Source organism: Homo sapiens, chromosome 14 (assembly GCF_000001405.40).
Source record: "Homo sapiens chromosome 14, GRCh38.p14 Primary Assembly".
NCBI classification, from domain to species: domain Eukaryota; kingdom Metazoa; phylum Chordata; class Mammalia; order Primates; family Hominidae; genus Homo; species Homo sapiens.
The window spans coordinates 83,180,062-83,252,150 of NC_000014.9; the positions used below are offsets into that span (position 1 = coordinate 83,180,062).

At 36.3% G+C, this 72,089-nt stretch overlaps 1 long non-coding RNA gene across 1 annotated transcript, besides 1 other annotated feature; it reads left to right on the forward strand.

Moving 5' to 3' along the window:
* The first annotated feature begins 24,947 nt into the window (after positions 1–24,947).
* Positions 24,948–46,256, forward strand: LOC107984645 (uncharacterized). The gene is made up of 5 exons (XR_001750933.1): positions 24,948–24,991; positions 28,401–28,467; positions 38,548–38,628; positions 39,283–39,369; positions 45,701–46,256. It is a non-coding gene; the product is annotated as an uncharacterized LOC107984645 (long non-coding RNA).
* Positions 45,357–46,556: an enhancer, noted in NCBI's record as "MED14-independent group 3 enhancer chr14:83691762-83692961 (GRCh37/hg19 assembly coordinates)". NCBI's record gives its function as "activates an origin of replication core promoter dependent on BRD2, BRD4, P300/CBP and CDK7 cofactors, and independent of MED14, by STARR-seq in HCT116 cells {active_cell/tissue: HCT116}" and the evidence as "EXISTENCE:reporter gene assay evidence [ECO:0000049][PMID:35650434]".

A 72,089-nucleotide genomic window follows, 5' to 3' on the forward strand; every position in this document is an offset into this window, starting at 1 on the left:
CTTGAGAATCTATGTTGAAACTCATTTTTGATGCAAATATCTTAAAAGAAAAATTTTCAATAAATTGAATTTAGCAGAGTTTATTTGAACAAAGAAACAATTCATGAATTAGGCAGTACCCTGAAGCAGTAAAGCTTCAGAGAGCTTCACCCAGAAACACGGGTGGGCTTTTATAGACAGAAAAGGATGTGACATACAGAAATAGCCTGATTGGCTAATGTTTTGCATTCACATTATTTGGACATGTCCAATCAGTTTGCAGCCTATGATTGGCTGAAAGCTCAGTTGCTGTGATTGGCCAAAATATGAAAATATTCTCAAGTTAAGTAGCGATTTGTTTACATATTAAGTTAGGTTAAAGTTTATTAAGTACAGAGGCAGTTACAGGCCAAATTTAATTTAACTTAACAATAGTAACTAGCATTCATTATTGTTCCACATCCCTGTGCACTGTTGATGGCTGTACTTTTTGTTATTTAGGAAATTTCAGGGGAAAAAGGGATACAATATGTATGAGTTTCTGAAGATGTCCAGAAACCAATTTTCTTTTTTTTCTTTCTTTTTTTTTCTTTTTTATTTGAGACAGTCTCGCTGTATTGCCCCAGCTGGAGTGCAGTGGTGCAATCTCGGCTCACTGCAACCTCCACCTCCCAGGTTCAAGTGATTCTCCTGCCTCAGCCTCCCAAGCAGCTGGGATTACAGGCACCTGCCACCATGCCCAGCTAATTTTTGTATTTTTAGTAGAGATAAGGTTTCACCGTGTTGACCAAGTTGGTCTCGAACTCCTGACCTAAGGTGATCCATGCACCTCAGCCTCCCAAAGTGCTGGGATTACAAGCGTGAGCCACCGTGCCCAGAAACCAATCTTCTATAGTTATACTCTAAACCCCCTTTTCCCCTCCTACCAAGTGACTGTTTCTTCAATATAAATTAAGTACATGTCTTTTTCTTATCTGCTTGGATTAAACTAATTTACTTAACATTTACTTATTCTGTCTTCTTTGGAGCTACACTTTGCTGCACTCTGCACAACATCTGAACTAACTATGTCACGTGTACATACTTTGGATACTCCTCTAAACTATAATTTCAGTCTCCTTTTAATCATGGAGTTGAAAGTCAAGAGACAACTGTTGAGGTTTTTATTTTGTGATTCCAACTTGTTTTAATAACAGACTATGTGGAAACAGGGTGGGCAGAGGGGAGTCATGTGAAAAAGGGAGCACAAATATTTCTTGACTTCAAAGCAAAGAGAAAAGAATAAATAAGTCACTATAGCCATCAACTCCATGTATTTATTACCTTTTAAAAATGGCCAGAGGTACTGAAATATAAATGAAAGAGATTACTAGGAAGTCTGACATTCCTCTCACTTCCAGACTATTCAACAATGCACTTACTCTGAGAATGCTGTGTGCACTTTTAATTTTTTTGTCTAAATTGAACAAGAAAACATGCTTGTTTAACAAATTTAAATAATATGTATATAGTAAGCTGGGTAAGCCCTTCTGTGCCTTTTCTTTGTCCTTATTAGTTCTACATTTATTATCTTTTAAAATTATTTTTCTGTGCATATAAACATAAATCTTATATGTTCAACTACAATTTTGTTTGATGTTTTAACAAATTGGGATTGGACTCTTCATATTGTTCTGTAGCTTGCTATTTTATTTAACAATATGCAATTAATATATTTCTAAATCATAACCTAATTTATTTATTTTAATTGCTGCACAGTTTTCCATTTATGATATTATGTAATCCTTTCTCTCTCATACACATATATACTCACATACATAGACACACACACACACACATTTTTTTTCATACCACTGGCAATATTGTCATGAGATTCCTTGTGCATATATTTATATATGTGTGCTCAAGTATTTTGTAGGAAATATATACTTATAAATTATTTAATACTTTATATATATTTTTACCATTCATAGTTCATATAGGGAATGAGAGACTCACACATACACTCACACACATATTTTGGCTGTGTCTTCATTATCTCAGTAGACTAAATAAGATATTTTAGGCAAATATTTAGAAATGTTATAACCAGAGTGCTAAACATGATTAAGTGTAATTCTCACTTAATGAAACATTTCTAGACATTACCCTATTCGTACCCTTATCTTAGCTCTGAATATTCACTAACATATTCAAATATCTTCTCATTCTGTATCAGCCCCCATATTCGCTTTATGGTCTAGTATCTTCTTCCTTCATTTGACATTTATCAACATGCTGCTGATGCTATTTTATTTTTCTCTGTTCTTCCAGCAATTTTTAGTATCAGCCTCTATCTGCAGTAAAGAACAAAGCTGCAGTGGAAATGACAGCTTCCCTAGAAGCCATCTAAGTACCTTCCTATGCTCTGGGTTTTTTTGTTCTTTTTAGAAAATTAGAGAACACAAAACATGGGCTATACCTGACAAGATTCTGAGTTGAACTCATTTTTGGTAGATGTCATGCTGTGGCTGACAGCTTTGCAGCCAGAAGAGTGATTTTGGACAAGGGAAGGGAGAATGGGACAGTATTGCAGCATTTAATATTTTATTTGCAACCACGTTGATTTTTTTAAAAGAAATATCTTGTGTTATAACAAAGATTATTGTTATTTTTGTTGAAAAACCATGAACTTAAAGGGACACTAGTTTTATGAAAATGAAATGAATCAGTTTAGTATTAAAGAGTGGACAGTTTATGTGTGCTTATAATTATGGAAAGACTTAGAGATGAGTATAAAAAGTGGAAAAGTAAAGAAAACTGCATATTTATTGAGTATTCTTAAAAACCTTTTGGAAGCAGTGTAGCTAAAAGAAAGGAACTATGTTTCTAGAACTATTGTGAGAACTAGGGAAGCCAAAGTCTATAAAATCATATTTTCATAATGGATGACTGGATGCAGAAAAACCTCATATTTTCAAAGAAACATTGATTTCTAAAGATAAGAATATTTGTGATTTTATATTATGCATTTATTTGAGAAACTCATTTACATAGGACAAACCTCCTCTTCCTGTACATATGGCAGCCCAGCAATTATTACTGGTAAGATGTAGGTTACTTGGACAGCTTAAGCTTGTTTTTTCATCAACAAATAGAAAAGATAAATCTATTTATACAAGATAGCAGTCATGAGAAAAACAAAATTGATTGAATCAGATCAATTGTTTTCATATGCAAGAAATAAATAATTTTAAACTAAAAACTGCATTTATTTCTGTTGATTGGCACCAGTTGAAAATCAGTGCGATGGAGTCATTTGGTACTCCATGCTGTTCTACATGACCCACATTATTTGGTTAATTTTCTGCTTCAGGAACATTATATAGTCACCACCAAGGCAGGCCAGGCAGAGTCAGGAAAGCATAATTTATGCAGCCTACCAAAATGCTATTGAGGTTATACTTATTTAAAAATACTTAAGCATTATTAGAATGGGAAATCTAAAAGTCAGGAGTGAAATAGTATATTGTATATAGTTTGATATTTAATAGTTACACAGAGGGAAGTACAAATAGCAATTTATTCTTGTTTTTAGTCCCTCATATTTACATTCTATTTCTGTATCCCCCAGTGAACTGGGGTAAGATTGATTGTGCTCTTCTCTAATCCTTAAGCATTATATACTGGATGGCTGAGAGTTGTACTGAGTACTGAAATTATGCCAATATAAGTATAATATTGCCTTTTACTTTTCAACAACTTGAGTTGCTCCATGAAAGGAGCAATTTACCCAAATACCTGAGCGAGCATCTGGAGACATGTCTTTTATTTACAATTTGACTACCAGACAAGTCATTAAGAATTTCAGAATTTGCTAGCTATGTTTTTAAGATAGGAAGTCCAAACTAAATTATGATTCAGAAAATCCATTTGGCTAAAGTGAAATTTTATGCAATTAAATCCACACAGTAAATATATTGGCAAATTATTTAGACTGCTCCATAGCTTTGGGACTATTTCCAACACAACTAAGATGGAAAGAAATCCTGCTTGTTTAAAGTGATTGCTTCTTCCACACAGAGTTTAGACACTGTGATTCTGCAATGCCTTATTGTGCTCTAGATCCAGAGCGAATGGAGTGGAGGTGAGGCCCTTTTAAAAGGCACTTTTTTCTCGTAAGTTGACTGCTCTAGGTTCAATTATGAGTGTAATTGTTTTTAATAAAACTCAAATATTAATTTAATTTTGGATTTTTTTAGAACCACTACTCATCCATTTGACATTTTTTGTGTTGTGAATTAGAGAAAGATGGCTTTGGAGTTGACAGCCTCTGCCAGCTGACAGCCTCTGCCAGCAATCCCTGCCCCCAACTTGTCTTCTCATCTGGGCACTGTTTTGCGGCACAATCGGTTCAACTGTTCATGACAGCTCTGCATTTTTAATTAGTCTCTAATTTAATATTTGTCACATTATTTCTTGCACATACTGTTGATTTTAAGCTTTAAACTATATCTAGAATGCGCTGATTTTGTCGAGGATGTTGTAATAAATTATAGAAAATTATCTGATTTATACTTTTTCAGCTTTTTATTTACTTTAAGTGAGTATTTATTCATCCTCTTTTTGTCTCAGACAAAGAAGTATTCCTCCTTGCTGCTGGGCTTAGCCTCTCATCGCTCCCTCACCTGCTCAGGTGACTGCCTGTTCCAGCATGCCCCTCTGGGTTTTACGCCTTCAGGCTTTCTCTCTGTACTGAATCCTTCATTTTGGTTTGCTATGTTCTCAAATCTCCACTATCTAAACCCCAGGCTTTTATTTCTGCAGCTTCTTCTACCTGGAAAACTTTAACCATTTATATATTCCTAAGCCTTTCTTTCTTTCAAAAACCGATAATAATGCCACCTCCTCCAATGAGCTTTCCCAGAAAAAAAAATGTGTTTCTTGGGTCAGGCATGATGGCTCATGCCTGTAAATCCCAGAACTTTGGGAGGCCAAGGCAGGAGGATCAGTTGAGTACAGGAGTTTGAGACTAGCCTGGGCAATATCATGAGACCCCCATCTCAAAAATGATAATTTTTAAAAATGTATTTCTTCCTTTGAAATCCCGTAGATCTGAACCTAAATATTTCTTATGGTAGTCACAATTGCATAGCCTGGAATAAATGTTATGTGTGTATAAGTTTCATCTAGCTAAGAAGAATTTGAGTATCTTGCAGATAAAATTCATATGTACTTCGAGTCTCTAACACAGAGCAGAATGCCATGCATATATTTGATACCTAATATGTTTCAGTAGGGAATTTAGAGAAGAAATTTTACTTTTGTAATGCATATCATTTTAGTACTTTAATTTCTTTAATGATTTTTAGTATGCTGTAATTTTTAGAGGAGTTTTAGTTTCACAACAAAATTGAGTGGAAAGTACAGAGTGTTTCGATGTATCTTCTAACCTCACTCATGCACAGCCTCACCTACTATTGACATCCTGCACCATAGTGGTACATTGGTTACAAGTGATGAAGCTACACTGACACATTATTATTATTCAGAGTTCATAATGTACATTAGGGTTCATTCTTGGTATTGTATATTCTTGGTATTGTATATTCTATCAGTCTGGACAAAATTAAAATGTCATCTGTTTACGATTATAGGATCATACAGAATATTTTCACTGCCCTAAAAATCCTCTGCACATCACCTATTTATTCCTTCCTCCTTCTACTCCAAACCCTGGCAACCACTGATCTTTTTATTGTCTCTATGGTTTTTCATTTTTTAGACAGTTATAAGGTCGGAATCATACATATGTCTTGTTTCATTTAGCAATATGCATTTAGGTTTTCTGCATGTCCTTTTATGAATGGATAGCTTGTTTCTTTATAGTGATGAATAATATTCCACTGTCCATATATACACCAGAGTTTATTTATTTACTCATTCACCTACTCAATAACATTTTGGTTGCTTTCAAGTTTTGGCAATTATGAATAAAGCTTCTATAAATATCTCTGGGCAGATTTTTGTGTGGATATACGTTTCCATTTTAATTGGGTAAGTATGAAAAAATGCAACTGTTGGATCATATGATAAGAGTATGCTTAATTTGGTAAGAAACTGCCAAACTGTATTCTAAAGTGTTGTATCATTTTGGATTCCCACTAGCAATGAGTAAGTGTCCCTATTGCTCCGCATCCTTGCCAGCATTTTGTACTGTCAATGTTCTGACTTTTGGGCATTCTAATAAGTATATTGTGGTAACTCATTATCACTTTAATTTGCAATTCCCTAATGACACATGATATGGAGCCCCCTTTAAAAAGCTTATTTGACATCTGCATATTTTATTTGCTGAGATGTCTGTTAAGGTCTTTGGTCAGATTGTTGATTTTCTTGTTGTTGATTTTTTTTTTTTTTTTTGAGACTGAGTCTTGCTCTGTCCCCCAGGCTGGAGTGCAGTGGCGCGATCTGGGCTCTCTGCAAGCTCCGCCTCCCAGGTTCACACCATTCTCCTGCCTCAGCCTTCCAAGTAGCTGGGACTACAGGCATCCCCCCAACTATGGCCGGCTAATTTTGTTTTTGTATTTTTAGTAGAGACGGGGTTTCACCGTGTTAGCCAGGATGGTCTTGATCTCCTGACCTCATGATCTGCCTGCCTCAGCCTCCCAAAGTGCTGGGATTACAGGCGTGAGCCACCACGCCCAGCCCTTTGTTGTTGAATTTTAAGAGTTTTTTGTATATTTGTGGTAACAGTGCTTTTTCAGGTGTATCTTTTGCATATGTTTCTTCAAGTCTATGGCTTTTTTTATCATTCTCTTGACATTGTCTTTTTCAGAGCAGTAGATTTTAATTTTAAATGAGTTCAACTTATCAGTGATTTTGTCATAAATTATGACTTTGGTGTTGTATGTAAAAAGTCATTGCCAGACTTACGACCATCTAGAAATTATCCTATAATATCTTCTAGAGGTTTTATAATTTTGCATATTCCATATAAGTCTGTGATCCATTTTAACAATTTTTTCACTCTATATTTCTGAAGTTTTTTTCAATGGTTTCTGTAAGATTTATCATATATAGATGCTCCTCAAATTACAGGTGCTACTTAATCTATGATGGATTGCATTTTGATAAACCCATCATATGTTGAAACTACCATCAGTAAAAAATGTAGCAATTGTTAATGGGAGTTCATTCATGATTTGGCTCTCTGCTTGTCTATTGTTGATGTATAGGAATGCTTGTGATTTTTGCACATTAGTTTTGTATGCTGAGACTTTGCTGAAGTTGCTTACCAGTTCAAAGAGTATTGGAGCTGAGAAAATGGGTTTTCTAAATATAGAATCATGTCATTTGCAAACAGAGACAATTTGACTTCCACTCTTTCTATTTGAATATGCTTTATTTCTCTCTCTTGCCTGATTGCCCTGGCCAATACTTCCAACACTATGTTAAATAGGAGTGGTGAGAGAGGGCATCCTTGCCTTGTGCCAGTTTTAAAAAGAAAAGCTTCCAGCTTTTGCCCATTCAGTATGATATTCACTATGGTTATGTCATAAATAGCTCTTATTATTTTGAGATATGTTCCATCAATACCTATTTTGTTGAGAGTTTTTAACATGAAGGTATGTTGAATTTTATTGAAGGCCTTTTCTGCATCTATTGAGATAATCATGTGGTTTTTGTCATTGGTTCTGTTTATGCATTGATGTTCATCAGGGATATGGCCTAAAGTTTTCTTTTTTTCATTGTGTCTCTGCCAGGTTTTGGTATCAGGGTGATGCTGGCCTCATAGAATGAGTTAGGGAGGAGTCCCTCCTTTTCAGTTATTTGGAATAGTTTCAGAAACAATGGTACCAGCTCCTCGTTGTACCTCTAATAGAATTTTGCTGTGAATCCATCTCGTCCTGGGCTTCTTTTGATTGGTAAGCTATTAATTACTGCCTCAATTTCCGAACTTGCTATTGGTCTATTTATCGATTCAACTTCTTCCTCATTTAGTCTTGGGAGGGTGTATGTGTCCAGGAATTTATCCATTTCTTCCAGATATTCTAGTTTATTTGTGTCTAGGTGTTTATAGTATTCTCTGATGGTAGTTTGTATTTCTGTGGAACCAGTGGTAACATCCCCTTTTTCATTTTTTATTGTATCTATTTGATTTTTCTCCCGTTTCGTCTTTATTAGTCTAGCTGGCAGTCTATCTATTTTGTTAATTTTTTCAAAAAAAAAAAAAAACAGCTTCGGGGTTCATTGATTTTTTGAAGGGTTTTTTATGTCTCTATCTCCTTCAGTTCTGCTTTGATCTTAGTTATTTCTTGCCTTCTGCTAACTTTTGAATTTGTTTCTTCTTGCTGCTCTAGATGCAGTTTCTTCATAGTGTTATTGGTTTTTACATTTTGGAATGTTTTTGCAGTGGTTGGTACTGGTTTTTCCTTTCCATATTTAGTGCTTCCTTCAGGAGCTCTTGCAAGGCAGGCCTGATGGTGACAAAATACCTTGGCATTTCCTTGAAGGACTTTATTTCTCCTTCATTTATGCAGCTTAGTTTGGCTGGATATTAAATTCTAGGTTGAAAATTCTTTTCTTTAAGAATGTTGAGAATTGCCCCCCACTCTTTTCTGGCTTGTAGTGTTTCTGCTGAGAGATCTGCTGTTAGTCTGATGGGCTACCCTTTGTAGGTGACCTGACCTTTCTTCCTGGCTGCTCTTAATTTTTTCCTTCACTTCCACCTTGGAGAATCTGACGATTATGTGTCTTGGAGCTGATCTTCTTATGGAGTGTCTTAGTGGTGTTCTCTGAATTTCCTGAATTTGAATGTCAGCCTGTCTGGCTAGGTTGGGGACGTTCTCCTGGATAATATCCTGAAGTGTGTTTTCCAACTTGGTTCCATTCTACCCCCCACTTTCAGGTACACCAATCAATCATAGCTTTGGTCTTTTCACATAGTCCCATATTTCTTGGAGGTTTTGTTCGTTTATTTTCATTCTTTGTTTTGTTTTGTTTTCTAATCTTGTCTGCATGCCTTATTTCGGCAAGGTAGTCATCAATCTCTGATATCCTTTCTCCTGTTTGATTGGTTTGGCTATTGATACTTGTGTATGCTTCCCGAAGTCCTCTTGCTATTTTTCAGCTCCATCAGGTCATTTCTGTTCCTCTCTAAACTGGTTATTCAAGTTAGCATTTCCTGTAACCTTTTATCAAGGTTCTTAGCTTCCTTGCATTGGGTTAGAACATCCTTCTTTAGCTCAGAGTTTGTTAGTACCCATCTTCTGAAGCTTACTTCAATTCATCTATCTCATTCTCCATCCAGTTTTGCACCCTTGCTGGAGAGGAGTTGCAATCATTTGGAGGAGAAGAGACATTCTGGCTTTTGGAATTTTCAGCATTTTGGGGCTGGTTTTTCTTCATTTTTGTGGATTTATCTACCTTTGATCTTTGAGGCTGATGACCTTTGGATGGGGTTTTTTGGGGGGCTCTTTTTTGTTGATGTTGCTGTTGTTGTTGCTTTCTGTTTGTTAGTTTTTCTTCTAGTAGTCAGGCCCCTCTTCTGCAGGTCTGCTGCAGTTTGCTGGAGGTCCACTCCAGACCATGTTCACCTGGGTATCACCAGTGGAGGCTGCAGAACAGCACATTGCTGCCTGCTTCTAGAAGCTTCATCCCAGAGGGCCACTGGCCTGATGCCAGTCTGAACTCTCTTGTATGACCCCTGTTGGGAGGTCTCTCCCAGTCAGGAGCCACAGGAGTCATGGATTCACTTGAGGCGGCAGTCTGTCCTTTAGCAGAGCTGGTGCGCTGTGCTGGGAGACTCCCCCTTGTCTGGATCAGCCACTCTCTTCAGACCCTACAGGCAGGAAAGATTCAGTCTGCTGAAGCTGTGACCACAGCCGCCCCTCTCCCCAGGTGCTCTGTCCCAAAGACATGAGAGTTTTATCTCTAAGCCCCAGCAGCTGCTGTGCTTCCTGTAGAGATGCCCTGCTCAGTGAGAAGGAATCTAGAGAAGCAGTCTGGCCATAGCCACTTTGCCATGCTGTGGTGAATTCTGCCCAGTCCAAACTTCCCAGTCTCCTTAGCGCTGTCAGGGGAAAACTGCCTACTAAAGCCTCAGTAATGGTGGCTGTTCCTCCCCTCACCAAGCTCGATCACCGCAGGTTAACTCCAGACTGCTGTGCTGACAGTGAGAATTTCAAGCCAGTGGTTCCTAGCTTGCCGGGCTCCGTGGGAGTGGGACCTAATGAGTGAGACTGCTTGGCTTCCTGGCTTAAGCTCCATTTCCGGGGGAGTGGATGGTTCTTCTGTTTTGCTGGAGTTCCAGGCACCGCTGGGGTAAGAAAAACCTCCTGCAGCTAGCTCAGTGCCTGCCCAAACAGCTGCCCAGTTTTGTGCTTGAAACCCAGGGCCCTGGTGGTGTAGGCTCACAAGGGAATCTCCTGATCTGCAGATTGCAAAAATCCATTGGAAAAATGTAGTACCTAGGGCGGGTCCATAGTCCTTCACTGCTTCCCTTGGATAGGGGAGGGAGGTCCCTCGGCTCATTGTACTTCCTGGATGAAGCAATGCCCCACCCTGCTTCTGCTAGCTCACTGTGGGTTGCACCCACCGCCTAACCAGTTCCATTGAGATGAACTGGGTATGTCAGTTGGAAATGCAGAAACCACCCACCTTCTCTGTTGGTCTCGCTGGGTGCTGCAAACCAGAGCCGTTTCTATTCAGCCATCTTGGCCCTTCCTCCCATCTGTATATCTTAATTTTACCTTTCTTTTTGAAAGCTAACTTGGGAGAATATAGAATTCTAGGTAAGCAGTTTTATTGTTGTTTTAAAACGCTTTGTACATGCTATTCCACTGCCTTATAGCCTGGATTATTGCTGCTGGGACACCAGCTGTTAATCTTATTGGGTTATAAGTGATGAGTCATATTTCTCTTGCCAATTTCAAGTTTTCTCCTTGTCTTTGACTTTGAGCATTTTAGTATAATCTTATTACAGTTGTATAAATCTTTTTTGTAGATCTCCTTGAATTCATCCTATGAAGCTTGTTGTGCTTGTAGAGTGATTTGCTGTAAAATAAATTTGGGAAGTTTTCAGCCTTTATTTCTTCAAATATATTTTCTATTCTTGTCTATATTTTTTATTCACTTCCATTGTGCTGAGGTTTGTGTGCTTAATGGTGTCTCACATTTTTCTGAGGTTCTGTTTATTTGTTTTCAATTTTTTAATCTGTATTCTTTTGCTTGAATAAACTCTATAGATCTATCATTGTTTTCAAGGGTCCAGGGATGTAAATTGCTGTAAAAATTAATGCAATCAAACTGTGGCTCCTTTGAAGAGCTAGCTTCTGAGGTCTATGGTCAGTATTTGTTCTGACCAAAGTGGGCTCCTCCCCACTGTCTTAATCATCAATTCTTATTCTATTTTTTCAAAGCAAATGAAATAATTATTGTTCACTGATTCTTTCTTCTGTCAGTTCCAATCTAGTGATAACATTCTTCTAGTGATTTTTTAAATGCAGCTATTATATTTTTTAACTTCTGAATTTCCAATTTCTTATTTTTACTATTTGCATTTTTGTACTAACCTTGTTTCTTTGATATGACATTGTTATCATACCTTTTAATTTTTACTCCTTAATCTTGTTTTCCTTTAGTTCTGTGAACATATTTATAATGGTTACTTTGAATTTATTTTTCTGTTAAATCCAACATCTAGCCATTCTCGTAGACGGTTTTTTCTGACTACTTTTGTTTCTGATGTATTGGTCATACTCTCCAATCCTTGTAAGAAACTGGATATTTCAGGTAATATATCGAAACATCTTCAGGCACTTCTCCCGTTGGAATATATATTGTTATTTACTTGTTTATGTTTTTTGTGACTGACCAGATTATTTTAAGAAAAATTATCCTCCCATCACACCTCCCAGTGTTAAACCTCCTATGGTGCTCCTCAGGGAGGCATAGAATTGGGTATTACCCACAGTCACTCTGCATGAAAGTGGTATTTGTAAGCCTCTCTTTCTCTGCCCACACTCAGCTGTTGAACTCCACTAATTGCCTTCTGATTGCTCTATGGTTCTCAAAAGCAACTTGGGACATAAATTGCTCTACAAATTAATGCAATCATACTGTGAATCTTTGGACAACTAGTTTCTGAGGTCTATATTCAGTATTTGTTCTGACTAAAGTAGACTCCTCTCCACTGTCTTATGCCTCAATTCTCTTCTGCAAACTAACTGACCAATAATCTAAGCTAAATCTTCATTCAATCTAGAAACCTCCTGACATTTCTCTTCCACCACATCTTTTCTTGTTCTTTAGAGTCACCACAGACTGGAAATTCTCCAAGTTCTGTTGCAAATGAGCTTATTGCTTTTAGAAAGATATTAAGAACTGTTGGCTTTATGGCCTGCTTTTCTCCACACAGGCAAAATTGTTGAGCCAAGGTCCTGGAACTGTGAGTAAGAAAATGACAAACCCATCTCTCAGTGGCACCCCTACTGCAGGAGTTGAGCACTCATTAGAGAAGGTCAGTAACCTGAGATCCTCTTGACTTATCTTTCCTGGAGCAGAACCACTGCACTGCAAGCCAGGGTAAGCAATAGGCTCCCCCACATTTATAGCACACCACACCCAAGGCAGAGTCCCCGTTTTATGAGTGGATGAGAAGAACAGAAACACCACTTATCAACTTCATTTGCCTGGGACTTAGCCTCAGCAAGAGTAGCTGAGGGCAGGATAAGTAACATTGAAGTTCTACTCTTTCTAGTAAGAAAGCCCTGCAACTGGGAGCTGAGAGAAAGCCCTGTGTTCTTGGTTGAAAAAAAATCTCAAAAGGAGTCTCTATTTCACTGAGCTGGGTTAAGGGAAGAAGGGAGTAGTCTTAGTTCAAATATCACAAACCCTCACTTTCTTAACAAATTTCCATTTATATTCATAAGTAGATATTTATTCATTTGCTTTTTTTCCCCTTAGGGATGTCTCCTTTAGGGTTGTTTCCAGAGACTTTGAATGTTTGTTGTTGCTTTTATTACAAGTTTTACTCAGGAGCAGGTTAATGAAATTTCTCCTACTGTCATGATGATCAATCTTTTCTGGTGCTTCTATTCTTTACATACAGGAGACTGGGTTGTCAGGTGTTTTCCGTTTTACATGAAGGAATTGTGTGTTGAGTTTTTAGCATGAGGTCCAGTAAAATCACTCGGAAAGTCCAGCGGGATTCTCTCTAGACACTGGCAAATAAGAATATGTCTCTTTGGGCTGGGCACAGTGGCTCATGCCTGTAATCCCAGCACTTTGGGAGGCCAAGGCGGGTGGATCATGAGGTCAGGAGATTGAGACCGTCCCGGCTCTCATGGTGAAACCCCATCTTTACTAAAAATACAAAAGAATTAGCCAGGTGTGGTGGCGGGCGCCTGTAGTCCCAGCTACTTGGGAGGCTGAGGCAGGAGAATGGTGTGAACCCGGGGGGCGGAGCTTGCAGTGAGCTGAGATTGTGCCACTGCACTCCAGCCTGGGGGACAGAGCAAGACTCCATCTCAAAAAAGAAAAAAAAGTCTCTTTGAAAGTAGATAATTAATATCATCCTTCCTTAAATACAGTACATTCCCTTAAAAATGGCTTAAAGAAAATAAAGTGCTAATGAACCATTGAATTTAACAAAATATACACATTTTATGTGTGTAAGTGTATATGTATATATATATTTCATAGATACTCATGTATATGTGCATATATATATGTGTGTGTTTATATATAAATTAAGGGATCAGAAAGGAGAAAGTCTAGAAAACATTCATTGCGTCTCTCAAATTTATCTTTTTTTTTTGGTGTCTCCAAATTTAAACTCAAGCAAATTTTATGCTAAAGTTTAAACTCTAAAATTTCACCAAGCTATATAATTTGGATATTAGAAATAAGCAAATCATATTTTTACAAATTTAAGTAATTTTACAATTATGTATCTTGGTAAGATAGAGATGACCTTGAATTGAAGGTAAGAGCACATTGCTTTATTGCTAGGACTGTGAGCAATAGCCTATGTTAATTTAAGCAAGTTTCTTAATATTTATGTTTCCCTATGTGCAAAATTGGATTAATTAAATCTGAATTACATATCATACAGAGGTAGGATTAAAAGCAATAATGTGAACATATTATTTAAAGGCAAAGTGTCACACACATCTTATCTTTAAGTAGAATCCATAAAAAAAAAGAAACAAATCTTCATGGATTCCACATGTATCTACTGAGCAAACGTTATTCTAGGCAGACAGGTTTCAGCAATGAGAAATCTAATTCTCATACAACTTATATTCTATTGGTGGATACAGAAAATAAACAAATACATTTATAAATGCAATTTGATTTTACTTTAACATAAAAATTATGCTTTTAAATTCCATCCCCAGTTTTGTTTTAAACTGAAATGATTGAAAACTCAAATTAACACATTTCTATAGTAATAATTTCTCCATGCTGGAGAAATGCACACAGGGAAGGGAGTATCCTTAGAAATACTTACCTGAATATTACACCCCTGGGGGGTTCATAGTTTCCTGACACCACTTTTATTTATGTTCTGATAAAGTAATGTATTTCAGTTTATACAGAATTGCAGTCTATTTATGATTCATAAATATTTATTAATTTCAACAATGTTATGACCTTTCTCGGCACAAGTGGGATGATTTCAGAGCCTACCTGAAGAAAGTCCTGCCCTATAATGATGGATGAGATGTCAAACATCCCTTGTATCAGAGACTCCTACAGAATCATGGCAATGTGAAAAGACCAATGGCAGCCTTTTCCTGGGAGAAAGTTTTAATTAAGAAGATGGAGGGAGGCATGGATATGGTGCCCACCCCCTCATTCTCTGCAGTAGTTAAGGAGGCAGAGTGCAGTCATGGTAATCTCTCTGAATGTTTACATATAGTGTCAGAGTGGTAAATATTCAATAAAAATCCAGAATCCTTACTGTGGGTTCATCACTCTACTCGGGCTAATGATTCAAGCTGAATAGAAAATAGGCTGTTACTGCAAATTGCCTAGAGTTAATTAGGGAAAGGTAACCAAAGAAATACATAAGTTGCCACAAGCAGTATAGTATCTTGACAGCAAGAAGTCCCAAAGAGGAAGATGCTAATTTCTTATAGATGAACAGGAAAAGCTATAAAAAGTAAGCAATCCTTCAGCTCATTTTTGAAGACAGATATGTCCACCCAAGAGACATGATGGAATGTGGGGTAGTGATGGCAGCCGGAGGGGATGCACAAAGATTTCCATATAAAATTGTTAAGCAGCATGAACAAATATGCACAAACACTTTCAAGAAAAAGGAATCTAGGAAAAACTTTAACTTTCAGGTTTAAAAATTTGTATGAAAGGAGGTTTTTGGCCAGGTACGGTGGCTCACGCCTATAATCCCAACACTTTGGGAGACCGAGGGGCGCGTGGATACCTGAGGTGAGGAGTTTGAGACCAGCCTGTCTAACACAGTGAAACCCTGTCTCTACCAAAAATACAAAAATTAGCTGAGCGTGGTTGTGGGTGCCTGTAATTCCAGCTACTTGGGAGGCTGAGGCAGGAGAATCACTTGAATCCGGGAGGCGAAAGTTGCAGTGAGCTGAGATCATGCCATTGCACTCCAGCCTGGGCAACAGAGCAAGACTCTGTCTCAAAATAAATAAATAAATGTTTTTACTCTGCTTCTCTACAAAATGTTCTAATTATCATTCTGTAATAATTTTGTTCTATTTTTCTTAAACCAAATATTCAGAAGAGGACTGCATTCTTATGTACAAGTATATCCAAAACGCTCTATTGACAATATTTCAAAAATATTTTTAAAACTCTAAAGTAAAAATGTATGCATCTTCTTGCATTATTTATATAGAAAGAATTGCGGGAAAATAACCACATTGAGCCAAGGTAATATATTTCAAATTATTAAAATAGTGTTTTCCAATCTTCAGATTTTAAAAATTATATGAAGCCAAGATATTACTGAAATTGATCATAGTCTAGCTATGGAGACAAGTTTCACAAAATACAAATCCTAACACAAGCATTTTTTGTGCACTAAAATGCACCCAAAAAACACAAAAGAAGATGTAAAAAGTTATACCTTCTGGAGAACAAAATTTTATTGCTATTCTTTGGTCCACTATCACACAAACTCCGACGTATGCCACAGAGGAGTTCAACTCTGTATGTTTTCGAAATACATATAAACCTTGACAGAATTTTATTATCCTTATTAAATATAGAGAAACCCCCCTGCCTACTTAATATCAAGTTGCTTTTTGTATAGAGCTGGTTCAATAAAGCTTGAAGAGACCTACCTGCATGATGGATTTTTCTTTGGGTAAATAGTTGGGTGTTTCGTTCTGAATTAGCAGAATGAAGCTTGACAAGCTTGCACAATGTTCTGCTATGCAAGTATGAGTCAATGTTGTAAGGCTTTAGGTTACTTCCTTTTCTAAAAATTAAAAAAAAATGTAATCTGCCATCTGTAAAAAGCTAGATATGAAATAAAAATTATTCTCCTTTCAAAACTTGTTCATTTCCCAGAAAGGCATGCTTTTCTCCATTAAGAAAAAGTTCAACCACACAAATTAAGAGCAGCCTACTTTTCAGTTCCAAACATATATTGTGGGATATAAGGAAGGCAGGAAGAAACGGTGAGAAATAAAAGGGGCTCTGGAGGCTCATGCCCAAGAAGTTTTCAATCACAGTTTAAAATTAAGTGTCTCAAATCAGGATTTAATTTACAGTTTAAGATTTAGTAAGACAGTCATTGCATGTTAATTAAACAGCAATGGATCATTTACCAACCTGTTTAATGAGGTGTAACAACTATTGAATATAAAACATACTGACATTATTATAACATTGCCATTAACTTTCAATAAATCTGTTTGAATAATTATTGGTATTTAAGTACTATAAAATCCCTAACATAACTAGGCATACCTATTTATATTTAATAAAACAGGAATTTTATTGTAGGAATAATTAAATTCCCAGGACCACATTCCTATTTTTGTATGGTGAACAAATCCTTTCTGCAACAGTGGGAGTTGCAGCTCCACTAAATGAAGAATTCAGGAGAGAAGAATTCAGCCCACACTGAAGGAACTATTATTCCATCATTATTTTTAGAATCTCACATTTTGTTAGGGGCAAAGCTTACCTTTCCATTCATTAATAAATATAATTGGAAGAGTTGTTCCTCTGTTATTTTTTTAATGGAGAATCATAAATCCTTACTTCCCTTCTGCTTACACAGGGTAGACTGGGAAGACCCTGCCTAAGAATCTGATTTAACCTGTGGTGCAGAAAAGCACTAATTTTGATGTTGGGAGGATTTTGTGCACCCAGCAAGGAGCAGAGCACTCTGCTGACTGCCGTAATATAGGTAACAGACCTTATTTGGTGCATGTGTCACTAGGCCGCCCATGTGATGAGAAAGATATGATGCCATAGAGAACTGATCTACTCTAAATAATAAAGTAAGTACAATGCTATGGTGCTGAGAGCAATTTCAAAAGGTCTGTGGGTGGAGGGAGAGCAAGCGGAGTTTAGCAAGATGGTAGGAATATGGAGCTGTGTATGGGATAATATTTGGTATCAATGACTTGAAAGATCTGTATTACTAAGATCTGTATTACTAGTATCTAAGTTTTGCGTTATAATTTATCAATGTAACACTTGCCTCATTTACCCAGATTTTTAAATAAAAGTGTGCTGTTTACTCCAGAGAGTAAATAGATTGATAATGATGTTGTATGAAAAGCACATGATATGTTCTGAAGACAGAGACAGGATCAGGAGTTCAGTGGAAGGTGGATATGCCATAAGGGAAAATGTGAACACCCAAACAATACCATTAATCATTTATTGGGAGCTCAAACCCTTTTTTCCCCTTTTAACAAATTTCTAAGTGAACAATACAATATTGTTGAATATGTGCACAATGGTGTAGCAAATGCCAGAATTCATTCCTCTTATACAACTGAAACTTTATACCTATTGATCAGCAACCTCCCATTTCTTCCTTTCCCCAGGCCCTGAAAACCATCATTCTACTCTTGATAGATAACTAGATAAAAGAAAATATGGTATATACACACAATGACATAGCATTCAACCTTTAAAAGAAGAAAATCTTGCCATAGACAACACTATGGATAAACGGAAGGATATTAGGCTGAGTGAAATAAGCCAATCAGAGGAGGTAAATACTCATAAATCCACTTATATGAGGTAGCTGAAATAGTCAAAATCAAATGTTTATGTAAATTCTGAAGGTAAGATGACCCTGTGAGGCTGGAAGACTTGCTTGAGTATCAGGTTTTGTTAAGTTTAGCAGAGCTCAACATGGTGCCAAGTGCTGTTAGTTCTACCGAAGGATAAGATATAAACTCTATTATCAAGTTGGATACAAACAGAACAATAGAGAATGGAAAACAGTCAGAGTCTATTTAAGTGCTAGCTATGTAAAACTGAAGTTTTATGAAGAGGAGATTTTAAAAAGCAGGAGAATCAATGAAGACTTAGGAAGGCTTTTTATAGTAGGAATTTAATTACTCCATAATGAGCAGAGATTGGGTAAGGAAAGGTGCATAGACTAGGCATTTCAAGGCAGGGTAAAAGCTTGAGAGAATATATGTGTGGAAGCATCTTAGCGTCATAAAAAAAATCACAACACTAAGAAAATGAGAACTTTGTAAACAGATAAAAGTCTGTGTTCTTATTAGGGCAGATAAAATGGAATCATTGCTAAATATCTTATTACTGATTAAAAAGAGTTTAGATTCACCATCAGAAGAAACGTTGAGTCACTGATAGATTTTGAGTCAAGAGATGCCTTGTCAGAAATTATCTATCTCTATCATCATTCCTTATCAATGTGTGGGTTGTAATTCATATAGACTCCAGCAGTAATTTGATAGAATTATATCATCTTCACTTCCTTGTATGGCTAATTTGTTTCGTCAAACAGGTCAACATATGTCTTAAATTTACATATTCAGATTTTTTAATCATAAAATATCTTTGTTACTTTGAACACCTTGCAACAACAAACTGCATTCGTTTAAAGACAGGAATTCCCCATATGTCTGAGGAAATATTTCTCAGAGACCTCCAAAAGTTATGCATTATGCTTGCATCAAGCTTAATGTTTACATTAAGCCTACTTGAACAATTGAAATAGTGTCTGTTAACAGTTTTGAAGTAACGAAGTTATAGCAATTTCTAACATAAATGAGTAGTGAAAGAGAAAATATTAAATGAATTATAAAGATGGGGCTTATTACAGGAGAGAACTATGGAAAAAATGGATATTCAGATAGTATAGACTAGGTTCATTGTCTACTTTGAGGAGACATGGAACACCACCCACAGAGGGCAGGGTGCATTAAGCCATCAAATATACTAAGGTCTAGGAATATTGTTTTGGAATCTGTGTCATCCGCCTCAGAAAGGTTGGCAAAGACATTCGTAGATAATACAGAGCCTTGGAATAAAAGCAAACCCTGAAGAAAGAAAATAAGCCCTCAGCTGCAATAATGCCAGTACCATTTTTATGCACACACACACACACACACACACACACACACAGCGCCACACATACACAAACACATACACACATTCGAGAGAGAGGGAGAGAAAATACGAGAGGCAGTGAGAGAGAAATAAGATATAATACAAATAATAGACTTTTGCCATGTAAGAAGTTTGCATTTTCTTTGGAAGGAAATGAATATTTACTGTGTAGCAGTGTTTGCCTAGTTAATTTAGGATGAAAAGAGCTTTGATTATGAGCGGTAAAAAAAAAAAAATTAACTCTGTTTTGACTTGTCACTCCTTATTTCACAGGACCAGAATTCAAATGTTGCCCAAGCAATGCTAGCCTTGGCTTAGAAAAGGCCCTATTAACATCTGGCTAAGCAAAGATAACTATGTGTACTAATTATAAGAAGTGCAAAAATATCCAGATTCTTAACTTGTTGTGTGAACTGATGTTTCACAAGGGAGGATGATTGAAACATTAAATCAAATAGGGGTGGGAAAATAGCTTTGAAGAGGAATTACGTGAGAATTCAAATGGTGTAGTAAATTCATTATGGTGTAGTAAGGGTCTTCTCTGAAAAGCTACGCTGCTCTAAGCACATTTGAATGACAGGCAATATTTACAAAGAGAAAGCCAAATGACCAAAGCCAGGTTCAGAACCATTTGCATTTCCATGGACAAAAAAAATAAAATAAAATAAAAAACAAGGAAAGGAGTGGAGTATTGTTTTGAGGAGTAACAAGAATAAATATTGTCCAAAGGAGGCTGATATTGGGTCCACTAAGCTCTCCGGAAACTTCTGTGAAAATGAGAAAAAATTTCTACCCTTAAATGTAAGTTTGATTAAGGGCTAGGTTGGTAGTATCTTTTATAAATTTTTTAAAATTCCTTTCTGTGTACTTATATGGCTACAAAATACACAGTTGTTTGGTGTTTACAGGTTCCTGCTAGGGGAAAAATATATTACTGCACCCAACTTGGCATTCAGGTTTATGAGGAATACATACTAGTGAGAAAGAGAACAAAGCCACAACATGCTAATCCGGACCTGAGCAAAGCTGCCTGCTGCCTCTGGACTGGTACTTTAATGTTTCTAACATGAGCATGAGAAGGGTAGCCACAACTTGTCATTGTAAGACCTGGCTCTAGACAGAAGACTGGGGCAAGTATCCAACAACCACAGAATCACTAGATAAGTAGCCATTAACCAGATGGAGAAAGAGCATTCAAAGTAAAAATAATAAACATTCTATAAAAATAAATAAAATATATTGGTAATTTTAATAAGTTACTGGCTATAAAGGCTATTATGTGTGGTTTAAAATAAAAGTGAATTTAAAATTCAGGTAAAGAATATCACATTGGTTGGAGGGGAGTGACCAATAGGTAGTTGATGCTTGCAAAATTCCTTGTGCCCTGAAAATTTAAAGACATCCTTCAGAAAAAAAAGTGAATGTAATTTGAAGTTTCTAAATCAGGAAAGATAAAGAAATAAAAAGTAGAAAACCTTATGTATTCAAGCACTGACCAAGTGAAGGATGGAAAGGGTGGGAAGAAAGTGAAACACAAGGGCTGGGAGCGGTGGCTCATGCCTGTCATCCCAGCGCTTTGGGAGGCTGAGGCAGGTAGATCACCTGAGGTCAGGAGCTTGAGGCCATCCTTGCCAACATAGTGAAACCCTGTCTCTACTAAAAATACAAAAATTAACCAGGCATGTTGGTGCACGCCTGTAATCCCAGCTACTCGGGAAGCTGAGGCAGGAGAATCACTTGAACCTGGGAGGTGGAGCTTGTAGTGAGCCGAAATCACACCATTGCACTCCAGCCTGAGTGACAGAGTGAGATTCCATCTCAAAAAAAAAAAAAAAAAGAAAGAAAGAAAGAAAGAAAGTGAAGGAGACAAGCATCTTTTCCAGTCAGATTATGAGGGTTTCGCTGTGCTAAAATATGACCACTAAGTATCATTTACACTGGTGTTGTTTTGGTTCTGACTACTTGTCTACTGTAGGTTGAGCTTGGCCTGGCTCCTTGTAATCATCATTCTATGACTGAGGCTGTTGCAGAAGTTTAAATTTGAAAATCTCTAGTCATGTGTACATATATATACATATATATATATGTATATATATACACACACGTATATATGCATATAAACACATGCGTGTGTATATATCTATATAAATATATAAATTTTAATTTGTATATACAAATTTTAATTTATATATAAACTATATACATAAATTTTAATTTATATATAAATTTCATATACATAAATTTTATTTTTTTATTTTCTTTTTTTCTTTTTTTTTTATTATACTTTAAGTTTTAGGGTACATGTGCACAATGTGCAGGTTAGTTACATATGTATACATGTGCCATGCTGGTGCGCTGCACCCACTAACTCGTCATCTAGCATTAGGTATATCTCCCAATGCTATCCCTCCCCACTCCGCCCACCCCACAACAGTCCCCAGAGTGTGATATTCCCCTTCCTGTGTCCATGTGATCTCATTGTTCAGTTCCCACCTATGAGTGAGAATATGCGGTGTTTGGTTTTTTGTTCTTGCGATAGTTTACTGAGAATGATGATTTCCATTTTCATCCATGTCCCTACAAAGTACATGAACTCATCATTTTTTATGGCTGCATAGTATTCCATGGTGTATATGTGCCACATTTTCTTAATCCAGTCTATCATTGTTGGACATTTGGGTTGGTTCCAAGTCTTTGCTATTGTGAATAATGCCACAATAAACATACGTGTGCATGTGTCTTTATAGCAGCATGATTTATAGTCCTTTGGGTATATACCCAGTAATGGGATGGCTGGGTCAAATGGTATTTCTAGTTCTAGATCCCTGAGGAATCGCCACACTGACTTCCACAATGGTTGAACTAGTTTACAGTCCCACCAACAGTGTAAAAGTGTTCCTATTTCTCCACATCCTCTCCAGCACCTGTTGTTTCCTGACTTTTTAATGATTGCCATTCTAACTGGTGTGAGATGGTATCTCATTGTGGTTTTGATTTGCATTTCTCTGATGGCCAGTGATGATGAGCATTTTTTCATGTGTTTTTTGGCCACATAAATGTCTTCTTTTGAGAAGTGTCTGTTCATGTCCTTTGCCCACTTTTTGATGGGGTTGTTTGTTTTTTTCTTGTAAATTTGTTTGAGTTCATTGTAGATTCTGAATATTAGCCCTTTGTCAGATGAGTAGGTTGCGAAAATTTTCTCCCATTTTGTAGGTTGCCTGTTCACTCTGATGGTAGTTTCCTTTGCTGTGCAGAAGCTCTTTAGTTTAATTAGATCCCATTTGTCAATTTTGTCTTTTGTTGCCATTGCTTTTGGTGTTTTGGACATGAAGTCCTTGCCCATGCCTATGTCCTGAATGGTAATGCCTAGGTTTTCTTCTAGGGTTTTTATGGTTTTAGGTCTAACGTTTAAGTCTTTAATCCATCTTGAATTGATTTTTGTATAAGTTGTAAGGAAGGGATCCAGTTTCAGCTTTCTACATATGGCTAGCCAGTTTTCCCAGCACCATTTATTAAATAGGGAATCCTTTCCCCATTGCTTGTTTTTCTCAGGATTGTCAAAGATCAGATAGTTGTAGATATGTGGCATTATTTCTGAGGGCTCTGTTCTGTTCCATTGATCTATATCTCTGTTTTGGTACCAGTACCATGCTGTTTTGGTTACTGTAGCCTTGTAGTATAGTTTGAAGTCAGGTAGTGTGATGCCTCCAGCTTTGTTCTTTTGGCTTAGGATTGCCTTGGCGATGCGGGCTCTTTTTTGTTTCCATATGAACTTTAAAGTAGTTTTTTCCAATTCTGTGAAGAAAGTCATTGGTAGCTTTATGGGGATGGCATTGAATCTGTAAATTACCTTGGGCAGTATGGCCATTTTCACAATATTAATTCTTCCTACCCATGAGCATGGAATGTTCTTCCATTTGTTTGTATCCTCTTTTATTTCCTTGAGCAGTGGTTTGTAGTTCTCCTTGAAGAGGTCCTTCACATCCCTTGTAAGTTGGATTCCTAGGTATTTTATTCTCTTTGAAGCAATTGTGAATGGGAGTTCACTCATGATTTGGCTCTCTGTTTGTCTGTTGTTGGTGTATAAGAATGCTTGTGATTTTTGTACATTGATTTTGTATCCTGAGACTTTGCTGAAGTTGCTTATCAGCTTAAGGAGATTTTGGGCTGAGACAATGGGGTTTTCCAGATATACAATCATGTCATCTGCAAACAGGGACAATTTGACTTCCTCTTTTCCTAATTGAATACCCTTTATTTCCTTCTCCTGCCTAATTGCCCTGGCCAGAACTTCCAACACTATGTTGAATAGGAGTGGTGAGAGAGGGCATCCCTGTCTTGTGCCAGTTTTCAAAGGGAATACTTCCAGTTTTTGCCCATTCAGTATGATATTGGCTGTGGTTTTGTCATATATAGCTCTTATTATTTTGAAATACGTCCCATCAATACCTTATTTATTGAGAGTTTTTAGCATGAAGGGTTGTTGAATTTTGTCAAAGGCTTTTTCTGCATCTATTGAGATAATCATGTGGTTTTTGTCTTTGGCTCTGTTTATATGCTGGATTACATTTATTGATTTGCATATATTGAACCAGCCTTGCATCCCAGGGATGAAGCCCACTTGATCATGGTGGATAAGCTTTTTGGTGTGCTGCTGGATTCGTTTTGCCAGAATTTTGTTGAGGATTTTTGCATCAATGTTCATCAAGGATATTGGTCTAAAATTCTCTTTTTTGGTTGTGTCTCTGCCAGGCTTTGGTATCAGAATGATGCTGGCCTCATAAAATGAGTTAGGGAGGATTCCCTCTTTTTCTATTGATTGGAATAGTTTCAGAAGGAATGGTACCAGTTCCTCCTTGTACCTCTGGTAGAATTCGGCTGTGAATCCATCTGGTCCTGGACTCTTTTTGGTTGGTAAACTATTGATTATTGCCACAATTTCAGCTCCTGTTATTGGTCTATTCAGAGATTCAACTTCTTCCTGGTTTAGTCTTGGGAGAGTGTATGTGTCGAGGAATTTATCCATTTCTTCTAGATTTTCTAGTTTATTTGCATAGAGGTGTTTGTAGTATTCTCTGATGGTAGTTTGTATTTCATAAATTTTAATTTATACAATATAAATTTTATATATAATATATACAAATTTTAATTTTAAAAAATGTTTAAATGTTTAAAATTATATATAAACACACACATATATACCCATAATTTAAAAAATATTTACGGGGTCTCTCTATGTTGTTCATTACCCAGGCTGGTCTCAAACTTCTGGCCTCAAGCAATCCTCCTGCCTCAGCCTCCCTAACATGCTGGGATAACCAGAGTAAGCCACTCTGTCTGGCCAGGAATGTCTAGTCTTCTGACAGAGGAAAAAGAGATGATAGCGAATCACATACTGGCCTGCAATGGTTCTGCTCATGGATGACAGGTGTTACTTTCACTCAAATGTCATTGGGAAAATCAAATCATGTGGCAAGAGTAACACTGATGAAATAAAAAGTATAATTTTTCAGGGAAGGGCACCATGGTGAGGGGTGTTGCAGGGAGAGGCAGCAACAACGTCAAAATTAATATGCTAGTTAAGAGAAAACGCACCATATGACATTGTAAATGAGTCAAAATATATCAATAATCACAATTAAAGTAAATTGGCAAAAGTAACTCATTTATAGAGAGTTTTACATTTTTCATGGTAGTAAAACTACATGTTGCTTTAAAAAAGAATTCTACTACAAATGCGTACAATAAGTCTCAAAATAGGTTAATCAAAAAACATACAGCAAGCAATTCCTAACCAAACCAAAGGTGCTACAGTAGCAGAATCATTAGCAGAAAAAAATAGAATTTAAGTCAATAAGCTTTAACAGAAATAGCCACCCAAGAAAATATTCACCAAGTAAATTTAAGCATCACCAATATTTAGCATCTAAAACCACAGCTTCAAAAATATAAATAAAAAATATGAAAATCATAAGTAGAAACCAACAAAATAGAAACATGGGAGACTTCATTATATTACTATGAGAAGCTAAGGGTGTGCATAGTAAATCTGAAAAGTAAAATTAAAATATTTTCTTACATAGATGTAGACAGACACATGATAGAGAGAGCTCTAACATCGATTTATATAATTTTTCACCTAACAATTAAAGTATGCGTTAAGTTCAGGATACATTGAAATTTACAAACTGGCTACAAACAAAGTCAAAGAGTAAATTCAAGTAAATCTCAAAGACCATTATAACAAGATATTATGATCTGTGACTTTAATGCAATTAAATTGGAAAATAAGCGTTAAGCAACTATACAACTCATATCTATTTATAAATTAATATATACATTAAATGTATTTAGTATTAGATGCAAACAAAATAATTTCATAGCAAAAACGTGTAGGGTGAGTATAGTGATATTTGAGAACAAAGTATCTGAAGAGAAAATTATATAAAATAACAAATTTTTTTGTTTTGTTTAGTTTTTTAATGAGATCTTTTTACATACATTAGTCTGTCAGAGAGTCCTATGTGCCAAGTATTGGAGAGCAGTGGAGCAAGAGATAGATAATGACACCATAAATTAGAAGTACCACTTTAGAGAACAAATATGACCATACCTGGTAAAGAGAAAGCTAGGCACACCCCACTATCTGGATATATAGACCATGGAACCTCTTGCACAAGCACCCAGGGACACATCTGAACGAATGTTCATTTCAGTGTTATTTGAAATAATAAAGAATTCACAAAAGGGTTCTCAACTAAAGAATTCATAAATATTATGAAACGTTCATGAAGTACAACTCTATAATCAGCAGCTGAAATTAATGAACTAGAGCTGCATGAATCAAATGTTTAAAATTATGGAACGATGTGCAGTGGAAAATAAGCAAGTTGTGTAATGATAACTATGAGAGTATGGGAACATTTATAAAAATTTTTTAAACATTCAGGAACTATTGTTGATTATACATTTGCATTCAAGGATTAAAACACAACAAATTAAGAATAGCAGTTACATTTTTCAGGAGTAGGCTGGGGAATGTGTTTAGGGAATTGTTCTCAAAGGGTTGTAGCTGTATAAGATTTTATTTTTTACAAATAACAAAATGAAAATATGTGAAGCAAATAGAGAAACATATTAAGACTAATTAAGCTGGATGGGGGGGTATATGGTTGTTTTCATCTTAGTCTTTTGAATTTGTGTAAGGCTGAAACAATGCATGATTAAGGTAAAGAGAAATGACTAAAGACATTTGGAGAAGGAGAGAAAGCCACACTATAAGTATGTGGCTTGATGTTCCCATGTATGGTTTCACCTCGTGTTTGCAGTCGTCCCTTATTTACCTTCTACCTTATCTGGACCACACTTTCATCATTTTTATCTTCTCCACACATGCTCCTAATCTTCAGCTTTTCCCCAACTAAAATACAGACTGTCTCCCTAACAGTCCATGTTGAGAATTGGCTGACCACAGCAAGAAATATTTTCTGTCAGATCACATGGACCATGCTCTCTGCTCACCTCTATAGATCCTGAGATTGGAGAATTCTTTCTGTTACAATAGTCTTTGAATAAAATATCTGCTTATCTTAGTGTGAATTTTATTGGACTGTTTTAAGGTAATGGGATAATTAGATGTGGCCCTAAGCTCTAGTCTATGTACTTCTCCGACCTTAGTACATGTACTACTAAAATTATCATTGAGGTCAGGTTTGTAAAAGAAAAGTTCAATCATTTTTTTTCTTAGCTTGATCTGAAAGGATGACAAACATAAATTGTTGTTGTTGTTTTGCTATTTTCCTCTGAGATAAGACAATCATACCTTCTGGCAAGTCTGGAACAGTTTACACTATAAAATTTTACACCTATTACAAATTAACACCTGTTCATTTTTTAGCATCCTTTATTTTAACTTTCAAAGAAGTTTCAGTTTAGATAACACATATACAGTCAACCTACTTAAAAACATTTAAATATTTAGACATGAGTAGATTCTATAATCTCTAGGGAAAGTTTAAATGTAAAAAATCCAAAGACAAAACTAATATAATGTCTATCTCCTCTTCTACCCTCAGCTGTGGTTTGGCTGAAATTCACCATGGGATGGGGCTGGTGTGTGCTCTCTCATTTCCTTCTCTTTTGTTTCTGCTATGTTGGGGTGGGAGAGGAGGAAGAATACTGGCCAAAGTCAAATACTAATCTGAGAGTCTGGGTGCAGTGGCTCGCACCTGTAATCCCACCACTTAGGGAGGCTGAGGCAGGCAGATCACTTGAGGCCAGGAGTTTGAGAGCAGCCTAGCCCCATCTCTATTAAAAATACAAAAATTAGCTGGGCGTGGTGGTGCCCACCTGTAATCCCAGCTACTCCAGAGCCTGAGGCATGAGAATCACTTGAAACTGGAGGCGGAAGTTTCAGTGAACCGAGATTGTGCCACTCACTCCAGTCTTGGAAACAGAACAAGAGTGTCTCAGAAAACAAAAACAAAAACAAAACAAATACTAATCTGAGAGATTTTTTAGTTTGCCATAGGCTGTAGTTACTTCTTTAGGTGAGACTTACTGGGCTTTGAGGTCCAGTCCAGCCTGCTTTGCTGGGTCCTAGTGTGTTCTTTCTGGAATCTTTGCATGGACAGGATAGTGCATCTTCAAGACACAATTTCCTCAAGTGGGAAATCCCCTCTGCTTAGACATCTTTAAATGATGGTGAGGTGCTGGAGGAACAGGGCAGTTTAATCCCCTCTGAATAAGCCCTGCCAAGATTTTTGGGTCCCCAAGTGCTTACCACACTCTAGTTTGGAGAATATTTGAAATTTCTCTGCCCTCCTCTTTCATTTCAGAGCAGCAGGAAATGGACCTGAATATCCTCTTAGCAGCCATGACTGGATGCCAAATGGGACAAAGAAGGTGAGTCAAGGGTGACTTGCAAGATCCTCCAGTCATGATGGTGTTGAAGTTTCCTGAGACTATGCCTGTGGCCTACTGAGTGGTCGAAATTCTCTATCAACTGGTAACTTGAAAAGCATGAATATTCTGACTCTATTCCCTGCCATTATCTTGAGAAACAGCCTCCCTTTCAGATCAGGAAGAAGGAGTCCTTGCAGAGCTTAAATGTAAATGTAAACTCTAATTTCTATTTTGATGTTAACTTAAAGCAAGTTTTGGTTTGTTTCCCTTTTTTGTTTTGTTCTGTTTTGTTTCTAGGATGTCATGACTCATTAGTGTAAACAGGAGGAAGTTGACTACTTCAATTTTCTCAGCAAAGATACATCCTAGCACTTTGGGAGGCCGAGGCAGGTGGATTGCCAGAGTTCAGGAGTTTGAGACCAGCCTCGGCAACAAGGTGAAACCCCGTCTCTTCTAAAATAGAAGAAATTAGCTGGGTGTGGTGGTGTGCACCTGTAGTTCCAGCTCCTCAGGAGGCTGAGGCAGGAGAATCACAGAATCCCAGAAGAGGGAGGTTGCAGTGAGCCAAGATCGTACTGCTGCACTCCAGCCTGGGCTAATACAGAATAGCATTTTTTAGATGGCAGAAGGTTAATTTTTAGATATTATGGAAAAGAATAACAATGAGGAGGGAAGACCGGAAGCAGTATTTCATTTATATATGTGTATGTACTATAAGTATTGTGTGTGGGAGTGTGTACAACGTGTTTATCTTGTTGCTATTGTTTTGGCATTTTAAGTGTCAGATTGAAAATACCCTCTAGGATGTTCCCCCCTTTTGTTATGCACAATATGTTCATGTAGTTTTTTTTAATCACCTCTTTTAGATAATAGTGGTATTAGAAGGCAGTATCTTTTCCTCATTCATCTTCTTATTCCCTGCAGTACAAAGAACAGAGCACTCACTCCATAAAGATGTGTGCCATCTTTAGAGTAAATTTCCTGAGGTTTGCCTTTCTTTTTACAGTTTATTCACCATAATCTATGAGGAATCTGCCTGCTGCGCGGACAGTTTTCAATGTAAATTTTCTTCTTAAATTTTGTAGCTTATTTTTCTATGTGATATAAAGAATAATAATGTAAATAAAATGTCCCAACCTGTTAAAATGTATATTTCAAGAAATAAAAATATTAATATCAAAAGAATTTTTAAAATATATATGTATGTTTTACTTTTTCCTGATATTTTCTAACGGAAAACTAAGTTCACTCTGCCTATTTTTATAATAACAATAATATTTAAGCTAATTACATGAAATGTTAAACATATATACTGTCTCTCTTGCTTATATACATAAATGTTTACTATATATGCAATTGAACACAAATGAACTCTGAATGGTTTAAAACCAGAAAAGGTATTGGTGTAGAAAATCTTAACATTTTCTTCTTGAGGTTAAATAAATAATTTTCTTTTAGAAATGTTTCACTTTGTGGACTCTTAGGAAAATGATTTCCAGCAATGACAGCAGGGTACTTAGGACAATAAAGAAAATGGGGAATAGATATGAAATTTCTAGTGAAAATGTATTGGAACTGAGCATTTTCAATCTTCCCATGTGTTTGTTATAAGTAGCTGTTTGAAATGTCCTTTTGGACAATGCTTTAGAGTTTTGCAAACTACGAGCAGATGGAAATGAATGTCTGGAATTCTTTAATTTCTTCAACTATAGCAGAGACTGTTAGAATGCTTGTGCTTCCTAGATTTTATTCTGACTCTGCTATTACATAGGTGGAAGTTTTGTATTCAACACCTGCTTTGCTGCTGCTGCAGTACACACACGTACGAATGCCTGGGTTTATCATCATTTATTAATTACTTAATCAATAAACTCTGTAAATGGTGACTGTAATTATCCCAGAAGGTCACTGAAATTAAGGAGAGTAAGGTCCCATGGCAATGAAGCCCAGGCTCACATCTGTTTATCTGAAGCTACATGACAAGATGCTATTTTTTATTTCTGCCTTGAATTTCAAATTAACAGCCAGCTGAAAAGACTGTGTTGAAAAATGAATCCATAATAAAGGGATGTACTTCTTTTCCCTTTGAGTTGTTTCTTTGCTGCCATTGATATGGATTAATGGCATACGTATACCTTAAGGGAACACAAGTACCCTTGGACTATCTTCTCTCTGGAGTATGTTTCAATGCCGTTAATGTCTTGCATTTCTAAACACTCGAGTCAATCAAGTGTTTTAGACACTATGTGTTTTATGAAGAGAAAGTCCAGAAAACAAAATAAAATTGAACATATACAGTGTGTTCCCCCTTGTGTAAAAAGAATTCTATGTACACTGTTTTCTTACTCTGCTCTCTGACTTTCTGTATATAGAACATATTGTTTCTCAAACATCTGATTGGTTCTTTAATTTTGACAAGTGCAAGATAGATTGACAGACATATGTGTTTTTTAACACATATATACGTATATATGAATAGATTCCATATATTCCCTGAAGTATACAGGGGAGTCATTCTCATCATTACTTGTTTGTGCTGTTTATTTTATTGTTTCTTTTAAGGTAGCTTTTTAATATATAATTTACATACATTAAAAGGTGTAAATTTAAGTGCAAAATACTATGAGTTTTGGCAAATATATCACATTCTGAGTATGGTATCAAACCACCAAAGTCATAATATAGAACTGCACATTTTAACACAGCAGCAACCAAATGCATATAATGCTTGAGCATTTGAAATATAGCTAATGCAACATGGTGAATGATATGGAGTTAAATAAAATATACACTGTAATTAAATTTAATTGTACCTCTTTCTTATTACCTTTCTAATCTGGCTACTGGACACCTTTAAAAAATTACATATTTGGCTGGCGTTATATTCCCTATAGTACAACATAGATATAGAACATTTTAATTAACGCAAAGTCTCCTCATGCCTCTTTTCATTAAAATGTTCAGTTCCTGACAACCACACATCCACTTTCTGTCTCTAGATTTGTCTTTTCTAGAATTTCAAATAAGTAGGTATATCATATTTATGTCTGGCTGCTTCTACTTTGCCTAATGCTTGTGTGGCATCTTATATTTTTATGGCAGTAGTTCATTCCTTTTTACTGCTCAGAAGTTGTCCATTATATCATAAAGCACCCATTTATTTACCATTCACATTTACATTATTTGGGTTGTATCTAATTTGGGGCTTATGAGAATGAAACTGCTATGTACATTTGAGTAAAAGTCTTTGTGTGAACATACATTTTCATGTATCCTGGAGAAATATGTGGGAAGGAGGAAGCTAGGTCATAAAGAAAGATTAAGAAATAATGAGACTGTTTTCTGATTTTCTGTATCTTTTTACATCTTACCAACAATGTATGAGTTCTAGTTGCTTCCCATCGTTGCCTACATTTGCTGTTTTCAGTCTTAATTTCATAACTCCTAGTGAGTGTAATGTGTTATCTCAATGCGGAATTAATTTTCACTTCCCGAATGAGAAATGTACTCTTCTCATATAATTATTTGCCTTTTGTATATCTTAATGTCTAAAATGTGTAATTTTTTCCATTTTCTTTTTAGAACTAACAAATCCTTTATTTAGAAATAAGCTCTTTATCAGACAAATGTTGCAAATATTTTCTATCCTGTGACTTCCCTGTTCATTTTCTTAACATTATTTTTTGAAGAACCAACATTTTGATTTTCATCAGTTTTGATTAATCATTTTTTCATATGGCTTATAAGTTTATTCTAAGAAAACAAATATTTTTCAAAGTTTTTAATCAAAGATTTTTATATTCTGGACTTTTGCAATTAGGACTTGACATATTTTTTGAAAAATCAATTGATCATATATGTATGTGCATCAATTTTGAGACTCTTTGTTACAGTAGTTTTATAGTACATCTTAAAATCAAATACCATGTCTTCCAGCTTTATTCTTATTTTAAAAATTATGTTTACTAGTCTAGACATCTACTTTTCCATATAAAGTTTTGAATAAGCTGGTCAGTTTCATTACAAAACCTACTAGGATTTGGAATGGGATTTCTTTGAATCCATAAATCAATCGGAAAGAATTGATGTTCTTTTTTGTTTGCCTTTTGTGTGTCGATTTTGTATCTTGCAACTGTACTACATTTGTTTACCAGCTCTAATAGTTTTTCAGTGGAATCTTTATGTTTTTCCAAATATAAGTTTATATCATCAGTAAACAAGGATAATTGGACTTCTTTCTTTCCAATCTGGATGACTTTTATTTCTTTCTCTTCACTGATTGCACTATCTAAAACTTCCAGCACTATGCTGAATAACAGTGGTGGAAGTGGGTATTCTTGTCATGTTCCAGATCTTAGAGGAAAGACTTTCATTTTCTCCCCATTCAGTATGACACTAGCTGTCTTTGTATATGGCTTTTATTATGTTGCAATATGTTCCTTCTACACTCAGGTTTTTGAGGGTTTTTCTCACAAGGTGATGTTGAATTTTATCAAATACAATTTCAGCACAAATTGAAAGGGTCAAATGGTTTTAGTCCTGTATTCTGTTGATAGGATGTATCACATTGATTAATTTGTGAATGTTAAACCACTGTTGCATCTCAGGGATAAATTCCAGTTGGGTCATGATGAACAATGTTCTTAATATGCTGTTGTGTTTGGTTTACCACTATTTTGTAGAGATTTTGGCGTCAACGTTCATCAGAAACATTGACTTATGATATTTTTCCTTTTTTGTTATGTCTTTGTCTTTTTTTGGCATCAGGGTAGTACTGGCCTCATAGAATGAGTTGAGAAGTATTTTCTCCTCCTCTGTTTTTCTGAGCAGATTCAGCAGGATTGGTATTAGTTCTTCTTTAAATGTTTGGTAGAATTCAGCAGTGAAGCCATCAATCACAGGCATTTTTATGTGGTGAAAATTTTATTATGACTTGATCTAGTCACTTGCTATTTGTCTGTTCAGGTTTTGGATTTCTTAATGGTTCAGTTTTGCTAGGTTCTATGTACATAGGAGTTTATCTGTTTCCTATAGGTTTTCCAATTTGTTGACATATAGTTGCTCATAGTGGCCTCTATTGATCCTTTGAATTTCTACAATATCAGTTGTACTGTCTCCATTTTCGTGTCTGATTTCATTTATTTGGGTCTTCTCTCTATTCTGCTTAATTAGTCAGGCTAAAGATTTGTCCATTTTCTTTATCTTTTTTCTAAAAACCAACTTTTTATTTTGTTGATCTTTTGTACCGTTCATGTCAAATTAATTTATTTCTGCTCTGATCTTTATTATTTATTTTCTTCTACTAAAATTAGGCTTGGTTTCCTCTTGCTTTTCTAGTTCTTTATGGAGCATCACTAGGTTGTTTATTTAAAGTTTTACTGCTTTTTTATGTAGGCACTTATAGCTATAAACTTCCCTCTTTACACTGATTTTGCTATATTGCATAGGTTTTGGTATGTTGGTTTCCATTATCATTTGTTTCAAGAAAATTTTCAATTGCCTTCTTAATCTCTTCATTGACTCATTGGTCATTCAGTAGCATATTATTTAATTTATAGATGTTTGTATACTTTCCAAAATTCCTCTTTTTATTGATTTATTCCACTGTGGTCAGAAAAGATGCTTGATATTACTTCAATTTTGTTGAATGTTTTAAGACTTGTTTTGTGACTTACATGGTGTATGCTTGAGCATGACCCATGTGCTGAGGAGAAGAATGTGTGTTCTTTGGCTGTTGGATAAAATGTTGTATAAATATTTAATATCTATAAGGTCCATTTGATCCATAGTGCAGATTAAATCTGACTTTTCTTTGTTGATTTTCTGTCTGGATGATCTGTCTAGTGCTGAGAGTGCAGTATCGAAGTCTTCAACTATTATTGTATTTGAGTCTATCTCTTTCTTTAGCTCTAGTAATATTTACTTGTCATACATGCGTGCTCCAGTATTGGGTACATACATATTTATAATGGTTATATTCTCTTGCTAAATTGATCACTTTATTATTATATAATGAACTTCTTCACCTCTTGTTATAGTTTTTTGTCTTGAAACCTATTCTGTGTCATATATGTATACTTACTCCTGCTCTTTTTTGGTGTCCATTGGCATAGAATATCTTTTTCCATTCATTTATTTTCAATGTGTGTCTTTATAGGTGGAGTGTGTTTTTTGTAGGCAACAGATTTGGGGTCTTTTTTTTTTAATCCACTCAGCTACTCTATGTCTTTTGATTGGAGAGTTTAGTACATTAACATTTAATGCTATTTAAGATAAGTAAAGACATACTCCTGCCATTTTATTATTTGTTTTCTGGTTGTTTTGTGGTCTTTTTTACCTTTTTTCTTTTCCTCCCATGTTCCTTTTAGTGAAAATAATTTTATCTGGTGGTTTGTTTTAATTTATTGCTTTTTATTTTTTATGAATCTATTGTGTGTTTTCGGATTTGAGGTTAGCATGAAGCTAGCAAATATAACCCATTGTTTTAAATTCATGACAACACTGATTGCATAAACAAACTCACTAACAAGCAAAAAAAAAAAATTAATAAAAGTGTACAGTTTAACCTCATTCCCCCACTTTTTTAAATTTTGTTTCTGTTTATATGTTATTATATGGTCTTGGTCTTCAAAAGTTGTTGTAGTTATTATTTTTGATTGGTTCATATTAGTCTTTCTACCTAATACATGGGTAAATATATTTACAATGTTAAAATATTCTGTGGTTTTCTTTGAACTTACTGTTACAGTAAGTTTTGTATCTTCAGATTTTTTCTTATTGCTCATTAATGTTCTTTTATTTTAGATTGAAGATTACCCATTGGTATTTCTCATAAAACAGATATAGTGTTAATAAAATCTCTCAGCTTTTGTTTCTCTGGGGATAGCTTTATTCCTCCTTCATACCTGAAGAATATTTTTGCTGGAAATACTATCCTAGTGTAAAAGTTTTTTTTCCTTCAGCACTTTAAATATGTCATGCCATTCTCTTCTGGCCAGTAAAGTTTCCACTGAAAAGTCTGCTCTCAGATGTATTAAAGCTCCATTGTATGTATTTGTTTCTTTTATCTTGCTGTTCTTAAGATTCTTCCTTTATTTTTGACATTTGAGAGTTTGATTATTAAAAATATTGAGTTAATCATTTTGTGTTAAATCTGCCTGGTGTTCTATAAACTTCTTGTGCTTGAATGTTGATATCTTTCTCTAGGTTTGGGAAGTTCTCTGTTATTATTCATTCACATAAAATTTCTAACTCTTTCTTCTTTCTACCTCCTCTTTAAGGCAAATAACTCATGGATTTTACCATTTAAGGTCATTTTCCAGATTTCATATGCATGCTTCAGTGGTTTTTTTATTCTTTTCTCTTTTGTCTCCTCTGACTGTGTATTTTCAAATAGCCTGACTTCAAGCTCACTAATTTTTTCTCCTGCTTGATCAATTCTGCTATTAAGAAACTCTGATGCATACCTCAGTATGTCAATTGAATTATTCATCTTCAGAATTTCTGCTTGATCCTTTTAAATTATTTCAGTCTCTTTGTTAAATTTACCTGATAGTATTTTGAATTCCTTCTCTGTGTTATCTGGAATTTCTTTGAGCTTCCTCAAAACAATTAGTTTGAATTTTCTATCTGAAAGGTCACATATTTCTGACTTTCCAGGACCATTCCCTGATGTCTTATTTAGTTAATTTGGTGAGATCATGTTTTCTCGAATGGTCTTGATGCTAATGGATGTTCTTCAGTGTCTGGGCATTGAAGAGTTAGGTATTTATTGTAGTCTCTGAAGTCTGAGCTTGTTTGTAGCCATCATTCTTGGGAAGGCTTTTCAGATATTTAAAGAAATTTGGGTGTTGTGATCTAACTTTTTGGTCACTGCAGCAGTAGCGGCATTAGGGGCCCCCTTAAGCCCACTAATGCTGTGGTACTTACAAACTCATAGATACTGCCTTGATTGTCTTGGATGAGATCTGGAAGAATTCTCTGAATTACCTGGCAAAGACTCTTGTTTCCTTCCTTGCTTTGCCCAAACAAATGGAGTCTTTTCCTCTGTGCTGAGTTGCCTGGAGCTATGGAAAATTTGACACGGTACTTTGTAGCCACCACCAATGGGACAGCTTTGGGGTCTTACCCAAGTCCTGCTTTCACCATGACCTGGCTACTGCCCACGTTTGCTCGAGGTTCTAGGGCTCTACAGTCAATAGGTGGTGAAGTCAACCAGCCAGACTTTTTTTTTTTTTCCTTCAAGGTGCCAAGTTTCCTCAGACCCCTGGGCCTGGGAGGGTTCAGAGATGCCATGTGGGAGCCTGGGTTTGCAGTCGAAAACCTTAGAAATCTACTTAGTACTCTATTTTACTATGGCTGCTAGCACCCAAACCACAAGACAAAGTGTTTAATCTCTCTTTTATCACCTTTCCACAGGAAAGGGGTTCTCTCCCTGTGGCCACCAACACCAGAAGCCCACGGGGGTACTGCCAATGTTCACTTATGGCCCAAGAGCTTGGAGTGAATGCTGATGGGCCTCGGAATCAACCTTTAGGGCAGTGGGCTCCCCTTTGTCACAGGGCAGGTCTGAAAATGTTATGCCATAGCCAAGGCCTGGAATTGAGACCCTAAGAGCCCACTTGGTGCTCTACACCACTGTGGTTGAACTCATTAAGCTACAGGACAAAGTCCCCTTTTCTCTTCCCTCTGCTTTTCTCAAGCAGAATGAATGTCTCTTCGTAGTGACCATGGCTGGGAATGTTCTGGGTCACACCTAAAGCCAGCACATCTCAGGATCTCACCAAAGCCCTCAATGTATACTACCTGGATATCACTGTTGATTATTCAGAGCCCAAGGACTCTTTAGTCAGCAGGAGCTGATTGTCACCAGGACTGGATCCCTCTCTTTAAGACAGTGCTTTCCCTTCTGACCCAGGATGTGTTTAGAAATGTTTTATGGGAGCTAGGGCCTAGAATGTGAGCCTCACAACTCTGTTTACTCTCTATCCTACTGTGGCTCAGCTGCTATTCAAGTTGCAAAACAAAATCCTCTTTACCCTTTCCTCCCCTCTCCTCAAGTGGAAATAAAGAGTCTTGGAGCAGCAAGCTGCACTGCCTGGTGTTGGGAAAGGGATGGTGCAAGCACTCCCTGAGCTGCCCTGGCTGATGTCTCACTTGATCATATGCCCCCAACTTCACTGGCTCTGAGCCCAGAACAGTACTAGGACTAGCTTAGGAATTGCAGTTTGTGGCCTAGACTGTCTTTCAAGTTTATTTAGGACTCTGTATCATATTAGTTCACAGTGGCAAGGCTTGCCAAAACTCAAGTTCAGACCTCTGGATGGGAAATTTCCTTCTGACTAGGGCTTATTGAAATACTCCCTCTATTGGCATCAGTTGAGTTCCATCCAATGTTGACAGCACTAAGTTCTGATGCAAAGTTCTACTATCACTGTGTTCTCTCTCCCCCAACCACACAGATTCTCCACTTTGCCCAGCAACTGCTGGGGGCTGGAAGAGGGGCAGCACAGACAATTCAAGATTGTCTTTCCTACCCTCTTCAGTGCCTCTTTCAGCAATATGAAGTTAAAAACCAGGTACTGTGATAGATCCTTTGATTTCTAGTTTTGTGAAGGTGCTTTTCTTCTGTACATACTTGTTACATTTGGTGTTCCTGCAGGGAGGATTATCTGTGGAGGCTTCTATTTGGCCTTCTTGCTCCACCTCCTAAATTATTTCTGTATTCATTCTATGCGCAACAACAGTTATAATTATTGCATTTTTCAAATTTTGTCTTTTAAATTAGATGGTCGACAAAAATGTGTTACAAACGAAAGAATCTCTTGCACTATGTTTTTATCTATGTAATTAACTTTTAATTGTGATCTTTAGCTCTCCATATGGATTCTAATTATTCTCTAGTGTACTTGCATTATAGTCTGAACGACACTGTTTAGTATGTCATGTATGGAACCTCTGAGATTAATAGATTTTCTCACTTTTTGTTTTTTTGGAATGTCTCAATTTCTACTTTTACAGAAATACAGTTCTGCCAGATGCAGAAATATAAATTGACGTTTTTGTTTTTGTTTTTTTCAGAACTTTGAATATGACATCACACTACCTCCTGCACTGTGGTTCCTGATAAGAAATCAGCCATTCATCTTACTGAGACTCCTTGTACGTGATGACTTGCTCGTCTCATATTTCCTTCAAGATATCTCTTTGCTTTTGGCTTTCTATAGCTTGTTTGATGTATCTAGATGTGGAGCTTATTAAGTTTAACTAACTTGAGGTTCGTTGTGTTTCTTGCATGTGTAGATTATTTTTAAATCAAAATTGAGAAGCTTCTATTTATTATTTTTTAAAATGTTGTTCACATCTTCTTTTCTCTTTTTCTTTTCTTCTGGGATTCCCATCATGTGTATTGAAACATTTGTAATTGACCTGGAGGTCAATTACACTTTTCTCAATTTTTTCATGCTTTTTTTCTTTTTCTTTCTCAAACAGGATACTCTTTAATTACCTGTCTTCTAGTTTTTTGATTATTGTGCCTTTTTAAATTTGCAGTTAAGAATTACTAGTCAATTGTCCATTTTACTAATTGCAATTTTTAATTCTGATATATATATATTTGTAAATTTCTTTCTTGATATTCCCTATTTCTTGAGACATCATTCTCATACTTTCCAGTATTAACTGAATTGTGTCCTCTCAAAATTTAAATAATGACGCTCCAACCCTCAAAATGACTATATTAAAAATAGAGAGAAGATAGAGCTTTGAATGAGGTGATTAAAATTAAATGAGGTCATAAGGATTGTTCTTATTCAGTAGGATTGGTGCCCTCATAAGAAGAGAAAGACACACCAAAGCACTTCCTTTGATGTGAAGATACAGTGATAAGGTAGCACTTTCCAGGTCAGTGCATTGATTTTGGACTTTCTGTCTCCAGAACTGTAAAAAGAAAATTACGTTTATGGTATTTTATTATGGAAGCCCAATTAAGACAGATTTTTATATCAAGCAGTGGGATGCTGTTGTAACAAATACCTAAATATTTAGAAGCAGCTTTGGAACTGGGTAACAGGTAGAGGTTGAAAAGTTTTGAGATGAATGCTAGAAATATGAACTTTAAAGGCAATTCTAGTGAGGTCTCAAGTAGAAATGAGGAACATGTTTTTGGAAACTGTACAAAAGGTTCAGTTTTCCTTGGTACAAAGCAGAAAATAACTTGGTTGAACTGCATTCTAGTGTGTGGAAGGTTGAATTTGCAGTGATAAAATTGGATATTTAGCTGAGGAAATTTCTAAACAGTGTTGAAGAAATGACTTTGCTTCACTTTGACTGCTTATGGTAAAATGTAAAAAGAGAGAGATGAATTGAAAAAAGAACTTTTAAGCAAAACAAGAAGAACTTGAAAATTTGGAAAACTCTCAGACTATCCAAGTTGCAAAAGTGAGAGAGGTTATTCTGAAGGGAACACTAAGGGTGTGACTAAATAACCATTTGATAAAGAGATAACTGTTGTGACGCATGGACTTAATTTTAGCCATTTTAGTAAAAACCAGGAATAGAGATGGGATTATATCAGCAAAGACATTGCCAGTTGGGAGGAAAGAGGACAGAGAAAGCAGGGTAGAATTAAAGAAGTCTGTAGAATTCATGGATTCTACAGGACTGGAGCTATTCAACTGGGAATGTGTACTGTTCTTTAAGGAACTGCAAGAATGGCCCTCGAGGCAATTCAAAGATCATCAGGGCTACCACTCTCGCCACCGTGGCCCCAGAGAGGAAGGCTGTTTTAGAACATATCTCAGTTTCAAAAGGTGAGGTCACCTCTTTAGATTCAGTGGGCCAGAATAACCCCACTACGTGCCTCATGGGCAGGACCACCTTTGCAGGAAGAGCCACATGGTTGGGACCCTTACCGAGAATATGATGGATGGGGCCTCCCTGGAAAACCAGGGGACACTGTTACCACAGTTGTCCTGGAGTGCAGAATATTGAACCAAAAATAATTATTGTCAAGCCTTAAGATCTAACAGCAATTGTATTCCTAGGTTTTGGACTTGCTTGAGACCTGTCACCCCTTCCTTTCTTCCACTTTCTCCTTTTTTTTTTTTGTTTGTTTTTTTGTTTTTTTTTTGTTTTTTTTAAAAGGTTTTTATTATGATATTATTTTACCTTGGAGATAAAAAATATATAGTAACTGAAAAAATAGCCCCTCCCCCAAAGTACATATTTCCAATGTATCCCCTTTTAATATCTTCATACAAAAAAGAATATAAAATACATTATTGATAGTCAGTGAGGCTCTATATCATAAATAAACTATTTCTTTTTTTTTATTACACTTTAAGTTTTAGGGTACATGTGCACATTGTGCAGGTTAGTTACATATGTATACATGTGCCATGCTGGTGCGCTGCACCCACTAACTCGTCATCTAGCATTAGGTATATCTCCCAATGCTATCCCTCCCCCCTCCCCCCACCCCACCACAGTCCCCAGAGTGTGATAGTCCCCTTCCTGTGTCCATGTGATCTCATTGTTCAATTCCCACCTATGAGTGAGAATATGCGGTGTTTGGTTTTTTGTTCTTGCGATAGTTTACTGAGAATGATGATTTCCAGTTTCATCCATGTCCCTACAAAGGACATGAACTCATTTTTTATGGCTGCATAGTATTCCATGGTGTATATGTGCCACATTTTCTTAATCCAGAAAAATGCTCATCATCACTGGCCATCAGAGAAATGCAAATCAAAACCACAGTGAAATAGCATCTCACACCAGTTAGAATGGCAATCATTAAAAAGTCAGGAAACAACAGGTGCTGGAGAGGATGTGGAGAAATAGGAACACTTTGACACTGTTGGTGGGACTGTAAACTAGTTCAACCATTGTGGAAGTCAGTGTGGCGATTCCTCAGGGATCTAGAACTAGAAATACCATTTGACCCAGCCATCCTATTACTGGGTATATACCCAAAGGACTCTAAATCATGCTGCTATAAAGACACATGCACACGTATGTTTATTGCGGCATTATTCACAATAGCAAAGACTTGGAACCAACACTTTCTCCATTTTGAAATGGGAATATCTATCCTTTGCCTGTCCCTCAGCGTATTTTAGAACATATCTCTCATCCTGTTTAAAAGGTTCACAGTTGGAGAATTGTTCTCAGTATAAATTATACCTTACTTCACCTGCAACTTATTTAGATGATATTTAAATGAGACTTTAATGCTAGAATGAGCTAAGGCTATGGGGATTGTTGGCAATTCATAGATCATCAAGGCTGCCACTCCTACTACTGACCTGGAGAGCAAGGCTGTTGGGATGGAATGAACATATTTTTGCCTAAAAGAAGAACTTAAATTCTGAAGCACCAGCTGAGGGAAGACTATGGACTAAATTGTGTTCTGGCAAAATTCATGTGTTGAAGCTCAATCCCATGTTTCTGTATTAGAGACACGGCCTTTAAGGAATTGATTAAGGTTAAATGAGGTCATTAGGATAGATCCCACATGTAATAATACTGGTTCCCTTATAAGAAAAAGAGGAGGCACCAGAGCTTTCTCTCCACCATGTAAGGACATAGTGAGAAAATGGCCATTTACAAACTAGGAAGAGAACCATCCCCAGAGCTCAGCCATGTTGGCTCCCTGATATTAGTCTTCCAACCTCCAGAACTTTGCTGTTTTTAAGCCATCCCTTTTATGATGTTTTGTTTTGAAAGACTAACCTGGTTAATACACTTTTCTTTAGCGTTTTAGACTTGGTTTCCTTTAGTTTTTCTAATGCATTTAACATAGGTGATGCAGTATTTATCTGGCTAGTCCAATGTCTGGGATTCCTCAGAAACAGATTCTATTGACTTGTTTATTACTTGAGTATGAAATATATTTTCTTGTTTCTTTGAATGTTTTATATCTTTTTGTGGTTGTTGTTAAAAACTGGCTTTTTTTTTTTTTTTTTTTTTTTTGAGACAGAGTCTCGCTCTATCGCCCAGGCTAGAGTGCATTGGTGCAATCTCGGCTCACTGCAAGCTCTGCCTCCCGGGTTCACGCCATTCTCCTGCCTCAGCCTCCCGAGTGGCTGGGACTACAGGTGCCCACCACCACGCCCGGCTAACTTGTATTTTTAGCAGAGACGGCGTTTCACTGTGTTAGCCAGGATGGTCTCCATCTCCTGACCTCGTGATCCGCCCCCCTCAGCCTCCCAAAGTGCTGGGATTACAGGTGTGAGCCACCACGCCCGGCCAAAAACTGGACATTTTAAATTACTAAATACTCTAACTCGGAAAGACAGATTCCCCCAGGATTGCAGCTGCTTATAGTTTTTGTTGCTCTTGGTGTGCTTCAGTGATTTTCCTCAATGAATTCAGTAAAGTCTGTGTTATTTTAGTTTTTAGGGCAACTGAAGTCTCTGCTTGCCTAGCCTAGTGGCCATCTAATGATTGGACAGATACTTCTCTAAGTGCCTAGATCCAATAAATATCCCAGGCTTTGCCAAGAAACTTTGTATGTGTTGGGTCATACCACCAATAGACAAGCAGTGTTTATAACTCTGTCTTATCCTTCACTATCTACTTGCGTAGAACCTCATGGTCAACAGGAGGTGAGACCTGAGGGACTTCAAAGTTCTCTACTGTGTATGTCCACAACCCTGATTATAAGTACAACTTGACAATTCAACATGACTTTCTAGATTCCCAGGAACATTTTGTACATTTTCAAAGTCTCCTATGGACATTTAATTCCCACATCTTCATTTTTAGATTTCTTATCAGCATCTTGTTTGCCCCAATTATTGTCACTGTTAGGCAGTTGCATTATTAAACAATTGTCATTGATCATTTTTCAGTAATGCCCCTGTGAAAAAGACAGTTTACACTGAGAAAAGTCTAATTTAGGTCAAATAATGACAAATCCTGTGAAAGAGGGTTCCTAGAGAATTACCAGACATATCACATAATAGCCATGTTCTGAGAACAGTGTTTGGAGGATTTCCAAACCTGTGTTGTCTACTCCAGTGGCTGCTAGCATTCAGATTTTCACTACTTTTGCAGGTTTGTGGAGCTAGGAAGGAGATGAGAACAGAACAAGCTAACAGGCTTACTTTTCTTACTAAAATTCAACTTTTCTTCCTGAGGTTCAGCTGTTTTTTCTGGAATAAATACTCCTTGGGTTATTGCAAGCTTTCTCTTATATTCCTTATATTCCAGGGTTCTGAAAAATTTCAAGTTTTACACTTTTTTTTTCAGAATTTGTTAATGCTCTTAAGGAGGAGTAGCTTTTAGAAGAGGCTTATTCCACCAACACCACTGATTTCACATAGCAATGTTTTCTATTTTCAGTGTGTATGTTTTCCTCAATTTTTTGTGTTTAATTTATTCCTAAGTATTTTGTATTACTGATGCAATAATTTTTCTAAATTTCAGTTTCTAATGGTGCATTGCTATTGTATAACAATACATTTAGCTTTTGTAAATTAATCTCATATCCTTTGACCATTCTAAATTTATTTACTGATTGTAGAGGCATTTTTATAGATAGGTTTTCAACACTCATAAGTAGGTCATCTGCGAATCATCCCAATTTTAATTTCTACTTTCCAATCTATGTAATTTTAATTTATTTTTTCTTGTCCTCTTTTATTGGCTAGATCCTCCAGTTACAATAGTAAATATAAGTAATTAAACAGACGTACATGTTTTGTTCCAGATCTTCAGGGGAAGGAATTCAGTTCTTTATCATCAAGTTTGATGGTATCTTTGTACATTTTGAAGACATGTTTAGTAGGTTAAAGAAGTTATCTTCTCTTTTAAATTTTTGGAGCTCTTTTTTTAATTAGGTTGGTGTAAAAATAGTTAAAAGTAATGGCAGAAATTGCAATTACTTTTACACGAACTTAATATAAATGTATACTGAATTATGTTTTCTTTTTGCATCTTTTGAGATGAACCTATGGCTTTGCTTTTTTAGTACATTGTTTCATCTGTTGTTGATGTTGTTCTGGATGTTTGTGGCATATTCTAGGTTCTTTGTATGTCTGACTAATTTTGGATCTAAATGTTGTGTATTTTACAGAGATGGATGTTAAATTTTGTCATATTCCTTTAAATATTGTTTGTTGATCTTTGATCTGAACATGCTTAAATTAATTGGAGTAGTTTAATATTTTTCAGCCTTTTATAGAAAACCTTTTCAAGGATGAGTCAAGAGAAACTTTTAATTACAGAAGTGATACCATTCCAAGGCTCTACCTTTAGGAATAGATTAAAATTACATAGATGAATATAAAATATCATTCTGGTTTGACATGAAGTTGCTTATGTTGCCCTACGTTTTAAGAAGTCTTTCAACTCTGACTAAAACATAAGCTATTCCCAGCCCAGTGTGAACTCTGGAAATTGTTCTGCCAACTGCTTTTCAATGGTTCTTTCACCAATCTCAGCTAGTTTTTTCTCATGCATGCACAGATCAATATTCAGCTAAAGCCTGGAAGAGTTCCCTTCTACACAGCACCTTGTCTCTCCCTCTGTTCAACACTCTCTTCTCTGATAGTTTATGTCAAGTGCGTCCGTGTGAAGAGACCACCGAAACAGGCTTTGTGTGAGCAACAAGGCTGTTTATTCACTTGGGTGCAAGTGGGCTGAGTACGAAAAGAGAGTCAGCGAAGGGAGATGGGGAAGGGGTTGCTTTGTAAGAGTTGGGTAGGAAAATTACAGTAAAATGTGGTTATCTATTGTTAGCAGAGGAGGGGGTTACAAGGTACATGGTGGGGAGATCATAATGAGAGACAGGACTAACTGGATTTCCTAGGTGGACTAAGAATTCCTAAGCCTAACTGGGGAAGGTGACCACACCACCTTTAAACATGGGGCTTGTAACTCAGCTCACACCTGACCAATCTGGTAGTAAAGAGGGCTCACTAAAATACCAATTAGGCTAAAAGCAGGAGGTAAAGAAATAGTCAAATCATCTATCACCTGAGAGCACAGGGGGAGGGACAATGATAGGGATATAAAACCCAGACATTCAAGCTGGGAGTGGGCAACCCCCTTTGGATCCCCTCCCATTGTATGGGAGCTCTGTTTTCACTCTGTTAAATCTTCCAACTGCACACTCTTCCGGTCCGTGTTTGTTCCGGCTCGAGCTGAGCTTTCGCTCGCCGTCGACCACTGCTGAATGACACCGTCACAGACCCGCCACTGACTTCCATCCCTCTGAATCCGCCAGGGTGTCTGCTGTGTTTCTGATCCAGGGAGGCACCCGCTGCTGCTCCTGATGGGCTAGAGGCTCGCCATTGTTCCTGCTAGGCTAAGTGCCTGGGTTCGTCCTAATCGAGCTCAACACTAGTTGCTGGGTTCCACGGCTCTCTTCCATGACCCGCGGCTTCAAATAGAGCTAGAACACTCACCGCATGGCCGACGGTTCCATTCCTTGGAATCCATGAGGCCAAGAACCCCAGGTCAGAGACCAAAGGCTTGCCGCCATCTTGGGAGCAGCCTGCCACCATCCTGGGAGCTCCAAGAACAAAGATCCACCTGTAACAATAAGATTTATTGTCCAGAAGAAGAATGTCACAAGGTCGATTGATCAGGTAAGGTAGGGCAGGGACAGTCACAGTGGTGGAATGTTGTAATGTTGGTTAATCAGTTAAGGCAGGAACTGACTGTTTTACTTCTTTTGTGGTTTTTCGGCTGCCACAGACTTCTTGGCTCCTGCAGGCCATCTGGACATATATGTGCAGGTCACAGGGGTTACAATGGCTGAGCTTCGGCTCAGAGGCCTGACAGTTTACTCCATAAATTCTAGTTGCTTTGATCTCCCAGCTCGTTCGGTCTTTGTCTCGCCTATTCAGCAAGGGTGCTATGTTTAGGTTCCTATTCTGTTTGACCTAGAAAATGAGGTCAGGCAAAGTGACTTATGCCTGTAATCCAAGAACTTTGGGAGGCCGAGGAGGGTGGATCACCTGAGGTCAGGAGTTTGAGACCAGCCTGGCCAACATAGCGAAACCCAATCTCAACTAAAAATACAAAAATATTAGCCGATGTGGTGGTGTGCACCTGTGGTACCAACTACTTGGGAGGCTGAGGTAGGAGAATCCCTTGAACCCAGGAGGCAGAGGTTGCAGTGAGCCAAGATTGCACCACTGCACTCCAGCCTGGGTGACAGAGTGAGACTCCGCCTCACAAAAAAAATAAATAAATAAATAAAAGAAATTGAACAGTACACTGGAAAAATTGTTGGGTTCACTTTAATAGTTTTTCCTTCTTTTACCACTCCTGGTTGCATATCATCTATTGTTCAATGTCTGAAAGTTATTGTTTATATTTTGCTATTTTATGAAAAGTGAGGGTAAGTCAATTTCCTGTTAATCAGTTGGCAAAAGGGAAAATCATCTTTAATTGTGTTACTAACCACATTTCAACAATTATTTGACTCAGATTTACTTTATGGTTATTTCCTGAAACTCTCATGCCCTAAAAAGATTAACAGTAAATTTACTCCAAAAGCCCTAAGTTGTTAAAGGGTACCAAAAAGTAGTTAGAAGGAATGAATAACACCTAGTATCTGCTAGCACAGCAAGGTTACTAGTCAAAAAGAATTTAATTATCATTTAAAAATAACTAAAAGAGTATATAGTTAGATTGGTTGAAACACACAGGATACATGCTTGAGGGGATGGATGCCCCATTTATGCCAATGTGATTATTACACATTGCATGCCTGTATCAAAATATCTCATGTAACCCGTGACTATATACACCTAGTATGTGCACAGAAAAAATAAAATATTTAAATTTAAAAAAAGCCCCAAGGTGATTTTAGCTTATGTATTACTTTCAAAAACTATGTGGCATGTCTCTCATAATGTCTATAGTGAAGGCAATGGAGCAAAAACAGGATTGAAAACAAGGGTTAGGTTAGTCAAAGAAAAGTGAGTGCTAAATTTCTTAAAAGCTATGACAACATTGCTGAAGAGGTCATGAACTAAAACTAAAGGACTAGCTGATCATTCAAGAGAGTAAATGACCACAGCTCAATGAGATTACTTAGAAGTTCAGGGAGAATTAATTTAAAAATTAACAGGCATACATAACCCAGTCTAAAATTATATTCAAAATTTTTGCTTTTAAATATTACAGAAACTTCAATAGTTAAAACTATTAAAAATATTCATGAAAAATATCAAGATGACATGGAACTCTGAAAAATGCAAATGAATAAGTTACGTTCTTACATGCCATTTCCGTGGAGTTGTGTTTCTCTGGACTGAATACCTATCTGCCAGTGCAAATCAAAGACTAGTGTTATTTTAAATATTTAAATGGTGTCTGTTTTCCAAGGTACGATGAACAATTTGAATCACAGCATTAAGGACATTTCTTATTTACCAAGTGCATGAAGAAAATGAAAGTTCACATTTTAGGGGGAAAGCAAATTCACACCCCATTGCAATGTCTGCTGCCATCCTATGATGTATTTTACATGGCCATTTCCTGCAGTTACTGGTATTCCCTACTGCTAAAGTATGAACACATTTTTGTATCTTTCCGCTTCCCATTGTGTGCTTCATCTCCAGATTTTCACCACGCTTCAGTTACTTATAGGAAAAAATTCAATACCATGATAAGCTGATTTCATAGTTAGAGGTAAACAGAGTACTACAGAAAGCTATTCTGCACACCAGGACAATGTGAGGTTCTTGAATTGATGTTTCTTACAAAATTGTACCACTTAATTCACAAAAGTAACTTAAATACAAGGCTTAATGCTTTTCACACAGGAGGGGTTTCACAAACACTTGTGGAGTTGAATTTTCTACTGAAAGCAATGCTATGTAGTGAAACAAGCTCAGAGGTAGAAGGGAGTTAGAGTCTAGCTGCAGTTTTAAGTGGCTAAGAGGACTTGATAAAGTTGAAAAGTTGCTTGACCTATCTTCATTTCAGTTTCCTTGTTTCCAATAGAAAGAAGCTGACCTGAATCACCTCTAAGATTTTTAAAAATCATTCTAGGAATACAAGAATATGCACCATTTAGATGAATAAACATTTATATTTGTCTGGAGAGGAATAAACATTTATATGTGTCTTGAGATGAATAAACATTTATATATGTTTGCAAGTAGACATTTCTATGTTTCACATGCAAATGTCTATATCTCTTGCCCCAAACACAACTACAATAACTGCTTCACTTAGAAATTTCTAGAAATCTTCGAAGGTATTTCTTTGCAATCCACTATTTTCTTCTATACCTGTTCTCACTCTCAGACTTACTAATGTTCATGCCAATACGTCAATGCCACTCAAAGTTATAGGCAATATTTCCAACATTTCTGTTAGTTAACACTATTAGGTCTCTGAGGCTGTTGCTCCCAATGGCCCATAGAGATTTCAGCGACACATTTCTTTTGCTGATTTCTTTTAGTATTTCTCAGATACACTTTCCTTTCATATAGGAATCAGAAATAAATCTTTGCTAAGAGGTTGAGAAGGCGCCCCGAATAATACAATTTTCCCCAGTATCATTCTCTAACTTACCAGGTGACTTCTTAACTCCTACACAACCATGAAGGATCTGCACTACTAATTTACCAGACATGCCCATGTGTCTGTATGCTGGAGTAAGCACAATTCAGTTTGTTTTTTTTTTGTTTGTTTGTTTTTGTTTTGAGACAGTCTCGCTCTGTCACCCAGGCTGGAGTGCAGTGGCGTGACCTCGGCTCACTGCAACCTCCGCCTCCCGGGTTCATGCCATTCTCCTGCCTCAGCCTCCCGAGTAGCTGGGACTACAGGTGCCCACCACCATGCCCGGCTAATTTTTTTGTATATTTAGTAGAGACGGGGTTTCACTGTGTTAGCCAGGATGGTCTCCATCTCTTGACCTCGTGATCCGCCCGCCTTGGCCTCCCAAAGTGGTAGGATTACAGGCGTGAGCCACCGCGCCTGGCCACAATTCAGTTTAAAGTCAGAAACTATGCTAAAGATGTGCTCAAAGCAGACTGGGTCTTTTCATTCAGTAAAATGCAAATTTTCAAAGTGCATGTAGATTTGACAAGATAGAAGATAACTTAATTAGCAACAACTGAAGTATTTTCATTCTCTGAGTCACATCAGGTGTGACCTTTCAGTTTACTGCTTTCCACTGGCCTTTTCAAATACAGAAGCTTATATGTAATGTGATCTTTAGCAGCAGCAAAGACAGGCACTCTCATAAGGATGAGAATAGGCAGTAGCAGTAGCAGGTGCTTTGTCATTCATGGTGGTAGCCTTGTTACAAATCACAAAGTAACTGGCATGGCATGAAAATCTAAATGAGCAAAACCTGCCCTATTCTTGGTAGTATATGCAAATAGTTATTATATACTCTAAATTCTTATAAAACGGTTGTTTAAAAATTGATAGTAATTGTTTTCTATTGCTGAAATAAAAGCCCCTAATCATATTTGCCAGATGTACAATGGTGAGCTCTCTAAACGTGCACCCTCATAAAGGTGAGCTATCTTATTTTAACTTCTATCTTGTAGAAGCTTTTTTCTGTGTGTTTCAACCTAGGATACATGATGAGAATGTCTAAGAATATGCTGAATTGAGACTTACCAAATTTTTGGTAAAACAAATTTTTTATCTCTCAATAAATATATTGATTTTTTAAACCTAATCTCTACACTTTATTTTTGTATGTTTTGTGTGTATCTCAAATATTTTTCCTGGTGAAATATTCACATTAATATTTTAGCTCCAATAGAAAAGCCTCAAATATTCTTATCTTTATATTCTAGGAAACTAATTAATATTAAAAATGTAATTATTGTACTTTATGTTGCGAAGAGATATAACAAAAAAGAAATAAAAAAAGCACGGAGATTTTAGTTTGTAAATTTAACTTTATAAAACTGTAAAAGACATTATGTTCTTTGTAAGGTAAACTTAAAAGTTAGTTTGTTCTGATTTTGTAATAAATGTCTATAAAAGTAAACTTTAAAAAGTATTTTTTAGGTAATTAAGGAATGCCTGAGTAAGTGTAGATGAACAATTAGTACAGAAACCTTTTTCTTTTGTATAGAGTTTTATTTTTTTCCTTCAAAAATAGGATATTCATGTTTTGTTGAAATGAAAACTCTCTGATCATTGAACACTATAATGCCAATACCACTTGCAAACCTCTTGAAGAGAAGGAACATGGCAACATGCTTTCTTTGTGGTGCTCAACAAAAGACAACTATTGGAGGAAAACATGCATTCGGATGACTTTACTATGATTTTTAACTGTAAGTTTTCATTAGAGCTTTCTCTCGTGACAATACGAGTGGGACAAATGCATGTTTGTTAAATAAATCTGCAGAAAAAATGTTCCGAATTGCTGCATTTAAAAAATAAATATCAGTATCAGCTAAATAGTTTAGAGTAGGCAATTAAAATAATGCATGTTTTGGTATGGAATAAGTGGTCCCGAATTGTCTGTTTTGCCTGTCTACATTGACTAAATTACCTTAAAAATTTTTTTAAAGTAAAAGGAGGTTGTGTGACTGTCATTCCATTCTACATGTGTACTTAGATGAAGGTTGAAGTAAGGTAGAAAGGAGATATTTTAAAATCTAATTCTAAATAGATTAAAAATAAATAAAACTTGTTGAATCAGGGTTCAAAACTGCCTGACTTATTAAAACAATACTTTGGGTCTGTTAAGACCTAAAACATATTTTTCCCCTGAACACTTTGGCTTTTAATTTGCCAAGGCATGTTTTTGAAGGAAATTTAATCTTCTAATTTCTCATGTACTTATTCTGAAATCATTAAGTTGTTATTTTGTAAAATCTATTTGAATTTCAAGAAACCTTTTAAGGATTTTATAAAGAACTATTTTTTAAGCCACTTTTCTAAAAGCAGGATATTGTGCTTTTTTGCCAAGTACAAGTGACCTTGAACATAATAATTCCACATTTCATTGGAAGAATCCAACTAAAAATAAATTTTAAATTTGTTTTAAAGTTGGTGAAATCGTTTCTTCAGCCCTCAAACATCAGTGTGGATAAGGAGGAGAGGTACAGGAATTTTTAGCCAGGTAGACTAATCCAACATAGGAGGATTACCAATTAACATTGTTCATAATTGTTAAAGAGAATCAGTGGACACATACTGCATTATTAGAAATTAATAAAATGTAGAAAAATCATGGCACCTTCCTGGAAATCTATATCTTAAAGCTGTAAGAGTTATTGCCACTCACTAGGCTACACTCTATATTTGGTTTATGAAGTATTTCTGTATTTATCATCTGATGTTTTAAGATGTTATTCTTCAAGCTGAAAATGATATATTTGATTTTCTTTTATTTAGTTTCCATTTTATCCTCAAGGCTTATCTCAACTATAACATTGAACATATAACCTTCCTTGTCTTATTCAGCCTTCTCTTCAATGAGATCCTATCACAATGGCATTCAGTAAAATTCAATTTAACAATAATGTTTCTTTTTTCCCCCTCTCTCTCACGTAGAATTGCTTTTAATCTCCTTGTAAATACTGTAACTTCTTTGGGGAGAGTCATTTTTATGTTTTACTGCACCTAGTACACTGTGGCTAATACTACTTACCCTCAATATGTAATTGAATCATTGTACATTCCCTATTTCAATAGCCAAGCTTCTTTCATTTTTCTTATGTTGGGATTATACCATAATTGTAATTTTCAATGAAATCAACATATAATGGTAAAATGACTAAAAGACAATAGGAAGTCTCAGTGATAAAACAAAGGTCCAAAGTTTCCAACTAGCCCACAAGAAGTTATAAACTAATTATGCTGAATAAATACTTTGCACAAAATTCTGGTGTTGGGGAACAGAATTGTAGACATGCCCCTGGCTGTTTCTGTGAAAGACAAGGCCCCTGGCTGTTTCCGTAAAAGACAAGGATTCAAGTACTGGTTCAGTCTCTACCCATATGACCTTGACCAAGTCACTTAATCTTTATTGGGCTTCAGTTTCTTCAACTATAAAATTAAGAAATTGGTCTGGATTTGCAGTTTTTCAATTTTTCCTGCTAAAAGCCCCAGGAAAGAGTTTAATTTCACCTTGGAGATGGTAGAGGAAGCTGAAAAGATAGAATTCTGGCCTTCCATTATTTATTTCATGAAGAACAATTCTAGCTTTCACCTGAAACATTTTGTTTGCCCATATGTGTTCATTTAAGAGACACGTGTATTTCAAAGCTAAAAACAAGTTCATATATTGTTAAAATGATTATCTGTAAAAGTCTTTTCTACTTTGAGGTCAGTTAATCTAGGCTTTTGTCTTTAACGTCAAGGAAGCTACTTCTTGAAATGTCCTATGGCTTTGGTCTCTGCGGTCATTCCAAGCCTCCATGATCCCCTTTAAAGAAATCTCTACTTTCATGCAACAGAATCAGGAACAAGAAAGCTCACATAAGCCCCACAGTGAAATGTGCCTCTTTATTCTATTCTGAAAAAATAGAGTAAATCAATTGCTTATTCTTAATTTTTTAAAATCTATTTTTAAATGTTTTATTGACAAACTCTTTTAATTAGGCCTGTTTCTGTCCAATAGGTAACTTACCAGACTCTGTTAATTCCACTGAACCAAGTTGCTTCCCATTAAGGTACCTAGGGATCAAGCTGTAAATTTTAAGTTAAAAAGGAAAAAGTTTTCCATAGTTATTTCTCCATTATACATTTCTATTGCTTTTAATGTTGTTGATCTGCATTTGAGACACAAAGGAACATTTGTACCTTTCACTTTTTAAGTGAAATTTAAATTTTTTAACAAAACTTGAGAAAGTACTATGCTAGTCTATACTTCATAAACTTACAATCCACAGGAAAAAAGCAATAAGAGTGAATCCTGTGAGTCTTTGTGTGGTTGAACATCCATTCTGCAATTCACAGACTTCTTCCTCTAGTGAAAAATGCATGGGGCATTTTTTAGGCTGTCATTGTATTTTTTCACCGAAAATATATTCACAGATGAAGACAAAATGTTATAAAGGTAGTGCAGAAATTCTTTTAGATGTTTTCTTTTCTTTTCATTAGAACCTGCCACATCCATTGATATATTGATACAGAAAGCAATGTGTTAAACACATACACACATGCATGCATGCACACACATACACTCATAGCTGTCAGTGTTATTCTCATTGCAAGCTAAGTTTGTGGCAATAAAATCAATGACATTAAGCATAGAAAATATTAATAGCACTGATAATTATATCACAATCAATTAAGTTTATAGCTTTGAAAATAGCTTTTTATTAAACCTGATGGACATTAATATGATTTTGTGTTTGAAGGGATAACATAAATCTGTTCAAGGGTGTTAGGATGGGAGGAGAATAGAATAAGAGAATCTGGCTGAAATTGTTTTGACCTAAAAATATGCAAGATAACCCCTTAGGTGAATTTGGAGGTCCGCGATCAGTAAAATGATGGTAATAAATTAGCCACAGATCTTGATGATCCACGAAAGGTGTAAAATTTCTACTGTTACTGAAACTTCTAAAGGTGGAACAGAAATGAAGTGGCAGTGATACACTGGAGAAGGTTGATTTGCAGCAACATCATTATTTAAGGCATCATTGTGCCATAGGACATACTCTAGACTGATTTCCAAGAGAGCAACTTTTAGGACAAGCTCTTTTACTAATTACCTCTTTAAATGTAGATAAACCTAGAGAAGTTCTCATTAAAAAAACAAAAAAGCATTAACCTTGGTTCTAGAATGCATTAAAAATCTTCAAGAGGACGTTTCAGGAATGCTAAAAGGACACTCAGTTCAGTATAGGGGATTTCTTTCAATGGAATTATGTAGAAATAAAATGTGTTGCATTCCTAGTTGATGAGATTCCTTAGAAAGTATTCCCAAACCAGCAAAATGGCCTTTTACTGGAGATTTTGCAGTGTCTGATGGATATGTGCCAAAGATATTTTGCCTCCAGGGTTCTTTCAGAAACTGAGTCAATATAATCCTTAATTTTATCTCTCTGAGCTTCAATTTCCAGATTTGCAAAAATTAAATTCAATCCTCACTGTATCTCTAAGATTCCTTCCAGCTCCAAATTTATGTAATTATGATATAATTTATCATTTTCTATTGGGCATGATGACTTTATTTCTCCAAATAAATGAAGAGTAGTCAATGTTAGACTGATAGTGCTATTGATTCAAATTGCTTTTGAGAGTAATGTGATATAGCATATAGTATGGACTTTCTTTTTTTTTATTATTATTATACTTTAAGTTCTAGGGTACGTGTGCACAACGTGCAGCACTACTCACAATAGCAAAGACTTGGAACCAACCCAAATGTCCAACAGTGATAGACTGGATTAAGAAAACGTGGCACATATACACCATGGAATACTACGCAGCCATAAAAAATGGACTTTCTTTTTTAAGTGTGGTATTTGCAGTCAAAGTTTTGTCAAGTCAAAGATAGGATAAGATATAAGTACTGCCACGAAGGAATAACTTGGAACCATCATTTTTTGTCTACACATACACACACATCTAGTTTGGATGTAAAGAACACACAGAGCTCTATAACGTATTTTTTCATTTGGGTACAAACTTCAATTTGAAATTGAGGAAAAGGTTAGAAATAGTAACAGTAATAAAAATAATAATAAATATTGTCATCAGCAGTAGTCATACCTCTAATGATATTAATAATTAGTATTGTTTTAACAGGAAAAAATCATTATTTAGCATTTACTATTTATTAGAAACTGTTCTATGCACTTTACATATGTTAATTCATTTGTTAATGAATACCCATGACAAGTCTGACATAGGTGCTAATTTTGCCTCCTTTTTAGAGAGAATAACACACAAAATTAAAAGAGTACCATTTACTGTGGTTTACAATATGAGAGGCTCTGTTAATTATTGTAAATGCTCCATATTTTATTGAATTCCCACACTAACTATGACTAGTAGATAATGCATTTTCCATTTTATGGATGAGGAAACTGAGGCTCCTGTAAGTTAAATAACTTGCTCAAGTGCAATGACTAGATAATCATAAAGAAGCTATGTAGTCAAATCTATATAACTCCATAATCAGGATTCTTAACTGCTATACTTGGGACTTCCCAGAGTAATTTCTTTTTAATAAATCTAATGATTCAACATCAGTCCAGTGGAGAAGATAAAATTATTAGCAAAAACATGTTTTGTAAGGTTAATCACAACTCAAGCTTCTTCAGATGCCCATAAAACCATAAAACCACTTCACTTTTTAAGGTAAGGTGTGCATTTGATCCAAAGCTCATCATTCATAGTAAAACTGAACCACATGAAATTACTGATACATGACGCCTAACAACAGTGGACTCATAATTTAACCTAACTCAGTCCTTTTAGCACATGTTGAGCAATAATTTGCCAACTCAATTAAATATTCCTTGTTGATCGATTGACAAGAGGAAGCACCCTAGCAGCTAATTTGTATATACATTTTTATTAAATTAGAATTTAGATTTCCCTGGCATTATTATATTTAATGGGTCATGACTTTAAAGCCAGACTTTGCTTATTCACTTACCATTCCTTACGTGAGAGGCTCCAAATTACCGAATGTCAGGGGCTTTAGAATTTAATAATTTCACCTCCTTGTGTCATCAGGCCCTATGTACTCAATATTCTTGTCATAACTCAGACATGGAAGTAAGCCCCAAAGGTAAACAATGAGAAGAAATAGGACAGCTACCTAGGGATGTTCCAATCAGATGTTTATACTACAAGCTCCAATGATAGGAAAGCCTTCATAATTGATTCATTCATTCCCCTGTTCTGGTTGTAAAGCTGCTGTCTCTCAGCTGTAAATCTTTCCCTCTATACTTGACTCTGTGGCTCTGAGACTGAGATACTGTAAACTACATTTCTTTTTCTTTTCTTTTCTTTTTTTTTTTTTTTGAGATGGAGTCTCACCCTGTCACCCAGACTGGAGTGCAGGGGCATGATCTTGGCTCACTGCAACCTCTGCCTCCTAGGTTCAAACGATTCTCCTGCCTCAGCCTCCCAAGTAGCTGGGACTACAGGTATGTGCCACCACGCCTATTTTTGTAGTTTTAGTAGAGACAGTGTTTCACCATGTTGGCCAGGAGGGTCTTGATCTCTTGACCTCGTGATCTGCCCTCCTCGGCCTCCCAAAATGCTGGGCTTACAGGCGTGAGCCACAGCGCCCGGCCCATTTCTTTTCTTTAGGCTCTCTCCTTCTTCGCTTCTGCCAGCAGGGGTGCTAGCTGGGACTGCAGAGCAGTAGGGTGCAGAAGGAGATGGTTCTTCCTGGCTTATTTTCTGATGCTATAAAAAATGATTTTACCCAGTGCTTTTCATCCAGCACTACCAGTTGACACCAGTAGAAATTGGTTCCAGTTTCCAGTTTCTTCTCCCAATCCCAGAACCAGCCTCCCAGAGCTTCCTCAGAGGAAACAGCACAAACTGTGCTGTCCTTTTGCTCAGAGATCTGAGTCCCAGCTTCCTGAGGCCTTTCCCCTTAGCTTCTAAGTTCTAACAACTCCAAACTCTACCCTTTTAATTAACCTCAGTGCTAGAAGGTTTGCTATCATGACTATCTCTGTGCTCATTCAAAGTTCTGGTTTTGCTTTCGATATCCATGTAACCAATTTGCTATAGGGTATTCTGTTTGTTAAAATAACTAGTATGGTTTCTGTCTTCCTGCCCGATACATCCCAAATATTCTGACTAATGTTAATAAGATGTTTCTGGACCGGGCGCAGTAGGTCACAACTGTAATCCCAGCACTTTGGGAGGCCGAGGCAGGTGGATCACCTGAGGTCAGGAGTCCGAGACCAGCCTGACCCAACATCCTGAAACCCCGTCTGTACTAAATAAAAAAAAAATCAGCTGGGTGTGGTGTTCCATACCTGTAATCCCAGCTACTTGGGAGGCAGGAGAATCACTTGAACCCGGAAAGCAGAGGTTGGAGTGAGCCGAGGTTGCACCATTGGACTCCAGCCTGGGCAACAAGAGTGAAACTCTGCCTCAAAAATAAATAAATAAACAAATAAGTTGTTTCTTTGGCATGGAGTTGTTTGTTTAAATCCTAATATAAATTGTGAGAATGACGCCTAGGAGTAGATCGCATGTTTACTAGAGAGAAATCTGGTTGGTAAATAGTTAAAATTTGACAATTCCAATATTTTGTATCAGTTTTGAATCATAGATTAGAAAAGAGAAGATATCAAAAAGAAATCAGAGAAAAGATACTCATTAAAGGCATACTCCACAATCAATTTTGAAAAGTTAGCTTTTTTCTGAAGAACCTCCAGGTTGATCTCACAGGTAACTTTATGCAGATAGAATATTATCTGCTGCATGAAAGCCTATGTTCTATATGCCCACATTTGCATTTGGTTTGTTGAACAACTTTTTTATTTTTAAGGAGTAACCATCACCAAGTACTCCGGCTGGTGAACCTGGTTCACAAATCAATTGTTCGTAAGAGTGAGACCCTTATAGGTACTTTCAAACTATTGAAGCATGGTTTGAGTCCATTTTTGCTGCCCCGTTTTCCATTTATCTTTCATGTGCCAGGGCATGTGGGGAGACCTTTTCTTTCTTTTTTTTTTTAACCAAAGTGTTGAGCTTTCTGTTTGAAAGGCATTGACAGCCTAACTGGTTTTATGGTTGCTGTGCTTAAATAATTGGGTCACTACCCACTGACCTAAAATCTACTTTCTCACTAGGTTTTTCATAATAAGCTAAGGTCAACAGCTTGTTCAGCTGAGGTACAGGAATTCTACATTATCAGGATGCTTAACCTTTCACATGCTCTCACTTTTTCAGTCTTGTCACTTTGACTAGTAGACATTCATCCTGTTGCTTTCCTCTAATACTGATGTTGAAAGAGCTTTATTTCTGGATTATTTATTCTAATGTTACAGCTTTGCCGTCTTCACCTGTGAATTTGTGGTTGCCATTCCCTTGTTTGCATATGTTTAATGAATTTCTCTTGATAAGAAGTTAAAGCATGATAAAGGACTCCCTTTAAGATCTGGAGCTCGCTCCCTCTTTACCCTTAAGTTCTCTCGACTCCTGCATTATGTTCTCCAGCCATACACAAACTAGCAGCAATTTCGAGAACGGTTTTTGCTTTCCTTCACCCCCTCTTCTTAGTGCATGTTATTGCTTCTTCCTGGAATATCACCACAACCCATGTCTTCTTTCCAGCAAACAACCGTGCTCCCGTTGGTGGAGAATTAGCCTAAGTACCCACTCTTCACTCTTCCAGTAAACATTTAGGATTCCTTTGGGTCCCCTCTTAGAGTTGCTAGCCTAGCACTTTGTGTTTTCCTCTCTCATAAATCTTAGTTCAATCTGTTGTAAGTGATTTTAAGGCTTTCTTCAATTTAATAATTGAGTCTTACAAAAAGTAGATGATATGTGTACATTATGAACATATTAAAACCCACCAACAAAACCAAGAACTAAAATACTACCAAACCTTGCATTTCGTTACGTATTTTCACTTACACATCTCACTGGCTCACTTCTCAGCGATATCCACTATCTTAATTTTGTTTTGCATTTCTTACTTCATTTTTAAATCTTTCGATCATATATGCAGATGTCCTAAACATTATATTTTTAGTCTTCTTTGAAGATGGTATACATTTATCTACATACATATGGCATATATATACACATATGTAATATATGTGTGCAAGTGTGTATAGTCTTCTGAAGTGTTTTTTAATTCAACAGTTTTGAGATCAACAAATATTTTCGCATGTAGTCCCAGAACCCTCACTTCTACTACTAAATTTGATCCTGTTGTGTAAATATACTAACATTTCTTTAGCCACTCTCCTGTTTATGGACCCGTAGGCTATTTCTAGTTATATAATACTGCAAGGAGCAGTGCTAAACTAAATATCCTAGTACACATGCCCAAGATCCTATTTAAGGTGTGTATCTACAAGGGAAATTTCTGGGTCACATCATGGGAAAATATTTAACTTTCCAAGATACTATCGAATTTAGTGCATATGAATTTTAATTGATCCACACCGTTTTTAACATTTTGTGTTATCACACTTTATATTTGGAAATGCGGTGGCTATAAAATGGTATCTCATTTTTTTATTCCTCTGATTCAGATAAGTTTGGACAACCACAACCTATTTTATAATTATTTCTCATTTGGATTTTTCTCTTTGTGTTTATATCTTTTGCACATTTTTTTCTATTGAATTTTTGTCTTTTCTTCAGACTGATTTGTAGGGTTCATTTTAGACTATTCTGTTTATTAGTTTCCCTTAAAATATTTTTTCCAATGTGTAGCATGTCTTTCTGCTTTTTTATCATGTTTTTGAGGTGACAGAATTTATAATTTTCAAGTGATCAAATTGATCTACTTTGTAAAATTGTACTACTAGATTTTTGTAATTTTAATTTAGAAATCACCTCTTACTACAAAGGATACTATTCTTTTATTATTTTCTGTAAGGATTTAAATACTTGTACATACTTTTAAGCACTTTGATTATCTAGCATTAATTTTTGTATATAATGTCAGGAAATAATTCAATTTTCTTTTCTTTTTTCTTTTTTCTTTTTTTCCTATAGAAAACCAAGTGTTGCAACACAATTTTATTGAGTGGTTCCATCTTTTTCAGTGATTTTTAGTGTCCCATCAGGATTTTGAAAATATATGTCTCTATCAGAAGACTTTATTCTATTGTATGTTGATTTGCTGCTTCTTTGGCAATAACATGTTACTTTTTTGTTTTTAGTGTTTTGTAGTTTCACTGTGAATTGATCTAGACTGGAGTTTTTAAAATTTATTCTGCTTGACATTCTAAATCTGTGAATTCATATCCTGTATGAATTCTTGAATATTCTCAATCACAATTTCTTCTAAAATTGCTTCTTCTCTATTTTATTTATTCTAATTTTTCAGGACTTCCCTGTCCCTGGATAGATGGTTCTTACATGGCCAAAAAAAATTACTTAATTTTACTATAAAGTATATCCACTTCTCAACTAGTAATCACATAATATCTAGCCAATGACAGTCTTAAAACTCATAATTCTTAGCAAAATTAGACTTCTTCTAGGAATGGAATCTAAGTTTGAAGGCTTGTGATAGAACAGGGAGATCCATGACAGATTTCTTCTTGCTTTCCTCTACCATCTCTAATTATTGCTGCTATTGTTAATTGCTACTATTCTGTTAAATAATAGTAAGGGAATACGGCCTGTGTTTACATGGTTAGAACAGTGTCATCTGGCACCAAGGTCCTCTGGGTGACAGATATGTAATTGCTGACTTTCTCTAGTGTGTTGCAGGGACTGCAAGATTCTACTTCCTTGATGTTAACAACATCTCTGTTCTTGCAGGCTGTACATGACTTTTGCTCGTTTGTGGCTTTCTGCCCATTAATGCATAATTAAATTTTCACTTTGAGATGGCACTGATCCTCTCTTATGGGTACATTTAATACATAAAGAAACTCATTCATCTTTGTCTCACCATCAGCAAATGTAAAATTTATCCTCCAATATAGCTTTTGCATTCTGTTTTCCTAATAGACAGACAGTTACAGCTCAAAAATGTTGCCTTTAATATTCTTTCATTTATTCAACAAATTATAATTGAACATCCTTTGTGTATATGTCAATATTTTAGATTCTGAGGTTATAACAGTAAACAAAAAAGATAAAACTCTGACCCTGCAGAATGTGTATGCTATTAATGAAGCAACCAAGAACTGAAATAATCTGTAAACTTATAATATATAAGGAACTAAGAAGTCCTATGGAGAAATACAAAGCAGTGAAAGGTAAGTGAGAATAGTAGGAGTGAATATGTTGTTTGCTGTTTTAAATTTGACATCCAGTGACTATCTCAATAAGGCAACATTTAAGCAAAGATTTAGATAGTCTCCTAATATTTCCTAAACACCAGGAGATACATATCCCTTGCATTTATATTCACCTGGTTTAAGATGAGGGGGAAATATCTGACTTCCAGGGATGAAGGTGAGGGTAGACTAGAAAGCACAGAATTTTGACAACTTTTTCCAAATTGATATTGTCTTTTTGAATCCTTAACTCCCACCACTTTATAGACTGGACAGAGTGGCCTCTGAAGTTGATAGATGAGTTTTATAATTCTTAGCATATTCTGTGTTCTTCACTGGTAGCCTAACACCTAATATATTGTTTTCTGCCTTTAGAACTTCAACTGAAATTAAGCAGAAATAATTCTCATTCCAATTCCTGGTTTCAGAAACAAATTTTAGAAGTAAGGGAAAGTAGATGTTGAATAAGGAGTTGAATAATCTTAGGAGGCGGACAACTTAGTTTTAGTTTTAGAGACATACATACTCATAGGTACTATGAAAAACTGGGCGTGCTAGTCTCATATCTCTTTTAGCATATGTCACCTTTAAGCCATGCACCACACTGGATCCTGAAAATATAGAGGTGAATAAAAACAAGCATAGTCCTAAATCTTAGAACTCCAATCTGACAAGGAGATGTGTACACGAAGCAAATAGTTATAACGCTGATGAACATCTCAAAGGAAAGCCTGAAGTGCTATGTGTATATGGAATATAGCAACTGGGCTTTTTTGGGGGATGTCAGGGAATGCTTTGAGGAAATTACATTGAAGCTGTGCCTTGAAGGTTGTGAAGGAATCAGGGAGCTATAGTTAGCTATGGGAGTGCTACTTCTAAAATGGAGACAGCCAGGGACATGTAGAGGAAGAAATGAACAGGATGCATTCTAAAGGGCAGAGGATAAAATCATAGTAAGATAGATAAAAAATTAATGGCAGAAATAACAGCAATATGTAAGATATTTGGAGCCAATGCAATGAATCAGGTTGTTGAATCGAACAAGATTCAGAGAGCTTACCCAGTTTTAAGTGTTACTAATAAATCCAAAGATAAAAGCATTAAGGAGGCACTCCACGAGACAAATACCAGATAAAATAGGTGTCCTTGCAATAAACTAATTTTGTAACACTCTCATCAAGGAGGAGATCTGAACTATCATACACAACTTCCCAGACCCTGCTTTCCTGGATTGGATATACCTTCTCTGGTCCTGAATAAGAGACGAGGTTCTTAAGTAAGTTTTGTGAGTCACTTCACACAGTATGGAGGACTAGGTTATGAAACACATCCAAGAATATTGTATACCTTGATGACTTAAGGTAGAAAATGACATAAATGACTTCTTCCAGTACCTTAAAAATTCATAGATCATGTACTCGTTTACCATCTGCAATCCAAAACCAGGGACATCTGTGAAGAGCACTCCATAGATGTGAACTTTCCTTCTATAGAGTATCATCAGTATATGTCTCCCAGATTCCCAGTTACTATGTTTCTAAGGAGATTAGACTAGGTTACCTGCCTACTTTTTCCTTGAAAGCATTTGCTTAGTAATCAGAAATGGAAGATATCACAGGTAAGTTGCTTTAATTATGTCTTCTCCAGGTGTGCATAGCATAGGCATTTCCAGTTTTTGTTTTTGTTTTTTGATACATTGTAGAGTCTTTTAATAAAATGTCCCCACTCCCAGACTGAGACCAAAATCTTGAGTGAGCAGAGGTAGCCTTTTTGTTTTATAATTTAAATCTTGAGTGAGCAGAGGTAGCCTTTTCATTTTATAATTTTTTAAGATCACAGCTTTTGTCAAATCCTTTGACAGTAGTATGCATGAGTAACTCCAGAAACCCAGTTAGGTAAGAAGAATATTGCATTATTTTCTTTAACTGAGGTCATTTTTGATTCTTAGTCTCCACTCTGGGTGGATGGCAGTAGTTTTAATCTTAGATGTTATTAGATTTACCTTCATTCTCTGAATCTGTGAATGTCCTAGGCAATTGATCCGCAGGAAAACAGTTTATGTGGCTACTTTTAAAATGCCTTTTGTCCAATCCTGTATAAGCCCTAAAGATTCTTATGGACCCTAGAAATATATTGGAGACTGTACTGTTCAGAGGCTGTACTGTTTAGCAATGAGTTAATTTTCATCCATGTGTTCATCTTCTGTCTTGCAATTAATTGAGGCCATATGTCACATTCTGGTCAAAGGGCTGTGAGCAAAATGGACATGTGTCACTTTAGAGCTACACCCTAGAAGACCAGGTCTGAGATGTCACTGTACTCTTTTCCTGCACTACATCAAACATGAAGCCAATGTTGAGATGGAAGAGACTCTATTAGTTTGAGTTACAGACTAACTGTGTGAAACAGGGATGTACAACATGTAGGATGGGTAGTCATAAATATTTCTTGTGACAGGCATTTGAGACTTAGAAACTTTTTTTTTTACTGCAGCTTGCCCCAGCCTCACACATTGATATGGTTTGGCTCTGTGTCCCCACCCAAATCTCATGTCTAATTTTAATGCCCATATGTCTGGAATGGCCTGGTGGGAAGAGATTGAATCATGGGAGTGAACTCCTTCCATGCTGTTCTCATCATAGTGAATGAGTTCTCATGAGATCTGGTTGTTTACAAGTGTGTAGTGCTTCCCACTTCACTCTTTTCCTCTTACTTTGCAATGTGAAGAAGGTGCTTGCTTCTACTTTGCCTTTCCATCATGACTATAAGTTTCCTGAGACTTCACAACCGTGCCTGCTGTATAGCCTGTAGAACTTTGAGTTGATTAAACCTCTATTCTTTACAAATTACCTAGTCTAAGGTAATTCTTTATAGCAGAGTAAGAACAAACTAATTAAGAAAATTGGTACCAGAGAAGTGGGGCATCGCTATAAAGATACCTGAAAATGTGGAAGTGACTTTGGAACTCAGTAACAGGCTAAGTTTGGAACAGTTTGGAAGGCTCAGGAGAGGACAGAAAGATAAGGGAAGGTTTGGAACTCCCTAGAGACTTGTTAAATGGTTTTGACCAAAATGCTGATAGTGATACGGACAATGAAGTCCAGGCTAAGGTGGTCTCATAAAGAGATAAGATACTTATCAGGGACAGGAGTAAAGGTCACTTTTGCTATGCTTTAGCAAAGAGACTGGCAACATTGTGCCCATGATCTGGAGATCTGTAGAACTTTGAACTTGAGAGAGATGGTTTAGGGTATCTGGCAGAAGAAATTTCTAACCAGCAAACCATTCAAGATGTGGCCTGGCTACTTCTAAAAGCCTATGCTCATTACATAAACAAAGAAATGATCTCAAAATAGAACTTATATTTAAAAAGAGCGCACAGCATAAAAGTTTGGAAAATTTGTAGCTCAATCACATGGTGGAAAGGAAAAACCCATTTTCTGGGGAGAAATCCAAGGCTTCAGAAATTTGCATAAGTAAAATGGAGTCGAATGTTAATAGTCAAGACAGTGGGGAAAATGCCTCCAGGGCATTTCAGAGACCTTTGTGGCAGCCCCCTGCCATCATAGGCCTGGAGGCCTTGGGGGAAATGTGGTTTTGTGGGCCAGGACCAGTGCCTCACTGATCTGTGCAGCCTCAGGACAAGACACCCTTCATCCTGGCCATTCCAACTCCAGCCATGGCTAAAAGAGGCTGAGGTACAGCTTGGGCCATTCCTTTAGAAGGTGAAGCTCTAAGCCTTTGTGGCTTCCACGTGGTGTTGAGCCTGTGGGTAAGAAGATAGCAAGGGTTGAGGTTTGGGAGCCTACACCTAGACTTCAGAGGATGTATGGAAATGCCTAGATGTCCAGGCAGAAGTTGGCTACAGGGGTGGAGCACTCAAGAAGGCCCTCTACTAGGTCAGTGATGGGGGGAAATGTGGGGTTGGAGCCCCCACACAGAGTCCCCACTGGGGCACTGCCTAGTGGACCTGTGAGAAGGGAGCCACCATCCTCCAGACCCCACAGTGGTAGATCCACTGACAGCTTGCACTGTGCACCTGGAAAAACCATAGGCATTCAACGCCAGCCTGTGAAAGCAACTGCAGGAGCTGTAACCTGCAGAGCGACAGGAGTGGAGTTGCCCAAGTTCCTGAAAGTCCCCCTCTTGTGTCAGTGTGGCCTAGATGCGAGACATGGAGTCAAAGAAGAATATTTTGGAGCTTTAAGGTTTAATGACTCCCCTGCTGGGTTTCAGACTTGCATGAGGCCTGTAGCCCCTTTGTTTTGGCCAATTTATTCCACTGGGAATGGGATCATTTATCCAATGCCTATAACCCGATTGTATCTTAGAAGTAACTAACTTGGCTTGATTTTTACAGGCTGATAGGAAAAAGGGACTTGTCTCACATGAGACTTTGGACTTGGACTTTTGAATTACTGCTGGAATGAATTAAGACTTTGGGGGAATGTTGAGAAGGCATGATTGCATTTTGAAATGTGAAAAGGACATGAGGTTTGGGAGGGGCTGGGCAGAATGATATGGTTTGGCTCTGTGTCTCCATTTAAATCTCATGTTGAATTGTAATTCTCATGTATCAGAGGAGGACCTGGTAAAAAGTGATTGAATCGTGGGGGCAGACTCCCCCCTTACTGTTCTCATGATAGTGAGTGAGTTCTCATCAGATCTGTTTTTTTTTTTTTTTTAAGTTTGTAGCACTTCCCCCTTTACTCTCTTTCTCCTGCTCTGCCTTGTGAAGAAGGTACTTGCTTCCCTTTCACCCTTCTGCCATGATTGTAAGTTTCCTGAAGCCTCCACAACCATGCTTCCTATACAACCTACAGAAATGTGAGTCAATTAAACCTCTTTTCTTCATAAATTGCCTAGTCTCAGGTAGTTCTTTGTAGCAGTGTGAGAACAGACTAATACATACATCTACTATATTGTATATTTTTATGGCTGTGAGGATATGTTTCTAAGGTCCAATTATTCTATGGAATCACTTAATATTGCATCTGAAGCTTTTATCATCTTTCTGAATCTATAATGAGGAATCTGTCATGAAACTCCACCATTTGTGGAATGGACACTTTTTAACATACTACCCAGCCTTGAGGGATATTGATTCTTAGTCTATCTCCAAGTCAATCCAAACCCTTCCTACTTCTAAAAAATTTCAAACATAATCTTTGTTTGCCTTTCCCTTTCAAAATGCACAAGAAGATAAATTATCTTATCAAAACTTCCTCTAATTTTAAGAAACACATACCCTACACCTCTTTGTTGAATCATAGAAAAGAAGGCAAAAGAGGTTAGGGTGTTTTAAACAGAATAAAAACTTTTTCTCCCAAAGTTTCTGGGGAGCATAAAGGTTGTTCTTTCTGATTACTTTATAGCAGTAAAAACAAACAATGAATTTATGTCTCAATAAATTTCACTGTCACACAACTAGAGTTCTTGAAAACTTGGCCCTGAATCTTGACATCACCCAGATTCTATTTGATTTATAAGCATTAACCTTGATTGAATAAAAGGACAGTGCACAGCCTTTAAAAAGAATTCTCTTACTATACTAAACATCCTCTATAGCTCTCACAACAAACTTTTGGAGATCAGACATTCTTAGGCAGGGAGAGAGAGATCTTTGACCCCATCTCCTGACCAGCAGTTTTCCCTCTGTTTCTCATAGTTTTTCTTCCTTCATTCCTGTTCAACATTTTCGTCATAAGGTGCTTCTCCTTTCTGTTTATTTTTCTTTCAAATACGTTTCTCTTTTTGCCTCTGTATTTGATGAATGATGAATGATGATTTGTTATATACAGCTGGTTTATAAAACATATGCTCTATTATTTTATTCAGGAAAAATGGACTATACTTAACAGTTCTTTTTTATTTTAATGGACAAACACTTCCAAAATAATTTTATTATTTTCTTTTCATAATTTGAGAAATATAAGATATTTATTTTGTGAAAATCTGGATGAGAGAGAAGAGTGATTTTTGCTATTAGCATCTGATTTACCCAGTATGGACAATTGGATTCATTATTATTCTTGGAGTATCTCCAAGGACTTGTCTCCTAAAAAGCAGTGCCCCCCTCTTTAAGTTATACTCTTTGTAACTGTGGTATTGTTGCCTGAATGCAATAGCTATGCTTCAGAATCAGGCCAAGGCAGTGAGCAAAACTGTACATTAAAGAGCTTTTTATTTTTAGATCTCCATTTTCAAAGCTACTTTTTCCCCATATTTAAGAGTTCTGTTTGGTATTCACTGGTCACTCTTTTCGATAAGCAAATGAATTCTTTTTTTAAAAAATTACACAAAGAGTTGGAATTAATTTTTTATTCTTATTGAATTTTTAGAATTTTAAATTAATTTATAAAATAATTACTATGAAGATGCAGCAATGACTAAACCCCAAAAAGGTGCTATTGTTCACAAGGGAAATTTATTTAGTTGGAATCTGTTTCTGTACCTGTAAAATTGGATTACATACGGGACACCTTCCTCGGCTGGAGTAAAATTGATTTCTAAGAGAATTGTTAACCATATTGATTTTATCAGTGAAAGTGGGGATCTAGAACACTCTGTGATAATTAGATGCTAGATATTAGAAATCAGAAAAGATTCAACCATGTATCCACAAATGTATTCACTTCCACATGCTTATGTTTTATTTTTCAACAACTGCTTTTAATTGGGGAGCAAGCTTACACAAAACAACCCTCTGTCCAGAAGTGATGTATAGCATTGAATTTTGCTGACTCAGTAAGCGTTGCTTTTTACAACGGAGACACAGTGAATCACTTAAGCATATTTAAATGAATATCATTCGTGCTAATACTTAGATGAAAAAATACTCAAGAAATTATTTTATTTTCACTCTGTCTTTTCTATTCTTAGATTCAGGTTGCTTCATTCTTTTGATGTTGCCAAGATACTAGCATGCTTCATTTACTCTTTTTTCCACATTTGAGGATTCTTTTTGCACATATATTACTTAGATTCTATAGATTCTGTCTTTACAACATATTTGTCAGTGCTTGACAGCAACATTTTAGCATTGCTAGACTAAATCCCACGGGGCAGTGGCTGTGTCTGTTGTGTTCACTGCTGTTTCATTCAAGCTGCAGATAGTTGCTGGCATAACATGATCGTAATATATGTTTTTGACAAACAGGACTCAGTTTTGCCAATTTTTAGTCACTTTAATGTTACATGCTACACATCTCCTTAAATATGTAGCTGTGGTCTTAAATCCAATGCAGACCACTCTTGGTTCTCACTGGTTTCATCGATTAGCTCCACCTGTTGTAGAATGCACTTCTGAGCTTATCACCTAAACTACTTGGCATTTGTTGATATTAAAATAAAGGAAAAATAATGGGTACTATAAATGCTCTTATTACTGTTAGCAAAATATTTTAAACTTTCCAAATTCTAGAATCATGGTGAATTTATACTGTCTTACCTCCTTGTGATTTCACTGGGCTTTGATACTAGTTCTGCCCAATAAATTTGAAGAGAAATGATGGACTGTAAGCAAGCATAGAATTAGCAGTGCTAGAATATCCAGAACTCTTTTTGTTTTTGCATTGCCACTGACCATAATCAAGATGGTGGCTGCTCTATCAGTCTAGATACCCGAGTGACTGTGATAAGAAGAAAACCTAAAAACCCACATTAGACAAGAGTGAGAAATAATCCTTTTCTCTATTAAGTAACTGTGTTTTGGAGTTGCTGATGCATAACATACCCTAATTGGTGCAGATAATTTACCGAAGTGTTAACATTTTAAATAGAGTGATTTAAAACTTTCATGCACTATGCAAAATGCCAGTTTTTAATATTTGTGCCTTTATAATGAGTATTTTTAATGCTGCTCCAAATTATACTTTTTCCTTTACCTATTCATTACTGCCTGTTTCACACTTCTCAGGAGTTAAAACTAACATTCTTCTAAAACTTTCATATTTCTCCCACTCTGAAATGTTTGTCCCTCATTGTGCAGCAGTTTCTATTAACAGAATGAGAGCTATGTCCTTGTCCTGAGAATAATTCACAATCTCTCCTGGCTGACTGCAAATCTGTGCACCAATGTTCACATGAACCTATATTGACAAATGGTCTAAATTTTATTAGATACATGCAGATAAACACCAGTCCACCTGTCATTAATTTTAGAACATGAACAGGGGCATTTTCATAAGATATGATATAAAGACCATTTTTTTTTGCATCATAGAATTTGTTTAAAGTTCTGATTAGCATACCTTCTCCAGGAAATCTTTTAATTGTGTTAGATATGTGTATATTGGCCCCTAAATTCCTCCATTCAGAGCACATGCTGCCTGATAGCTGCTGAATCTGGCTTTGGAGACAATCCCTCTCTGCCTTTCTGAATTTTATGCCCATTATTCTTTCAGAGTAATCTTTGATCTTTTTAAACTGCAGGGAAATTCTGACAGAACTATTTTAAACATCTTTTGAATCTCTTCATATTTTTTTAATCAACAAAGTAGACAATGGAAGATAGTCATTGTCCTACTTTTCACTAAGAAGGCATATGTACCAGATTTGTAAAATGCATCTGTAACGAAAAGAAAATGGGAGGTAGGGAAAGAAAACTTCCGTGAGTCACACCAATCCACTTCAGTGAGCCACACCAATCCACTTCAGTGAGCAATATTACCTTAGAATGGTTCATATGTTTGTGTTTCTGTCTCTTTTAAACTATGACTTTAAATTATTGAAAGAAAAGGAAAATCTATCTTCTGATGCTTTATGTCCCCTTATTCTACATAATAGGGTTGCCAGATAAAATATAGGACTCCAAGTTAATTTTAAACTTCAGAAAAGTCAGGAATATATTTTTAGTATGAGTATGCTGAATGAAATATTTGAGACATATTTGTACTAAGATACTTAATTGCTTATCTATAAATTATATTTAACTGAATGTTCTCTATTTTTACTTGTTAAATCCAGCAATCCTAAATAGTAGATGAGAACACTTGACAGACCCAAAACCTAACTTTTCTTACCAGTACTAGAAAATCTAGAGCCAGCAAACCAGAGGTTTCTAATTCCTTTATCCGATAGCTTTTCTTCATATCAGATCTGAATGTCATGATGGACATAAAGGCCTTGGAGAAAAACTATTCAGTTCAGCTGTCAGATCCACCACATACTAGCTTTTGGATTTAGGGCAATTTATTTATCTTTTCTGATCCTTGGTGTTCTCATCAGTGCAATGGGAATTAAAATAACATCCTGAGGATATACATGAAAATACTTAAGTTGACAATAATTGTTATTTCACAAAAATAGAAACTATGTGCAAGTCCCTTTTGTGTTCAAAGTCTTTTATGAAGGTCTGCTAACATCTAAAGAACTCTCAAAAATTATATTTTAATAATGCATTTCTCAACAATTTCAGAATATCAAGAATTTTCTGAAACCCAAGCTCCATGATGATGGAATAAATCTAGTATTAATTTTACTTACATTTTAGAACTCATTATATTCAAAACAGACTGTATTAAATGAGGTTATCTCATAAACATAATAGATCTGCTGTGTTACCAAAGTAAAGCTATCATTTCTTAACCTTGGGATCCCCAGTAATTCTTTCTTAACTTGTTCAAGCAAAAAGGATAGCGGAGCTAAGGCCCACAACTTGAGCTAAGTTAATGGCATATTGTTGACTGATGTGTTCTCCAGAGAGCTTCAAACTCACTTAAAGCATTTTGCTAGCTGGACACATATTTAATTTTCTTCGTACTGTATTCCTTGATCTGTAGCCTTGAACTTAAACAGTGAATTTTTCAGGGGTACTTTATCACAAACTACCAAAAAAGAAACTCTTCATAAAATGCTCTTCCATTTTAATTGCATAATCCAATATGATTTTTTATTATGTATTATCCAAGTATACTTTGTCTTACCCAGTAATTTTTATTTATTTTATAAATTTTAAAAATAATTCATGTGAATTGATTCTACCACTACCACTGGCCGTTAAAGAAAGTGAAGTATATAGAAACAAATGTAAATTATATATTTATTTGCAACCAATGCTTTATGCTTGAATGCCACATAAATTGCACAGTGAAGTAAAAAAGATTCAAAAGTTTATGTGTAATACTTTGTCTTTAAGATGTCCAGAGTCATTAACTAAAGGCCAGATCATTTTATATGGATTTTTAAGTCTGGCAATTCTCTACACGACAAGCGGCATTCCAGATGGATGTGTTATGTAAGAGGAACATTCTCCAGTTAGCAATAAAACTGCAAAGTAGCACAACTGCTTTATCTAGGCACATATTTTTATTAAATCATGTAAGAGAATTTTCATCCTCATATATTATTAGGAGATAACATTATTGAACTCAGTAAGGTTAAACAATTTTCCCAAGCTCACAAATTGGTAAATTTGCTGAACATCTTGTAACCTAGGCACAGTAACTCTGGATAGTACTTGGCTGTAGCAGCTGCTGCTGCTGCTAAAAGTCGGCATTTATTGAACACATACACAGATTGAAGAAGGAGTTTTGCCATCTGCTTTTGAGGATGACTTTTGTCCAACTTCACAACAGTATGATGCTGTGGGTACCCTTGTTATAGCATGTCCATTTTCAGAATAAAATAACTAGCTTTTTTTAAAAAAAAACCAAAGTAGCTTGTTCAAGCAAAAAGAATAGCGGGGCTGAAGCTAGGATTTGAAATACTAAAATTCTAAGGTTTATTACTTTGCATTTTTATATCTCTGGAAACATGATTTATCTTATG